Source organism: Schistocerca piceifrons, chromosome 8, assembly GCF_021461385.2.
Source record: "Schistocerca piceifrons isolate TAMUIC-IGC-003096 chromosome 8, iqSchPice1.1, whole genome shotgun sequence".
Taxonomy (NCBI): Eukaryota; Metazoa; Arthropoda; class Insecta; order Orthoptera; family Acrididae; genus Schistocerca; species Schistocerca piceifrons.
The window spans coordinates 90,765,776-90,837,864 of NC_060145.1; the positions used below are offsets into that span (position 1 = coordinate 90,765,776).

Genomic DNA, 72,089 nt, shown 5'->3' on the forward strand with positions numbered 1-72,089 from the left:
ACCATGGATTATTCTCTGTATCAATTATCACAAACACATCTTTATTGTTACAAAAATTACTATTGTTGTTCTGCATAAATTCAGACAAGTTCATTGTATATGGAAAATGTCGGTAAATTGTCTGTGAATGCGCTCAGTCCACCAAATTACTTCTTGTGTTAGGTAAAAAAAATTACTTTCAGTAACGTCAGTGTTATGTCTCTCTCTCTCTATTCATTTAGTCGGTTCCGACTCTTCGTGACCCCATGAACCAAATCACGCCACTTTTTCCTGTCTCGCACTTTCTCCCGCAGACCTTCCAGGTTGGAACACATTACTTCTGTGATGCCATCGATCCATCTCGTCCTCTGACGTCCTCTTCTTCTAGTTCCTTCAATCTTCCCCAGCATTAATGTTTTTTCCAGCGAGGCATGCCTTCGCATTGTGTGTCCAAAGTAGGTCAGCTTTTGTTTTAACATTAGACCATCCAGGGATAAATCTGGTTTTATTTGCTCCAATATTGATCTGTTGGTTCTCTTTGCAGTCCATGGAACTCTAAGACGTTTCCTCCAACACCACAATTCGAATGAGTCAATTCTTCGCCGTTCAGCCTTTCTAATGATCCAGGTCTCACATCCATACATCACAACTGGAAAGACCAGAGCCCTCACAATACGGATCTTTGTTGCTAGTGTTATATCTCTGGACCTTATAACCTTGTCAAGGTTTGACATTGCCTGTCTACCGAGCAACAGGCGTGTGCGGATTTCATGGCTGCAGTCGCCATCAGCAGAGATCTGGGAACAGAGATAACTGAATGTGGTCACTACCTCCATGGTTTCTCCTGCTATATCCCACGAATTGGTAGGTGTAGCTGCCATAATTTTCGTTTTCTTCACATTCAGCATAAGACTGGCCTTTTCACTTTCGTCTTTCACCTTCAGTAAGAGTGGTCTCAATTCTTCTTCACTTTCTGCCAACAGGACCGTATCATGCGCGTACCTGAGGTTGTTTACATTTATTCCAGCTATTTTAATTCCTGTTTCTCCTTCATCTAGCCTCGGATTCCTCATAACATGTTCTGCATACAGATTGAATAAGTACGGTGACAGTATGCAGCCTTGCCGGACCCCTTTCTGAATCTTTATCCATTTCGTTGTTCCATACATAGTTCTCACCGTGGCTTCTTGGTCAAGGTATAAACTCCGTATCAGATGAATGAGGTGATCTGGTACACCTATGTTTTTCAGTACGTTCCATAATTTCTTGTGATCGACGCAGTCAAAGACTTTGGCGTAGTCAATAAAGCAGAGGTACACATCTTTCTGGAATTCTCTCGCTTTTTCCATAATCCACCGAATGTTAGCAATTTGATCTCTAGTTCCTCTTCCTTTCCTAAATTCAGCTTGTTCTTCTGGTGGCTCTCGAACTAGATATTGGCAAAGTCTATTTTGTAAGATTTTCAACATAACTTTGCTAGCATGTGAAATAAGTGCGATTGTTCGGTAATCTGAGCATTGTTTAGAACTTCTCTTCTTTGGAATGGGGATGAATTCTGATCTTTTCCAGTCTTCTGGCCACTGTTGCGTGATCCATATTTTTTGACATAATGAGTGCAGCACCTTCACTGCATCCTTTCCAGTGACTTTAAACAATTCTGCTGGTATTTCATCATGTCAACTAGATTTGTTATCAGCCATATTTTCAAGGGCCCACTGGCTTTCGCTCTCCAACATATCTGGCTCTAGTTTTAAATTAACATTAACATCAGCAGTAGCAGGTCATTATGCAGTTCTTTCTTGTATAGGTCTTCTACATATTCTGCTCATCTTTCCTTAACATCCTCTGCTTCGCTCAGATCTTTCCCGTTTTTATCTTTTATCATTCCAAGTTTTGCCTGGAATTTTCCTTTAATTTCTTTAATTTTCTTATAAAGATCTCTTGTCTACCCCATTCCATTACTATCTTCAACTTCCTTGCACTGTTCATTAAGGAATATATTTTTATCTCTTCTAGCTAATTTCTGAAAATCTTTATTTAATTCAAACATAGCTGATCTATCTCCCTTGATTTTTGCTTTCCTTCGTTCTTCTGCAACTTGCAGTGCCTCAACTGATAGACATCTAGCCTTCTTACTGTTCCTTTTCTTGGGAATGTGTTTCTCTGCGGCCTCCTTGACAGTATTAGCTACTTCTGTCGACATCTCTTGCGAGCTTTTGTCCTCCAGCGGTAATACATTAAATCTGTTCTGTACCTCTACAGCGCAGTCGGAGGATATAGAGTTAAGGTCGTATCTGCAAGTTGGGATACTTTTTGCTACATTCTGAAGTTTCAGCCGAAATTTTGCAATCAGGAGCTCATGATCTGATCCGCAGTCAGCCCCAGGTCTTGTTGTAGCTGACTGAACCGCGTTCTTCCACCTCTGATTACAAAGTATGTAATCAATTTGGTTCCGGTGCTGGCCATCTGGCGAAGTCCAGGCATATAGGCGTCGTTTAGGTAGTTGAAACATTGTATTAGTAATTATCAATGAAATTTCTTGGCAGAATTCTAGGAGTCTCTGTCCAGCTTCATTTGTTGTACCAAGGCCATATTTCCCTGTTATACCTTCTACAGCTTGATTTCCCACTTTTGCATTCCAATCTCCAAGTATGAAGACGATATCCTTTTTTGGTGTTGACAGTAGTAATTCTTGTAAATCTCCATAGAACTGGTCAATAATTTCCTTTTCAGCATCGGTTGTTGGTGCATAAACTTGAATTACTCTGATGTTGAGGGGCTGACCTTGGAGTCTGATGGACATCATTCTATCATTTTTATATTTGCATCCCATTACAGCTTTTCTCATTTTATCACTAACTATGAAGGCTAATCCATTACTTCTGTTGCTTTCGTGCCCAGAATAATACACCATATGGCCATCCGAAGCAAATTCTCCCATGCCAGTCCACCTCATTTCACTTATTCCCAATATGTCGATGTTAATTTTCTCCATTTCTCTTTTCACTATGTCTAGTTTTCCCTGATACACGGATCTTACATTCCATGTTCCTATGCAGTGCTTCTCTTTGCACCATCTTACTCTTCGTGAAGCTCCTCTCAACCTGGTTCCCCACGGAGATCCGATGGAGGAACTTGAAACTCCGAAACGTTTTGAGCTGAGCGAAGCCATGGGGTTTTCTTGGGATAGTTCAGTGGTGGTTTCCCGTTGCCTTCCACTGTCCTCCAACTCCTGTCTGCTCACCGACTCAGTTTCCCGCTGGGGTTGGTTACCCAACCTTCCGCTGAGTTGCTCGGCTTAACAGGGGCACCACGTGTAGGTAGGAAGTTGGAGAATTGAGGCGACAGAGGCTATGAGAACTCTCTTGCTGAGTTCTTGTAATCGCGTATCACCCCCATTTTATGCCAGAGTCTCATGAAGTCTGCAGAGACCCCCCCAGGTCATTTCCTGGGCCCCAGTCTAATGTAGTGCAAAATTTCGAAGAAGGCAGCAATTGAAATAAGACAACCCGTCTGTTTTATATTCCTGTTTTGGAAGTTCCGTAATTCCAATTGTATCTAACAAGTGGTTTTGCATAATACATTAAATCTCATAAATTTGTTCTTCCATTTGTTTACTAGTAGGTAATATTTTGCATTTACAGATGAAGCTATAATTAAGATAATTTAGGTTAGCATTTTTATCTTTCAGTATTTTATATAGTATGATGTATATCTTATGTAAAATTCTTTTTTAATTGTATACTCCAGTTTCAGCATAAAATAAGCAAGGTTTTGTGGATAGTTACTCATAAAAATGTTAAACTTTTAATCGTTAATTTAATAAATTAGCACTGCAGTTTTGTTGACTTGACTGTTAAAAAAAAACTTATAAATCGGAGGAGCACAAGGATCAAGAATGGACAGTCGGAGACAGTTTTGAGACAAAACCACTGTGTCGCAGGTCTGTGCAATAATCCAAAAGGGGAAAAGGAAATTGCTAATATCTGTAAACAAAATCAAGATGAAGAATGGAAATCTGTAAAGAGTTACATGGGTGAAAAGGGGCATGAAAAAGTGAAACTATATTATCAGGTTTTTAAACCAACTTGGGCAGTTGGAAAGTATGTTGGCCCAGACAACACACAGATACATTAATTAAAAAATACACAACAGTTATGGACACTGTGGCGTAAGGAAATGTGTGCAAAAACTGAAGGAAAATGTATATTTCAACGATATCTCTAGGAGAGCCAGGAATTGTCTGTTAATCTGTGACTGATGTCAGAAAGTTAAAGTCTCCAATCAAAAGCATCAGGGTGTTACGCAAAATGTGCATAATACATTAAATCGCATAAAATTTGTTCTTCCATTTGTTTACTAGTAGGTCATGCTTGTCCAATATATGTTCACAATATTTTTCATTTGCAAATGAAGCCACAATTAAGACAATTCAGGTTAGCATTGTTATCTTTCAGTATTTTATATAATATGGTGTATATCCTATGTAAAAGTCTTTTTTATTGTATACGCCAGTTTCAACGTAAAATAAGCAAGGTTTTGTGAATAGTTACTCACAAAAGCGTTACACTTTTAATTGTTAATTTAATAAATTTGCACTGTAGTTTTGTTGACTTGCTTGTTAAAAAAACGTATAAATAGGAGGAGCACAAGGCTCAAGAACGGACAGTTGGAGAGTTGTAGACAGTTTTGCAGGCAACCACTGTGTCGCACGTCTGTGCATTAATCTAATTGTTGTAATACAGTATTGTGACTATGTAGTCTGTTATGTGGAATGAGCTCCCACTAAGAAGAAATGGTGCATGTCATAAATAAATCACTATAAAACGACTTGGTACCTGGATTATTTCATGGAGTTCACGTAACTTGATCCAGTTAGCAGATGAAATGGACCGAGGAAACGACTACTTCAGCAGCAGCAGGAGGCAGATTACTCCGAGTTACACCGAACTAAGATACATATAAGAAATTAACTGAACTATATATGTGTCACTGCAGAACTAATTACTAGGTGTAATGTTTTGGAAACTGTTCTAGCTGTAAACACTTGCATTTGTCTCAAAGTAAGTCTTTGAGTGGTGGAGGACAATGTGATCAGTAAGAACCGCCCCCCCCCCCCCCCCCATGATCCCATGATCACACGTTTCTTGACATCTATAGAACACAAGAATAACGACAAATTTTTGAGGTTTTTTTGTTTAAATCAAATAATCTCTTTTCTATGTTGAAAACTGTCGCCCCACAAAATTTCACTGTCTCCCGGCGTAACAGTTTGGTCACACAATTTACTTTCGATTACTCAAAGACTGGACTGAATTTACTTTAAGTAAATGAAAAGTTGATTTTACTTTAAAATAACAACAATAAAATACCTACCAAGCCAGCAGAAGTCACTCGCTAAGCTAAATACAGAATAAATGAAGGAGAGCGCTCTATTTGCGTTCTATCTTTAGTTATTACTTTTGCCAGTGAAATATTACTTTACTTTGAGTAGCGTCTCTCATGTAATACAAGAATGAACAATTACTGAGGCAGGAAATCTATAGTGAAACTCGTCATTAGCAAACATACAAAACTGGCAGTAAATATTTAATCAGTTTTCATATTTCACGACACTACGTGATAGCATGGAAAGGAAAACGGTCCTGCTTGGTAATAATGTCTGAGAACAATGACAACCCAGGTGCCCTACAAGTTTTAACTACTGCAGGTTATTTCAGTTTAACCATACTTTGTGAAAGAAATGCTGCTTGGCAATGCCAACGTGTGTTTAAAATTTTTCTCTTAACAGTCTTACGATGTTGTAGCTGCGCGGACGGGGAAGAATGTAACCGACGACAATACTGAGAAGCCGTTTTTGCTGCTGCTGCTGTTCGATGGGAACCCTGAGTCGTCTCCAGAGCCACAGATAATTATGGGACAGGCGATAGTTGAAAGTGCAGCTTCCTCCGCCTGTCCACTCCTACCGTGAGCTCAATACTCGCGGTTAACGAATCGGGCACGTGTACATTGGCGCGAGCATGGCTGCACAGCGCGTGTACGGGAGCACCCAACAAACACTTCCGCACTCTTTCATGACTCAAGCTGCTCTGCTTCCCCTCTGCACGCAACGCGACAGAGACTCTCCATACGCAAAGATGAACAACGGCACAGCTACTGCCACTTCTTCATTGCTGTCGTTACGTTAAAATACAGCTTCCTTGGCTATTAGCCGCGCGGGATTAGCCGAGCGGTCCAAGGCGCTGCAGTCATGGACTGTGCGGCTGGTCCCGGTGGAGGTTCGAGTCATCCCTCGGACATGGGTGTGTGTGTTTGTCCTTAGGATAATTTAGGTTAAGTAGTGTGTGTGCTTAGGGACTGTCCCATAAGATTGCAAACACATTTGAACATTTTTTTGGCTATTGCCCAGAAATTTTCAATATTTACACTGTAATTACAATCAATTCTGTACAGTACTGCGTGAAGAGTTTGACAGAGTACTGAAAGACCTGAGTCGAAACAAGGCCCCGGGAGTAGACAACATTCCATTAGAACTACTGATGGCCTTGGGAGAGCCAGTCCTGACAAAACTCTACCATCTGGTGAGCAAGATGTATGAGACAGGCGAAATACCCTCAGACTTCAAGAAGAATATAATAATTCCAATCCCAAAGAAAGCAGGTGTTGACAGATGTGAAAATTACCGAACTATCAGTTTAATAAGTCACAGCTGCAAAATACTAACACGAATTCTCTACAGACGAATGGAAAAACTGGTAGAAGCCGACCTCGGGGAAGATCAGTTTGGATTCCGTAGAAATGTTGGAACACGTGAGGCAATACTAATGTTACGACTTATCTTAGAAGAAAGATTAAGAAAAGGCAAACCTACGTTTCTAGCATTTGTAGAGTTAGAGAAAGCTTTTGACAATGTTAACTGGAATACTCTCTTTCAAATTCTGAAGGTGGCAGGTATAAAATACAGGGAGCGAAAGGCTATTTACAATTTGTACAGAAATCAGATGGCAGTTATAAGAGTCGAGGGGCATGAAAGGGAAGCAGTGGTTTGGAAAGGAGTGAGACAGGGTTGTAGCCTCTCCCCGATGATATTCAATCTGTATATTGAGCAAGCAGTAAAGGAAACAAAAGAAAAATTCGGAGTAGGTATTAAAATTCATGGAGAAGAAGTAAAAACTTTGAGGCTCGACGATGACATTGTAATTCTGTCAGAGACAGCAAAGGACTTGGAAGAGCAGTTGAACGGAATGGACAGTGTCTTGAAAGGAGGATATAAGATGAACATCAACAAAAGCAAAACGAGGATAATGGAATGTAGTCTAATTAAGTCGGGTGATGCTGAGGGAATTAGATTAGGAAATGAGTCACTTAAAGTAGTAAATGAGTTTTGCTATTTGGGGAGCAAAATAACTGATGATGGTCGAAGTAGAGAAGATATAAAATGTAGACTGGCAATGGCAAGGAAATCGTTTCTGAAGAAGAGAAATTTGTTAACATCGAGTATAGATTTAAGTGTCAGGAAGTCGTTTCTGAAAGTATTTGTACGGAGTGTAGCCATGTATGGAAGTGAAACATGGACGATAACTAGTTTGGACAAGAAGAGAATAGAAGCTTTCGAAATGTGGTGCTACAGAAGAATGCTGAAGATATGGTGGGTGGATCACGTAACTAATGAGGAGGTATTGAATGGGATTGGGGAGAAGAGAAGTTTGTGGCACAACTTGACTAGAAGAAGGGATCGGTTGGTAGGACATGTTTTGAGGCATCAAGGGATCACAAATTTAGCATTGGAGGGCAGCATGGAGGATAAAAATCGTAGAGGGAGACCAAGAGATGAATACACTAAGCAGATTCAGAAGGATGTAGGTTGCAGTAGGTACTGGGAGATGAAGAAGCTTGCACAGGATAGAGTAGCATGGAGAGCTGCATCAAACCAGTCTCAGGACTGAAGACCACAACGACAACAACAACAACGATTACACATTAAATACACTTTCTGTATTACACCTTATAGCTTCAGAATCAAAAGTACAGTGCAAGTTATCAACGGATATCAAACGGCGAAAATTTTGAATAATGCAGAAGGTATTTTATCTGCATTTTCTGTGTTACACCGTCATTCAGATTTATGTTTTCCGTGATTCTGCTAAATCACTCCAGGTAAATGCCGGGATGCTCCCGTCGCAAGGGCACGGCTAATTCACATAGCTATCTTTTCGTAATCCGGCTCGTACACCGTGTCTAATGACAAAGCAGTCGACAGAACATTATATCTTAACCTTTCATCTTTCCTTCCGATTCTCGCTAAGCTCCTATTTTGTTCACAAAACGACACTGCTGAACTGCACTGGCGATCACAATGGTCCTACGTGATAACCTTCGACCTTCGTTTTGTTGTCTAAGACGGCACTACAGTCACGTCAAGTCTTCCGCAAGCCCTGCTTTCCAGCGCTCGTCTGCCTTTACCGTCCTAGCGTTCACACTGCGCCTGTTTTTAGACAGGAATGGCAGGTGTTTCACCGTGTATAGGATAAGGAGCGAGCGCATCTCGTGGAAGGATGTCGTGATGCGATCTGAATGGCAGGTGTTCAGTGCTGACGTTCACTCCGCTAACAATACGAGGAAAGTGTGTTACCCGTAGCGAGTTGCAACAGCTCTGTTTACTTCACGCCCGCGGGTAACCACCTGTGCATCTGTGCACTGGTCTTCGCTGTCTCCCCGTGTCCAAAACGTGGCGTACTACGCCGCAGGCTCGCGTTTATAAGACGGAGGCGAGGGACCGGAGAAGTGTCACTTGCCAGCGCGACATGGCGAAACTACTGGCTGTCTATCTGCTGCTGCTGGTTGCTGCCCTGCTCTGCGAACAGGCCCTCGGTGAGTGATGTGCGCACCACTCTCGTTCTAGCAGAGCTTTTCCTGTATTGTTTGCAATATGGTTTCCCCTGACACATTGTGGACTTTACAACATGCTGAAAATTTCTTTTGACGCGTTTATTCAATGGGTCTTTTTATTTATTTTATTTATTTATTTATTTATTGTTCCGTGGGACCACATTTAGGAGAAGTCTCCATGGTCATGGAACGAGTCAATACATGAAATTATAACACGATTGTAGAAACAGATAAAATGAAATATAAGAAACATATTCAGGCGACAAGTCGTTAGTTTAAATAAAGAAAATCAAGAATGTAACACTGGAATTTGCTTAATTTTTTAGCTCTTCCAGGAGCTCCTCGACAGAATAGAAGGAGTGAGCCATGAGGAAACTCTTCAGTTTAGACTTAAAAGTGTTTGGGCTACTGCTAAGATTTTTGAGTTCTTGTGGTAGCTTATTGAAAATGGATGCAGCAGAATACTGCACTCCTTTCTGCACAAGAGTCAAGGAAGTGCATTCCACATGCAGATTTGATTTCTGCCTAGTATTAACTGAGTGAAAGCTGCTAACTCTTGGGAATAAGCTAATATTGCTAACAACAAACGACATTAAAGAAAATACATACTGTGAGGGCAATGTCAAAATTCCCAGACTATTGAATAGGGGTCGACAAGAGGTTTTCGAACTTACACCATACATAGCTCGAACAGCCCGTTTTTGAGCCAAAAATACCCTTTTTGAATCAGAAGAATTACCCCAAAAAATAATACCATATGACATAAGCGTATGAAAATATGCGAAGTATACTACTTTTCGTGTTGAAATGTCACTTATTTCAGATACTGTTCTAATGGTAAATAAAGCGGCATTTAGTTTCTGAACAAGATCCTGAACATGGGCTTTCCACAACAGCTTACTATCTATCCGTACGCCTAGGAACTTGAACTGTTCCGTCTCGCTTATAACATGCCCATTCTGTCTGATTAAAATGTCAGTTCTTGTTGAATTGTGGGTTAGAAACTGTAAAAACTGAGTCTTACTGTGATTTAGCATCAGATTATTTTCCACAAGCCACGAACTTATATCATGAACTACATTATTTGATAATGTTTCAATATTACACACAAGATCCTTCACTACCAAGGTGGTGTCATCAGCAAACAGAAATATTTTTGAATCACCTGTAATACTAGAAGGCATATCATTTACATAAATAAGAAACAGCAGTGGCCCCAGCACCGACCCTTGGGGAACGCCCCATTTAACAGTGCCCCATTGGGACTGAACATCATTACCACTCTCAATATTGCGGAGGATTACCTTTTGCTTTCTGTTCTTAAAGTAGGAGGCGAACCAATTGTAAGCTACTCCCCTTACTCCATAATGTTCCAACTTCTGCAGTAATATTTTGTGGTCAACACAGTCAAAAGCCTTCGTTAAATCAAAGAAAACACCTAACGTTCGCAACCTTTTATTTAATCCATCCAAAACCTCACAGAGAAAAGAGACTATAGCATTTTCAGTTGTTAAGCCATTTCTAAAACCAAACTGTACATTTGACAGCAAATCATGTGAATTTAAATGCTGCAGTAACCTTGTATATACAACCCTCTCGATAACTTTAGCAAACACCGATGGCATAGAAATAGGTCTATAATTGTCAACATTATCCCTGTCTCCCTTTTTATAAAGTGGCTTCACTACCGAGTACTTTAATCGGTCAGGAAACCGACCACTCCTAAAGGAAAAGTTACAGATATGGCTAAGTACTGAGCTAACATACGTGGAACAATACTTCAGTATTCTGCTAGATACCCCGTCATATCCATGAGAGTTCTTGGTCTTTAGTGATTTAATTATTAACTCAATCTCCCTCTTGTCAGTATCATGGAGGAGCATTTCAGGTAACAGTCTCGGAACACTTTTCTCTAAGAGCGCTATATGATTCCCTGTTGGGACTAGGTTTCTATTTAGTTCACCTGCTATATTCAGAAAGTGATTATTAAATACTGTACATATATGTGACTTATCAGTAACACGGACATCCCCACTACGCACTGATTCTATATTCTCGACCTGTCTCTGCAGACCAGCCACTTCCTTTACGACTGACCATACGGTTTTAATTTTATCCTGAGACTTAGCTATTCTATCTGCATACCACATACTTTTTGCCTTCCTAATAACTTTTTTAAGCACCTTACAATACTGTTTGTAATGGGCTGCTGCATTTAGATTTTGACTGTTTCTAACGTTTTGATATAATTGCCACTTTGTTCTACAAGATATTCTTATCCCTTTAGTCAGCCACCCAGGCTGCCTGTTTGTGCTAGTACCCTGTTTTGAACGTTCTAACGGAAAGCAACTTTCAAAGAGCACGAGAAAAGTCTTGAGGAAAGCATTATATTTATCGTCTACTGTATCAGCACTATAAACATCTTGCCACTCTTGTTCCTTGATAAGGTTTACAAAAGTCTGTACAGCAACTGGATCAGCTTTCCTAAAAAGTTGGTAACTATATTTAACATGTGTAGCAGCACAAAAATCTTTTAGACTTAAAATTTGTGCATCATGATCTGAAAGGCCATTCACCTTATTGCTAACAGAATGCCCTTCTAATAATGACGAATGAACAAAAATATTGTCTATGGTTGTTCTACTGTTCCCTTGCACTCTCGTTGGAAAGAATACGGTTTGCATAAGATTATATGAATTAAGGAGGTCCACCAGCATCCTTTTCCTTGCACAATCACTTATACAATTAATATTGAAGTCACCACATATAACTAACTTTTTGTATTTCCTATAAAGTGAACCAAGAACCTCCTCTAGCTTTAGCAAAAATGTTGTGAAATCGGAGTCTGGGGATCTATAAATAACAACAGTAAGAAGTTTAGCTCCACTAAATTTAACCACACCTGCACAACATTCAAACACCTTTTCAGTGCAGTACTTTGAAACATCAACTGACTCAAATGGGATACCGTTTTTCACATACATGGCTACTCCCCCACACCGCAAAGAGCTCCTAGAAAAGCTGCCAGCCAACCTGTATCCTGGTAAAGGAAGCCTCTGAATTATCTCCTTATTTAAGAAGTGTTCAGATATACCAATAATTTCAGAGTCAACATCAATAAGCAGTTCACTAACTTTATCTCTAATACCTTGTATATTTTGATGAAATATACTAATTCCCTCATTAATCGAATACCCAAGCTTTGTAGAAAGTGGTTTCTTTGTTAGAGAGACTTCCCTTAAGCAGGAATACCTATCAGCTGACTTCAATCTAAAAAAGGTACAGCTCTAACACCCACAACTACCGGAATTTTCCCATGAGTGATCCCACCACCCACACCTATGCTGTCACCTATAAGTTTTGCCAACCTCCCCTTCCCATACCTGTTGAGGTGCAGGCCATGTCTAGTGAAACCCGTCCTACTGATAGACTCCACCGACACCACTGAAATGTGACTCATGCCCTCTGTCATCAGCGCACCCCCAAGTCTCATGTTATTACGCCTGACGGCTGTATTAAGATGAGGCCGATCGTGACGCTGAAACAGTTCCACAAAATGCACATTCGTGTTGCCAGTCTGAGTGGCTATCTTTTCCAGGTCACCATCTATGTCATACTCCCCATCCCTATCAATACTATTACCAGCCCCACCCACAATCACTACCTGATCCTCTTTAGTAAAATCCCTACATAACCCCCCTATGTTAAAAGTCATCTGAGCCAATCCTGCATTAGGCTTCACAATGCTGGTGACCTGGTACTCACTCCCCAAAACTTCCTGCAACTGCTGGCCTACACCTCTACCATGAGAACTACCTAACAGCAGAACCTTCTTCTTTCTCTTAGACTTTGCAACTGTCCTAGCCACCGTAACTGCTGAGGTCTGCTGCATACTTCCTACATCTACAGCTACTAGAGATTCCTCTCCACTAGACTCTGACAGTTGGTCAAATCTATTACAAACACCAATAGTAAAACTATCTGAAAATCTCCTTCTCCTAGCAGATCTCTTTAGCGTTAGTCATTCAGCCAGAGAAGTGGAGTAAGCCTGGAATGTTATTCAGTAATATATATATATATAGGGTGAGTCACCTAACGGTACCGCTGGATATATTTCGTAAACCACATCAAATACTGACGAACCGATACCACAGACCGAACGTGAGGAGAGGGGCTAGCGTAATTGGTTAATACAAACCATACAAAAATGCACGGAAGTATGTTTTTTAACACAAACCTACGTTTTTTTAAATGGAACCACGTTAGTTTTGTTAGCACATCTGAACATATAAACAAATACGTAATCAGTGCCGTTTGTTGCATTGTAAAATGTTAATTACATCCGGAGATATTGTAACCTAAAGTTGACGCTTGTGTACCGCTCCTCCGCTGTTCGATCGTGTGTATCGGAGAGCACCGAATTACGTAGGGATCCAAAGGGAACGGTGATGGACCTTAGGTACAGAAGAGACTGGAACAGCACATTACGTCCACATGCTAACACCTTTTTATTGGTCTTTTCACTGACGCACATGTACATTACCATGAGGGGTGAGGTACACGTACACGCGTGGTTTCCGTTTTCAACTACGGAGTGGAATAGAGTGTGTCCCGACATGTCAGGCCAGTCGATGTTCAATGTGGTGGCCATCATCTGCTGCACACAATTGCAATCTCTGGCGTAATGAATACCGTACACGCCGCAGTACATCTGGTGTAATGTCGCCACAGGCTGCCACAATACGTTGTTTCATATCCTCTGGGGTTGTAGGCACATCACGGTACACAGTCTCCTTTAACGTACCGCACAGAAAGAAGTCCAGAGGTGTAAGATCAGGAGAACGGGCTGGCCAATTTATGCGTCCTCCACGTCCTATGAAACGCCCGTCGAACATCCTGTCAAGAGTCAGCCTTGCGGAATGTGCAGGTGCACCATCATGCTGATACCACATACGTCGACGCGTTTCCAGTGGGACATTTTCGAGCAACGTTGGCAGATCATTCTGTAGAAACGCGGTGTACGTTGCAGTGCTCTCCAATACACACGATCGAACAACGGAAGAGTGGTACTCAAGCGTCAACTTTAGGTTACAATATCTACGGATGTAATTAACATTTTACAATGCAACAAACGGCACTGATTACGTATTTGTTTATATGTTCAGATGTGTCCTTTGGACTGACATTCTGTCGCACTGACCACTCAGCTACCAGGGGCGGACACTATGGAGATAAAGTAGCTAGGAGTTATATATATATACAAACCATACAAAAATGCACGGAAGTATGTTTTATAACACAAACCTACGTTTTTTTTTAAATGGAGCCACGTTAGTTTTGTTAGCACATCTGAACATATAAACAAATACGTAATCAGTGCCGTTTGTTGCATTGTAAAATGTTAATTACATCCGGAGATATTGTAACCTAAAGTTGACGCTTGAAACCTCCGACGTTCAGTTGCTTGTTGTAACAAACACGGGCCACGGTCGGCGAGCAGCATCTGCAGGGACATGTTTACGATGACGACCGTGTTTACATGTGTGGCTGTAGTGTACTGTTGTGGTTTGGCCTAGCTGTCGTAGTGTCCGCATGTAGCGCTTGCTGCTATTGTTATTCTGCACTCGTCTCCGCACGCACACCAACTGTAGTACACCGTGTTACCAGACGTCTGTGATAGTGTAGCGTTGTAGGAACTGTGACCATGGTGTATTCGAACTCTGAAAAGGCGGAGATGATACTCATCTATGGCGAGTGTCGACGAAATGCAGCTGAAGCCTGCAGGGTGTATGCAGAACGGTACCCGGACAGAGAGCATCCGACGTGCCGCACATTGCAAAACATCTACCGCCAACTGTATGCAAGTATGGTAGTAGCACGCAACGGGTCCGTAACAGGCCCGTCACAGGAGAAGCGGGTGCAGTTGGTGTGTTAGCTGCTGTTGCCATGAACCCACACATGAGTACACGGGACATTGCGAGAGCCGGTGGACTGAGTCAAAGTAGTGACATGCACATACTGCATCGTCACCGCTTTCACCCGTTTCATGTGTCGCTACATCAGCAATTACATGGTGATAACTTTAATCATCGAGTGCAATTCTGTCAATGGGGTTAACAGAGAATGCGTTGCATTTCTACCTGTTTACCGATGAAGCGGGTTTCACCAACCACGGGGCAGTGAATCTACGGTCGACGTATGTGGTATCAGCATGATGGTGCACCTGCACATTCCACAATTAACACTAGGCTGACCCTTGACAGGATGTTCGACGGGCGTTTCATAGGACGTGGAGGACGCATAAATTAGCCAGCCCGTTCTCCTGATCTTACACCTATGGAATTCTTTCTGTGGGGTACGGTAAAGGAGAATGTGTACCGTGATGTGCCTACAACCCCAGAGGATATGAAACAACGTATTGTGGCAGCCTGCGGCGACATTACACCAGATGTACTGCGGCGTGTACGACATTCATTACGCCAGAGATTGCAATTGTGTGCAGCAAATGATGGCCACCACATTGAACATCTATTGGCCTGACATGTCGGGACACACTCTATTCCACTCCGTAATTGAAAACCACGGAAACCACGTGTGTACGTGTACCTCACCCCTCATGGTAATGTACATGTGCGTCAGTGAAAAAGACCAATAAAAAGGTGTTAGCATGTGGACGTAATGTGCTGTTCCAGTCTCTTCTGTACCTAAGGTCCATCCTTTGGATCCCTATGTAATTCGGTGCTCTCCGATACACACGATCGAACAGCGGATGAGTGGTACTCAAGCGTCAACGTTAGGTTACAATATCTCCGGATGTAATCAACATTTTACAATGCAACAAACGGCACTGATTACGTACTTGTTTATATATTCAGATGTGCTAACAAAACTAACGGGGTTCCATTTAAAAAAACGTAGGTTTGTGTTAAAAAACAAATTTCCGTGCATTTTTTTTATGGTTTATATTAACCTATTACACTAGCCCCTCTCCTCATGTTCGGTCTGTGGAATCGATTCGTCAGTATTTGATGTGGTTTACGAAATATATCCAGTGGTAATGTTAGGTGACTCACTCTGTATATATATATATATATATATATATATATATATATATATATATATATATATATATATATATAGCTTGAAGGGGTAAAACCAGATGGCGCTATGGTTGGCTCGCTAGATGGCGTTGCCATAGGTCAAACGGATATCAACTGCGTTTTTTTAAATGGGAACCCACATTTTTATTACATATTCGTATAGTACGTAAAGAAATGTGAATGTTTTAGTAGGACCACTTTTTTCGCTTTGTGATAGATGGCGCTGTAATAGTCACAAACGTGGAAGTTCGTGGTATCACGTAACATTCCGCCAGTGCGGACGGTATTTGCTTCGTGATACATTACCCGTGTTATGACGATGCCCAGGTAGGTCTTTTAGCTGCTCACGCGGCTAATCCGCACATCAGTAGCAGACAAATTGCGCGAGAGTTGGGAATCTCAAAAACGTCGGTGTTGAGAATGCTACATCAATATCGATTGCACCTGTACCATATTTCTATGCACCAGGAATTGCACGGCGACAGCTCTGAACGTCTTGTACAGTTCTGCCACTGGGAACAAGAGAAATTACGGAACGATGACAGATTTTTTGCTGGCGTTCTACTTAGCGACGAAGCGTCATTCAGCAACAGCAGTAACGTAAACCGGCATAATATGCACTATTGGGCAACGGAAAATACACGATGGCTGCAACAAGTGGAACATCAGCGACCTTGGCGGGTTAATGTATGGTGCGGCTTTATGGGAGATAGGATAACTGGCCCCCATTTTATCGATGGCAATCTAAATGGTGCAATGTATGCTGATTTCCTACGTAATGTTCTACCGATGTTACTACAAGATGTTTCACTGCATGACTGAATGGCGATGTACTTCCAACATGATGGATGTCCTCGCGTGCGGATGAAGCGGTATTGAATAGCATATTTCATGACAGGTGGATTGGTCGTCGAAGCACGTTCACCGGATCTGACGTCCCCGGATTTGTTTCTGTGGGGAAAGTTGAAGGATATTTGCTATCGTGATCCACCGACAACGCCTGATAACATGCGCCAGCGCATTGTCAATGCATGTGCGAACATTACGGAAGGCGAACTACTCGCTGTTGAGAGGAATGTCGTTACACGTATTGCCAAATGCATTGAGGTTGACGGACATCATTTTGAGCATTTATTGCATTAATGTGTTGTATTTACAGGTAATCACGCTGTAACAGCATGCGTTCTCAGAAATGATAAGTTCACAAAGGTACATGTATCACATTGGAACAACCGAAATAAAATGTTCAAACGTAGCTACGTTCTGTATTTTAATTTAAAAAACCTACCTGTTACCAACTGTTCGTCTAAAATTGTGAGCCATATGTTTGTGTCTATTACAGCGCCATCTATCACAAAGCGAAAAAAGTGGTCCAACTAAAAGATTCATATTTCTTTACGTGCTACACGAATACGTAATAAAAATGGGGGTTCCTATTTTAAAAAAAACGCAGTTGATATTCGTTTGACCTATGGCAGCGCCATCTAGCGGGCCACCCATAGCGCCATCTGGTTTCCCCCTTCAGGCTAGACAAGTTTCGTTCTTTGTATGTGTATGTGTGTGTGTGTGTGTGTGGCGATTTTTCTGAATGGGAGCAGACTGTAAAACTCAATTGCTGAGAGAATACGGAGCAAAAAAGATCATAATACGAGGTGTGATCAAAAAGTAACGGAAAATATTTTTTTCCTTAAATTATCTTTATTTAATCATCAACACAAACTTTGTCCTTTTCAGAGTAGTCCTCCTCAGATAAAATACACTTCTACTAGTGGTTGGAAGCACTTACGCAATTCACTTTTCATTACGGTGTTCATCTCCTTCACCGGCAAAACGGCGTCATTTTATCGTTCTCTTCAGGGCTGGGAATACATGGAAGTCACAGGGGACCATGTCTGCCGAATACGGTGGCTGATTCAACATAACGCCTTTGTTTTCTGGCAATTGGAAATGAGCGTACGGCATTGTGGGCCGGGAGTCCACCATTCGGGGAAGTTCGGCCGCCGTCGGCAAGTACTTATTACATTCGGCGCCACATTGTGCGAATAGCACGTCGTAGATGGGGATGAAATGATGATGAGGACAACACAACACACTGTCCCTGAGCGGAGAAAATCTCCTGCCCCAGCCGGGAATCGAGCCCGAGCCCCTTGTCGTGGCATTCCGCCGCGCTGGCCACTCACTACCGGGGGCAGACTGTTTTTTGCCAAAAAATCACAAACAAGCTTAGAGGTGTGAGCGGGAGCATCACCGTGATGCAGTTCCCGCGTGTGGTTTCTTCACGCAAACGGCTGATAACTACTAGTAAGTATTCCTTATTGAGCGCACGACCACAAAGTGGGAAGTCACGACGTACTACCCCATTGTAACTGAGATGAGAACCACCTTCGCATGCACTCGAACTTGTCGAATTTTTTTCGGTCTTGACTCTTCAGGCAGTTTTCATTGGGACGAATGGGTCTTCGTTTGGACGTCATACCCATATACCAATGCTTCGTGGTCTGTTACAACCTTCCTTAGATGTTCTGGATCGTTGTCGACTGCACACAGCAATTCCTGAGAGATGTTTACGTAACGTCGTTTTTGGTTGAAATTCGACAATTTCATAACAAACTTTGCTGCTACACGTTTCATGCCCAAAACATCCGAAAAGAACGCTTTTCATGTGTCAGAGGATACGCCGACTTCATCAGCATCCTCTTTGATGGTGATTCGGTGATATTCCAGAACCATTTTCTTTGCGTCTTCGACATTATCGTCAGTAAGTGATGTGATTAGACGTCCAGGGCGGTCGTCCATTTCAACGTCTTCCCTACGCTCTTTGAAATGTTTATACCACTCGTAAACTCTCGTCTTACTTGTAGTAGATTCTCCAAAAGCCACAGTAAACATACTGAATGCGGTGTTGCACTTTATTTCATTTTGAACCAAAATTTAATGCAAATTCTTTTATCCATTCATCTTCGTAAGTAAAAATACGCCGAGCACTCGAAAACACGTATAACGTTCTCGATATTCAGCAATAAACTAAGTGTTCAAAACAGCTGATAATGTGAACATCCATCAGAAACACGTGTACCAGCAGGATAAAGAATTTGAAAAACGCGCTATAAAGACCGCGAAATTAAAAAATTACCGTTACCTTTTTGGCCTGAATTGCGTTCCAAGTGAGGTACACCAACTTAAAAGTGGAGAAAAAAACTTTGATAGTGATTCCTATATCAGCACCACGCAGGTGGATCCCTAGCATGGGATATGCAAGACAACAATGTGAAACATTCTCCACTACCACTGCCACTGACCGTATCTGTTACAACGCCTGGAGGCCTCAGTATCTACGCATTTGGGTCCGCGGCGACGGTTTTGTCGCTAGCTCGTCGCACAGGCCACCAGGTGCTGGGATTTCTCTCATCCATCCCGCTAAGAGATGAGGCTATGTCCACCTTCACAAGATCCACCTGTGGGTTGCTGAGAATCTCCATGGCAGAGTGGGAGTGAACTATCAGCACCGCTTCAGTCTCAACGTGTGGGCGGGCGTTACTAGTGACCATCTCGTGGGACCAACCAGCCTTCCACAGTGGCTCACAGGTGAGGCATATCTGCACTTCCTGTGGGTGACTGTGTGTCTTCTGTTGGATGACGTGCCTTTGGCGGTACGAGGAGTAATGTGACTGCTACACGATGGTGCTAGAACTCACTGCCATCTTGAGCTTAAACAATTTACCCACGGATCATTTCCACATGCCCTGTGTGTTCTCATGAGTGCTTTCGGTCACTTACAACTACACTGTCAAACATCTTTTGTCTCCAACTTCACGTTGGTGTAACTCTGTTGGAATGCGTTTCCGGCCATTTCTGCACATGACCAATTTTCCTTCTTACCTTGTCAGTGATAGTTACATGAAGTTCGTCTCAAATCTGACACGTAACTAACTTTGAATCTCCTGTCCTACCATACAGTGCACGTATCCGGGGTAACGTAACTCGTTGACCTGCTGCAGTTAACAGTAAACAAATGAAAGCACAAAGAAATGTACTCATTAGGTCAAACATCTTCAATTAAAAAGTTGTAGGAGTGCAATGTTCACCAAGTAGAAGAAGCTAGAAATGTTAACCTTCTAAGGAGAGTGTAATTTAAGAGAACAGTAACTACAATAATGATTCGTTAACTTACTTTCTGCTAATTTACATTCTCCGTAGAGGAGTAGCATCTGTACCTTCTTCTCGTTGGCTTAAATTGTAGCCACGGGAACCTTCTACTGAGGACAGTGCATTTTCCTTCTTTTTTGCTGTCATCTCCAGCAAGTGGACGATTTATCTCTTCCCTTCTACCGGCACTGTGCGTTAATACAGGACGGTGTAGTGTTGCGTTTTTAATAACGTCTTGTTTACGTGAATTTTACGGTGTATTGTGCTTTCTAACAAGTCTTGAGGAGAGGAAGCGGTTTGCCTAATGGAAAAAATGGTGAGCTATTTTTAAAACACGAACTGCTGTTAACATCTTCGGAACGAATGAAGTTACAAGAAGGGTAGTCATCTTGGTTAATGTCCCCGTGATAGCTGACCAACATTTGCTTTATAAATTTTTCGTTTTGCTGCTGAACAAAAATATTTAGGGTGGACAAGATAAAGAGGACACCCTCTGTTACGCTAGAATGATTCTTGAAATTTCCCCACCGTATTAAGTATTCCAAGAAGTTTCTGGATTGCAGCAGGATAACGTCGCCGTCTTGTCACGATATTTCGGCTGACAACCATGCAGCCATTTTCAGGAGTGTGTTTTGCACTGGAGATTGCTAGCTCACATCGCTAACTTTATAACAAAACTTGGGACTGAAACGCATGCGCAAACCGCAGCCGCTACGTGAGTGACTTCTGTCGAGTTCCGCGCCCCGGTCGAATATTCCTCCACCTGTGGCGTGCTTGTTGTGTCCACTGGAGACAGCCTTGCAAAGGACCTCAAACACCTACAATCTGTTCAGAGATAATGGATATTTTCCACATCAGATCAGCACAGCTTTAAAGAAGAATAAACAAGACAACCCATAAGATCAAGAGGAAAATGAGCGATTCAAGTCCAGGGCGATCCTCACGCGTGTCAGCAATATTTCGTCGAAATTAGGCAGAACCTTAAAGATACATTATGTCAAACTAACCTTCCGTCCGCCATCAAAGACACACTCTTCTCTATTCTGCAAGGGATGAGCTAGGTTTGCGGAAGGCTCCAATGCACAGAATATCTTGGCAGTATAAGCAAACCCTACATTGGTCAGACGAAGAGCACAGTACGTGAAAGACCGTCGAAGATGATCGCCACAATCGCCTTTCGCAAGCCAAGTCAGGCATAGGCGAGCGTTGTACTTCAACAGGACATTCCATGGATTACTCTACCGTGGAGATCTTGACCTCGACCAGATCCTTCTGGGATTCAATTATTGAGAAAACGGTGGAAGTAAGTCTTGCAGAAGGTCTTATTAATCGTGATGGTGGCTTTCAACTGCATAAGGAATCGGATCCCGTGATTTATTTAATTTCTTGAGAAATAAAACATTTTACACTACTGGCCATTAAAATTGCTACACCAAGACGAAATGCAGATGATAAACGGGTATTCAATGGACAAATATATTATACTGGAACTGACATGTGATTACATTTTCACGCAATTTGGGTGCATAGATCTTGAGAAATCAGTACCCAGAACAACCACCTCTGGCCGTAACAGCCGGCCGGAGTGGCCGTGCGGTTCTAAGGCGCTACAGTCTGGAGCCGAGCGACCGCTACGGTCGCAGGTTCGAACTCTGCCTCGCGCATGGATGTGTGTGATGTCCTTAGTTTAGTTAGGTTTAATTAGTTCTGTTCTAGGCGACTGATGACCTCAGAAGTGACGTCGCATAGTGCTCAGAGCCATTTGAACCATTTTGGCCGTAATAACGGCCTTGATACGCCTGGGCATTGAGTCAAACAGAGCTTCGATGGCGTGTACAGGTACAGCTGCCCATGCAGCTTCAACACGATACCACAGTTCATCAAGAGTAGTGACTGGCGTATTGTGACGAGCCAGTTGCTAGGCCACCATTGACCAGACGTTTTCAGTTGGTGAGAGATCTGGAGAATGTGCTGGCCAGGGCAGCAGTCGAACATTTTCTGTATCCAGAGAGGCCCGTACAGGACCTGCATCATGCGGTCGTGCATTATCCTGCTGAAATGTAGGGTTTCGCAGAGATCGAATGAAAGGTAGAGCCACGGGTCGTAACACATCTGAAATGTAACATCCTCTGTTCAAAGTGCCGTCAATGCGATAAAGAGGTGACCGGGAGGTGTAACCAATGGCACCCCATACCATCACGCCTGGTGATACGCCAGTATGACGATTGCGAATACACACTTCCAATGTGCGTTCACCGCCATGTCGCCAAACACGGATGCGATCATCATGATGCTGATAACAGAACCTGGATTCATCCGAAAAAATGACGTTTTGCCATTCGTGCACCCAGGTTCGTCGTTGAGTACACCATCTCAGGCGCTCCTGTTATGCAGCGTAAAGGGTAACCGCATCCGTGGTCTCCGAGCTGATAGTCCATGCTGCTACAAACGTCGTCGAACTGTTCGTGCAGATGGTTGTTGTCTTGCAAACGTCCCCATCTGTTGACTCAGGGATCGAGACGTGGCTGCACGATCCGTTACAGCCATGCGGATAAGCTGCCTGTCATCTCGACTGCTAGTGATACGAGGCCGTTGGGGTCTAGCACGGCGTTCCGTATTACGCTCCTGAACCCACGGATTCCATATTCTGCTAACAGTCATTGGATCTCGACCAACGCGAGCAGCAATGTCGCGATACGATAAACCGCAATCGCGGTAGGCTGCAATCCGACCTTTATCAAAGTCGGAAACTTGATGGTACGCATTTCTCCTCCTTACACGACGCATCACAACGTTTCACCAGGCAACGCCGGTCAACTTCTGTTTGTGTATGAGAAATCGGTTGGAAACTTTCCTCATGTCAGCACGTTGTAGGTGTCGCCACCGGCGCCAGCCTTGTGTGAATGCTCTTAAAAGCTAATCATTTACACATCACAGCATCCTCTTCGTGTCTGTTAAATTTCGCGTCTGTAGCACGTCATCTTAGTGGTGTAGCAATTTTAATGGCCAATGCATGAGCTGCAGTATGTGAGGTGACGAGTGTCGTATAGCGTGATGACGCAGTCTGTCGTGTTGCAGCCTGCACCCCGGGCACCCGGAAATACGACGGCTGCAACTGGTGCAGGTGTTCCAGCGGCGGAGCCTGGACGTGCACGCTCCGCTACTGTCCTCCATCCAGGGGTGAGTACCCAGCACGCCGTTGGTGGACGTTCCACACACACATCGCCACCGAGCGCTTCATGTCTGCTTCACGACTCTGTACAAACGTCTTCACCCTATTCTCAGTATTGCAACCAATGATTGTCGCTCTTGATGTTGGATTTACGACGTGTCATGAGCAGGAAGCAACTTTCACATGAACAATGTGTTTCAGTATTATTAGTGCAAACGATAGGGGCGAGCACAGGACGATGAATCCAGAAAATAATCCTAGTAAACAAAGGTCCGGAAACCAGCGGGTTATTCACGACACGACGCGTGCAGAAGTGCAGGTTCGCCAATGTTACAATACTGTTAGCGTCTAAGGTTATGTTTATTTTGAAACAGCGCATGTGAGGCTCAAATTACTTGTTTATAAACTCCTATCGTTAGATTTTATCATCATTCCCGCTACCTAAGTACTGGTAAGCATTCGACAACCAGTGTATCGGTCGTGGCGTGCAAGTTCCATGGACTCCCAGGTCCCATCACTTGAAGCCGTTGGATTTTTTTTCTGTGGCGATTTTGAACGCTTTGATCAATTATAGCTCTGGGAACACATTGTGGATGGCTGTCAGCGTACTCAGAACAACGCCTCCGATTTTGAAAGGTGCAGAAGCATCGACGAGAAGATGTGCTGAAGCGTGCAAGTGGAACGGTTGCAATAATGTGTTTCTCCTCAATTGCATACCTGCAGTTGTGATTCTCAGGGACTGTGTTTTGAGGTTTTAGTTGTAATCAGTGTTTACTGGGATTATTGTCCTCTGAGCGGAGCAGTTTGATTCCCAGAACCACCAGGGATTTTTCCGTGGAGAGAACACTCGAACAAGGTGCACTCAGCCTCATGATGACAGTTGATGAACTACTTGATTGAGAAGTATTTTGGTTCCAAGGTCAGGGAGGCCGACAACGACCGGGAGAGTGGTGTGCTGATCCCGTGCACCTTCATACCACGTCCGGATGACGCCGTTGCCACTGGGTGACATGGTGGTTGGTCAGTTCCGATTGGGTCGGCTGGGCCATAACACAGAGCTTTGGTTTACTTTACATTATCCTCTGTTCAGCCTTTTCGATTGTACTTGTCCTAGTTGAACACCATGTATATTATTAATCTGCAGCTCACACTTACGTTGTGATAGAGGTTGGAAGGCTTCATTTACATCTCACGTATCTCTCTATTGTTCCATTTTACAATAGCATGTGGAAAAAATTAACCCTTAATTTTTTCCATGGAGACTCTAATATCTCTGATATTATTGCAATATTTTTGTCACCCTATGTATTTACTTTATTTATCCTGACAATATTTGGGCTACCAGGGCCTCTCTTATGTCTAGCCAGGAAACCTGCATGTTTTATATCACATTCATATAACGATATAGATTTTATGGAAAGACGTACAACGAATACGCTATACAGTATTTAGAAGTAACAGTACTATATGTATGACAACACATCAGAAAATTGAAATAAATGTAGATGGTTATGTTTCATCATGAAGTATGAGACATTCTGTAACGGGTATGACAAGAGATTTGCATGGTAATAATTAAAAGACAGTAAATTTTCATTTCGACCACCTCTTTTCTCAAACTTCATCAATCACTTTCTCCCCACACGCAAAAATTTATTGGTGCTTTCCACATAGGTAGTAGCAGCTTTACTGAAAAGAAGCAGAATTTATATTATTTCATGAAAAGTAGGATAAGAAAGGCAGATAACAATCAGGAAACTAGCAGCAATGGACGTGGGGGAAAGAGTGCTCAAGTGTAGGTGCACACTGAAATGGAAGCAGTTTACTTAGCGTATCACAGTTTGGATTCCAAAAGGACTACTCGACTGAGAATGCTATTTATGCATTCACTCATCAAATAGTACAAGCCTTAAATAATAATTTATATCCTCTTGGTATTTTTTGTGATTTCTCCAAAGCCTTCATCTGTGTATATCAGGATACTCTCATAGAAAAACTCAAGCTTTGTGTAACTGATGGCTTTACACACAACTGGTTTGAATCCTAGTTGAAATTTCCGCTCAATAATATCGTACGGAATAACTTTCTGGGGTAACTCATCACTGAGAAAGAAAGTATTGATTGCACGAAAGCGAGCGATAAGAATAATATGTGGTGCTCTCCCACGGACGTCGTATAGGTACCTCTTCAAAGAACAAGGCACTTCAACTGCGCCGTCAAGATACATATTTTGGCAAATGAAGTTCGTCATATACAACTCATCACAATTTGAGAAGAACAGTGATATACATACCTCTAATACTTGAGGGAAAAATGACATTTATTACCCATTGTTAAAGATGTCAGTGGCTCAGAGAGGTGTTCAATGTGTGGCATTAAAATGTTTTGATCATTTGGCCAATAACACAAAATGTCTGACAGGTAGAGTAGCAAAATTTAATCTAATTTAAAAAAATTTCGCTTGGTAAGCTTCTTCCATTACATTGACGAAATTCTACTTAAAAACTGGCAGCCGAAAAAAAACCTTGCTTTCGTTAATGTTAACGCTAGTCATGTATAAATAACCTTTAAACTGACTCGTTTCACATCATTTCGTTCAAATGGTCCCTGGAACGTGTAACTAACTACGAGAAAGAGGAGCATCATAGAGAAACGAGTGCTAAAAGCTCTTGAACTGTGCGCAGAGTGCAGGATACCTCGTTCCAGAGACAACCAGAAGCAACAGAGAACGCATTTGGGAAAGTTTTTGTCCAACGGATGAACACAGCTAGGATGCTACATAAGCGAAACCTTGAATTGCAACTATGGTGAGGCGTATGTGGAAGGCTACAATAAATCTTGGCATTCGGTGGGCGAAGATTTTGGTGAAGTTGGACAAGAGATTCCACTGAAATGGAAAGTTATTGTGTTTCATTTACTGCCGTCCCTACTCTATTGCCATATCCGCTACAGTCTTCCCTACTAATGAATGAAGCGCAACCACCTACTCTTCTTTGAACCTTTATGTTTGTTCAGTCAATCCTGTCTGGTAAGGATCTCGTACTGCCAACACTATTCTCGAAGAGGATGGGTTAGAGAGGTATAAGCAGTTTCCTTACTGGATTCTCCGTATCTTGTAAGTGTAGTGCCGACAAAAGCCGTCGTCTTCTTTACAACGTTTTCTACACTGAAGCGCTGAAGAAACAGGTATAGGCATGAGTATTTCAAATACAGAGTTTCATAAATAGGCAGAATACGACGCCGCGGTCGGCAACACCCGTACAAGACAAAAAGTGTCTGTCGCAGTTGTTAGATCGGTTACTGCTGCTACAATGTCAGGTTATCAAGATTTAAGTGAGTTTGAACGTGGTGTTACAGTCGGCGCACGAAGCGTGGGACACAGCATCTCCGAGGTAGCGATGAAGTGGGGATTTTCCCGTACGACCTTACCGTGAATATCAGGAATTCGTTGAAACATCAAACCTCTGACATCGCTGCGGCCGGAAAAAGATACTACAAGGACGACTGAAGAGAATCGTTGAACGTGACAGAAGTGCAACCCTTCCGCTAAACGCTGCAGATTTCAATGCTGGGTCATCAACAAGTGTCAGCGTGCGAAACATTCAACGAAACATCATCGATGTGGGTTTTCGGAGCCGAAGGTCCTCTCGTATACCCTTGATGACTGCACGATACAAAGCTTTACGTCTCGCCTGTGCCCGTCAACACCGAAATTGGACTGTTGATGTCTAGACACATGTTGCCTGTTGTATCGAGCGGATGCACGTGTACAAGTATGGAGACAGTCTCACGAATCCATTGGCCCTGCATGTCAGCAGGGACTATTCAAGCTGATGGAAGCTCTTTCATGGTGTGGGGCGTGTGCAGTTGGAGTGATATGGAACCCCTGATACGTCTAGATACGATTCTGACAGGTGACATGTACGTAAGCATCCTGTTTAATCACCTACATCCATTCATATCCATTGTGCATTCCGATGGGTTTGGGCAATTCCAGCAGGACAATGCGACACCCCACACGTCCAGAATTATTACAGAGTGGCTTCAGGAACACTCTTCTGAGTTCAAGCACTTCCGCTGGCCACAAACACCCCTGAAATGAACATTATTGAGCATATCTAGTATGCCTTGCAACGTGTTTCTTAGAAGTGATCTCCACTCCCTCGTAATCTTACTGATTTATGGACAGCCCTACAGGATTCATGATGTCAGTTACCTCGAGCGCTATATCAGACATTAGCCAAGTCCATGCCACCTTACGTTGCGGCACTTTAGCGTGCTCGAAGGGGCTCTACACGATATTACGCAGGTGAACCAGTTTCTTTGGGTCTTCACTGTTTAAGCCGGCCGGGGTGGCCGAGCGGTTCTGGCGCTACAGTCTGGAACCGCGCGACCGCTGCGGTCGCAGGTTCGAATCCTACTTCGGGCATGGATTTGTGTGATGTCCTTAGGTTAGTTAGGTTTAAGTAGTTCTGAGTTCTAGGGGACTGATGACCTCAGAAGTTATGTCCCATAGTGCTCAGAGCCATTTGAATCTTCACTGTTTATGGTCTTACCAATTCTAATTTTTCCTAACAACAGCTCCTATGTGTTCATCTGATTCGACAACAACTAAATTAGTGTTATTTATATGGAAAAAAATAAATGAAATTTTCTTGGCACGCATGTGTAGGAGCTAACATTGTCTTGCTGTTCTAGTCGAATTTCCACCTTCCACCAATTCGGATACCTTTAACGGCTTGATCTCCTGTAGGCGTCGATAGTCGGTAAACGACGCAACGATTTGCAATAAATCTAGTAGGGTTGTAAAGACAGGCTCTAAATCGTTTGCATAGGTACAGAAAAGCAAAGGGTGAATCATACTTTCCTCTGAAAAGTTTATATTTCACCAGATGAGCTATATCAGTTACTACCTTTCGTGTACTTTCAAACAGTATACCGTGGATATTTTCCCGTGGATAAAACGATATTCCGTAGTTATGCAACTTGAATGCGCTTGTGACGAAAAATGTCAAAAACGTTCTGGAAATGTAGGAATATGGGATGAGCTTTCTTTAGATGCTCTGTCAATGATACTCTTTGCGTTGTCCGAATAGAGAGTCAGCTGCGTTTCGCAAGAACGATATTTTCTGAATCCGTGGCAGTTTGCGTCAACAGACTGTTTTCTTCGACGTATCTCATACTGTTAGATCACAATACATGTTACCAAAATCCTACAGCAAATCGATGTTTATAAGATTCGGCGGATTGTTTCTATTTCCTTTTTTTCTGTGTTTTTTCTCACCTCCACGGGCGTTCACTCTTTAAACAAAAATTTAAGTCGAGCCAGCGGCAATAAATGGTTATTGTACGAGGGTCACTCCAAAAGAAATGCACACTATTTTTTTTAGATACATCTTTTATTCTACATGTTTGAAAGTTTTACAGTGTGTAGATACATCCTTTAAAACAATATTTTCATTTCTTCACATAAAGTCCATCCCTCTCAACTGTCTTACGCCATCTTGCAACCAGTGCCTGAATACCCACACGGTAAAATTCTGGACCAACCTGTTGGAGCCACTGTGTGGCAGCGTGCAAAACGGAGTCATCATTTTCAAACCTTGTTCCACGAAGAGAGTTTTTCAGTTTCCCAAAGAGATGATAGTCACATGGAGCCAGGTCAGGACTGTAAGGCGGGTGTTTCAGTGTTGGCCAACCGAGTTTTGTCATTGCTTCCATGGTTTTTTGACTGACATGTGGCCGTGCATTGTCGTGCAACAGCAAAACATCCTGCTTTTGCCGATGTGGTCGAACACGACTCAGTTGAGCTTGAAGTTTCTTCAGTGTTGTCACATATGCATCAGAACTTATGGTGGTTCCACTTGGCATCATATCCACAAGCAAGAGTCCTTCGGAATCGAAAAACACCGTAGCCATAACTTTTCCAGCAGAAGGAGTCGTTTGGAATTTCTTTTACTTGGATGAATTTGCATGATGCCACTCCATTGATTGCCTCTTCGTCTCTGGTGAAAAATGATGGAGCCGTCACAATTCTTCCAAGAAATTCATCTCCACCATTCTCGTACTGTTCCAAAATTTCGCTGCATACCGTTTTTCTTGTTTCTTTGTGAGCCACTGTGAACATCTTGGGAACACACCTGGCACAAACCTTTTTTAACGCCAACATTTTCAGTATTCTGCAAATACTTCCTTCCCCTATCCCAACGTAGCGTGACAGTTCGTTCACTGTGATGCGTCTGTCAGCAGTCACCAATTCGTTAACGCTCTGCACATTGTCTGGAGTGTGTGCAGTACGAGGCCTGCCGCTGTGAGGACAATCCTCAATATTGCCGTCCCCACTTTCATCACGTAACCTGCTTGCCCATCGACTAACTGTACTGCGATCGACAGCAGCATCTCCATACACCTTTTTCAACCTCTTGTGGATGTTTCCCAATGTCTCGTTTTCACAGTACAGGAATTCTATGACAGCACGTTGCTTCTGACGAACGTCGAGTGTAGCAGCCATCTTGAAGACATGCTGTGACGGCGCCACTCACGGTAACAGGTTGAACTAAGTTTGAAAACAAGTGGGAGGGATGTATCAACACACTGTAAAACTTTCACACTGTATTTTTACAAAAATAGTGTGCATTTCTTTTGGAGTGACCCGCGTATGTTGAATTATTTTGATATCATATTCTGAGAGGATCCTAATTGGTATGGAATATGAATTTGAAGATTTTCCTTTATCGATTTCAATTTGCTTCGATGTACGGGTGGTTATAATTAATGTGTAGCTATTCACAGTGTTTAAATCGGTTCCGCATTAACTTATTAGAAAATTTATCAAGTTTCGTTGTTGGGCATTAATTACAGTCCACACTGGACCTCTTTGCTTCGTTGCACTTTAACCATCAGGCATCTAGGAGATATTCGCAGTCCAATTATAAGGTTCTAAGACTGGGCACATAGAGATGACGTGGTGCATTAGAGCGCCGTGCGATGAAACATTGTGAATTAGTCTCTCGTCTCAGCAACAGACAACTGAGTGCATGCCTTGTAAGCACAGCTACGGTCGTTTTTATGACGTCGATTCGATTGCACGCGTCCAAACTGAAGTATGTCGCAATTGGAACAACAGACAAACATCGAGTTTTGACAGAAATTAGGAGTAACCGCTACCGAAAGGTTTTAGGAGGGGTAGGACATCAAAAATGTAACAAACATTAAATTTTTCAAAAATTTTGTAGCGCACATCTTCCTGAACAGTTTGATGTATAAAACAAATGTATTTGAGAGATCACAAGGCACGTTATTTGGTATTTAGTGTGCCACACCTCTTTGCATAGCATTATTCTGTCTTACGTAAGTGAAGAATATCATCACAGGAATTCATTACCAACTGTTGTAATAGAAGCCATCAAACCTATACGCAGGCACCTTGCAAAGGAAAACTTATTGAAGAAATATCTTCATGGCGGTACCTAAAACCCAAATGAAAGTTTTAACCTAAGTGTATGGGAAAGATTACCAAAAACCATTTTTGTGGGATAAAATGCACTTGTCACTGGCGTTTATTATGCAGTTTCATGTTTAATGATGGTGAGCAAAGCAGGAAATAGTTTGAGAGAAAATGGAATTAAGCCCGGAATGAACTGCATCAAAGCTTTCTATGCGATGGACAGAGAGCGTGTAGTGAAAGCGGATGAATCATTTTTGGAGGTGATAAAAGCAAGACGAGTGTATCATAGGAAAGTGAAAAGGAAAAAAAAACTCATTTAGAAAATTGAAAAGAACCTGCTTATGGTGCTGGACAGTCCAGAATGCCAAATACAAGCAGAAACTTTAACGACCATTTTCCGAAAAACGTAAATTTCTGTACTTAGCTACGTCTAACATCCAGAATAAATATCCTATTACTTTCAAACTTGGTATGCTTATTAAACACAAACTCGTTAACGCAAAACTTTAGAATTTTCCAAATCTATCAAAAGCTGAGGTAAAAATGGAGATAATTAACTATAAAATTTGAGTTTTTTCCAAACATGAAGTTTAAAATGTAACAGCTCATTCATTTTTTCATAAATGAAATAAATTCTTGAGTTTCATACACCCGCAAGTATGGTTTGTTTACTGTGCAAAATTCATCAAAGAATCTCTTTCACTTATTAAGAAATGTGTACGTATAGCAACAAATGCAGCCGACAGTAAGTGAAAAACATGATGAAATTTCGTATGTAAAAAAAATTTTGTAATATTTTTGAACTTCCACTGCAATGAGTGTGAATCCTGAATCCTTCCTGTTCATGCTGACAAAGTTTTATGAATTTATTTGTAAAAGTATAGACAGTGGAAATTAAAATGTCATGTGGTACCTCACCTGCTCCAAGTCGGCCCGTTTGACGTCGTACCCCCCTTAATTCGCGCGGCAAGTTCACGGTGACGAAGCATTGAGTCGCAGTGCTGTGTTTAGGGATCAGCGACCTTTTTAGCAAGCGAGAGACTCTTTGGAGGAAGATGTGCGTACACGTCGACCACAAACGGTTCGAACTGAACGCAAGAACGAGGAGGTTGCGATGTTGGTGCGTTTCAGCCGCTCCCAAAAGGTAGGCGATTTCGCAGCAGCAGTCAGCCGTGACTGGCTAAAGACCTGAGCGCGCCATGTGCTACCGAGTATGGTGTACGCTGCGGTGCGCGGCAGCCTGTGTGACACGCAGGTTCTTGCGACTGCCTACTCTCTAGGCGCCGGTAGAAGTAGTATCCCAAAAAGAAAACAGTCTATAATACAAAAGGCTATATTGCTAATGGCGCTTTTCGAGCGGTTGTCGCGTCTTCAAATTATCTACTAGTAACAAAAATGTTTTTGTTACATTAAAGTACGTGAACCAATCTGGTACCGACAATCATCGAGATTGAGCGAGCAGAGGAATTATTGTACTTTCCTTGAAACAGCGAAAAGCACATTAGCCAAATAATAAAAGTCTCAATAACGTGAGGTTAAAAAGAAATACTTAATCGTCAAGTCTGGACCAGGCAGACGGCCTAGAACGGCAAGATGAGTAAAGTATATTAAAACGTTAAAATTTAGTATCGAGCTCGGAATCAGTACAAAAACCGCGCAAGAGAATGAATAATAATAAAACGAAAATAAATGCTCACCAAACTGAAGTGGAAAGCGGAGCGAAGATAGGCGATCACAAATATATAATACGACATGTGAATAAGAAGTAGAACAGGTCCACGTAAACACCAGAGTGAGTGGATCCTTAGGTAAGCTCAGAGGATCTTGTGAATTCTGAGAAAACGCCGAATGGCGGCGTCGTGAGCAGAGAAGAAGTGTATAGACACACGAACAGAAGAGGAAACGGTTAACAAGAAATACAAGTAATATAATAAAGGATAAACAGATTGAATTTTGCATAGCCAGTGGTAAAGATAAAGGTGAAACTAAAACTCTACATTACTTAAAAAGATGGAATACGCCAAAGAAGGGTAAATGAGTGTATAAAAAGAATGTTATGAAGTAAGCAAAGTTAAATGCTGCAACGCTGGAGCTAACGGTAGCATAAGAAAACTTTTGAATAACAAAGTAAAAATTTTAATGCCAAAAAGGAAGGACAGGGAGAAATAAAGGATAAGAGGGAGATATCAGGGTGGGGGGGAACTGAAATCAGAAATGGAGGGAAATACGAAATTGGAAATCATCCGAGTCATGTCACTAGACTGCTATGTGTCACACTAAGTGTTTGCTGGAGCCAATGTCACGAGTGTCTTATTTTAAAGTTTTACACCGAAGTGCTGCAGTATTGGGCTCTCGCCTTCAGTTACGCACAGTGAATCTTTCCGTATTCAAACTCTACCTACCACTGTTGAACACGTGAGAGTGAAGCTTCATTTTCTACATTTTTTCCCAGCCAAAGTTGACCATGAAGATGAAGGAGAGCGGTCCTACCAGGGTCTCAAGGAGACGGAAAAGAGATACCTGGGTAAATAAAATGCAGACGTTATGGCCGACTACTGTTTTATGCTGATGAGGGATGCTGCTGATGAAGGAAGATAATCAACGAAGAGACGTTTCGCGCCACGCTAGACAGAACTCAACGCAATGAACTCAGTGAAGGGACATTAAATTGTCATATATGTCATGTGTTTCTCCAGTAATTGTTAGCACTTTTAAGTGAACATGTACCATTGTCTATTTTAATGCAGTGTGTGGTGATCCTACAAAAGGTTACAAGATAAGTAATTTATTATTAATGCAATCAAAAATATTCTGCGTTAGAAAGAAAAATATGATTTCAGCTGAAACGTCAGATCTCATCTTTACAGAAATGTGACGTGATACAGAAAAATCAAAATAAGATTTTAAATCTGAATGGAGAATAATTTAAATATCACTATAGAGTCACAAAACATCGTTCCAAAAGTTATAAAATGTAGAATAGCGTAATGGATTTAATTTTTTGTTTCCTGGCAGGTTCAGTCATTTCAGTTCTCCGTATGTCGAGTGGCAAATTATGGTGAACAGCGATAAGAAACACTTGTAAAAATTGAAAAAGTACATAATTAAAGATTAAAGATTGCTTTAGTGCTTTGCTGCCTAAAACTGACACCTTTATGTTCCAGGTGGCGGTGGGGGTACTATATTGGTGTGACCTCTATGTGATGCCTAGGCCAGCTGCCCATGGAGCCTTACTGAGCAGTGATCTACTCCTTCAATAGTGTTAAAAATTTTGATGTATACCTAACGAATGGCTACAAATAAAATTTGATATACTCAGTTTTGATCAACCTCATTTGAAAAACACCTTCATAAAATGTAGTGAGCAGTTAAAATGTAGTATTCTTTCTTCCCAATCCTGATTCTCGAGGCTTTTGGATTTGCGTCAGTTCTCAGCAAATTGATCTGAAGTACGCGGCATACGGATGACAGTAGCAGTGCCGTAAAAGTGGGGAAACAGTGATAATGTACAATGAAAGTGACTAATTTTCTTTGGAAATAGCACTGTATTCAAGTAATGACAGATAAATATTATATATTGATCATTTTATTTTGTTGCTATAGCATTAGCCATTTTTTCAACCAGTTATTGGACTTCAGGTCCGAATATTATTCAAACTACAGTTTTTTTGTATATAAGCCCAAGCATGTGTCAGTACCTACTTACCGTCTTCAGCGGCTACTTTTATTCCGTTTCGTAATATGTAAAACCGTTTTAGGTGATATTTACTCTAATGTAATAAGGGTAGGTTCAATGTATCGGTGGCAAAGTGCCAGACTGCAAATCTAAAGGTGTCCATTCGATCCCCGATCAGTCATAAGATTTTTAACAGTCACATCTTTCAACTCTGGCAATATTTGTTAATCTGAAAGAATCTGAGTTGCACAGTTGTTCAGAATCCACGTTAAACTGTAGGTCCTCATATAGCTGGTGAGATAAGACGGAGGAAGACAATGGCATACCACCTCCAACATGAAGCTGCCTTTGAGAGTACTGTGACCTACAAAACACTCACCGAATTCATGACTGCTTTACTTCAATGAAATTAAGTCTAGAAACTGAAACTTCCTGGCAGATTAAAACTGTGTGCCCGACCGAGACTCGAACTCGGGACCTTTGCCTTTCGCGGGCAAGTGCTCTACCAACTGAGCTACCGAAGCACGACTCACGCCCGGTACACACAGCTTTACTTCTGCCAGTACCTCGTCTCCTACCTTCCAAACTTTACAGAAGCTCTCCTGCGAACCTTGCAGAACTAGCACTCCTGAAAGAAAGGATATTGCAGAGACATGGCTTAGCCACAGCCTGGGGGATGTTTCCAGAATGAGATTTTCACTTTGCAGCGGAGTGTGCGCTGATGTGAAACTTCCTGGCAGATTAAAACTGTGTGCCCGACCGAGACTCGAACTCGGGACCTTTGCCTTTCGCGGGCAAGTGCTATACCAACTGAGCTACCGAAGCACGACTCACGCCCGGTACTCACAGCTTTACTCTGCCAGTACCTCGTCTCCTACCTTCTGTAAAGTTTGGAAGGTAGGAGACGAGGTACTGGCAGAAGCAAAACTGTGAGTACCGGGCGCGAGTCGTGCTTCGGTAGCTCAGTTGGTATAGCACTTGCCCGCGAAAGGCAAAGGTCCCGAGTTCGAGTCTCGGTCGGGCACACAGTTTTAATCTGCCAGGAAGTTTCATATCAGCGCACACTCCGCTGCAGAGTGAAAATCTCATTCTGGAAGTCTAAAAACTGTTCGCGTCTGCTGTTGTTATTATCTAAAATTTTCTACGTTGTTCATTTCTGTAGGACTCTGTTTATATTACTGTGCCTTGTTAGCTTGTCATCTGAGTTTACATAATAATATTGTGAGTTTGGTTGGCAAACTGTCAAATCACTTCACCTAAAAATTTCGTTTTTTGTTGCACGAGATCACTTTCACTAATATTTTTTACTCTTTCTTGTACACTGATAGCTTATACACTGAAGAAAAAAGCGCGCAACACTAAAACGTAATTAATGAAGAGCAATGAAATTTGGGGATCACATTTATCTAGGTACATTGCAAGATGACAGGTTAATGCAAGGGCGAGATAAGCCTTTACAATTGTGATATGCTAATACACGAATATCCGGTGGCCGGCCGCTGTGACCGAGCGGTTCTAGGCGCTTCAGTCCCGAACCACCCTGCTGCTCCTGTCACAGGTTCGAATCCTGCCTCGGGCAAGAATGTGTGTGATGTCCTTATGTTAGTAAGGTTTAAGTAGTTCTAAGTCTAGCGGATTGATGACCTCAGATGTTAAGTCCCATAGTGCTTAGAGCCATTTGAACCATTTTTGAATAACCGGTGTAATCGCCAGAATATTGAAGGCAGGCATGCAACCGTGCACGCATTGTGCTGTACAGGTGCCGAATGTTAGTTTGTGGATGGTATTCCACGACTGTTGCAGTTGATCTGTCAGTACATGGACGGTTAATACTGTTTGTGGATGACGCTGGAGTTGTCGTCCGAAGATGTGACATACGTGAGCGATTGGACACATATCTGGTGGTCGAGCAGGCCAAGTCAACATGCAGACTCCCTGTGCAGCAAGTTGGGCTACAACAGCGGTACGTGGACGAATGTTTTCTTGTTGGAAATCATGTCGTGGAATTTTGTTCATGAATGGAAGCACGACAGAAAAAATCACCAGAATGACGTACAAATTTGCAGTCAGGACAGGTGGGATAACCACGATACTACTACTGCTGTCGTACAAAATCACACGCCAGATCATAACTCGAGGTGTAGGGCCAGTGTGTCTAGCACGCAGATATGTTGGTTGGAGGCCCTCAGCTGGCCTTCTACTAACTAACACACGGCCATCACTGGCACCGAGGCGGAACCAGCTTCCATCAGAAAACGCAACAGACCTCCAACCTACCCTATAATAAGCTCTCACTTAAGATCACTGAAGCAAGTGGCGGTGGTCGGCGTCGGTGTAAGGCACCCTACAGGGCATATGGCTCAGAGCTGTCCTTGAAGTCCATTTTTAACAGTTCGTTGTGCCACTGTGGTGCCAACTGCTGTTCAGATGCTGCTGCTGATGATCTACGATGCGCCAAACACGATTGTTTTCTCTCTCCGTAGTGCCAGTGGGACATCCGGAGACTGGTGTTGTGACCGTAGATTTTCATGACTTCGGCGTCCAGCAGTCCTGTACAGTGGTGACATTCTGGACAAGTTGTGTTTTTTTTTTTTTTTTTTTTTTTTTTTTTTTTTTTTTTTTTTTTTTTTTTTTTTTTTTTTTGCAGAAGGAACGTCCAGCTTCTCGTAGCCTTGTTACACGACTTGGTTCAAATTCAATGAAATGTTAATAATGGCGTCTTTGTCGCTCTGAAGACATTCTTGAATATCATCAACTCACCAAGTACAGTCTGAAAGGCAACCAACACTCACGACCGTTACAGCGTGTATTTAAAGCAAACCTGATTTGTACCCTCAAGCGTGGCTACTAGCGCCACTCTGATGCGACTGGCGCGATATATGGATATACATCCAACTTTTACGTCGCACAGCTCCTTCTTCGTGCTGCAGTTCTTTTCCGTCAGAAGTCAGCATTCTCATCCGTCGTGAAGATGCTAAGACAAGAACAGTATATGTTTTTGCAGATCTCACGTTGAATTTATACACTACTGCTCATTAAAATTGCTACATCAAGAAGAAATGCATATGATAAACGGGTATTCATTGGACAAATATATTATACTAGAACTGACATGTGATTACATTTCCACGGAGTTTCGGCTCATAGATCCTGAGGAATCAGCACCCAGAACAACCACCTCTGGCGGTAATAACGGCCTTGATACGCGTGGGCATTGAGTCTAACACGGCTTGGATTGGCGTGTGCAGGTGCAGCTGCCCATGCAGCTTCAACATGATACCACAGTTCATCAGGAGTAGTGACTGGCGTATTGTGACGAGCCAGTTGCTCGGCCACTATCGACCAGACGTTTTCAGTTTGTGAGAGATCTGGAGAATGTGGGGGCCAGGGCACCAGTCGAACATTTTCTGTAACCAGAAAGGCCTGTACAGGACCTCCAACGAGCGGTCGAGCATTATCCTGCTGAAATGTGGGGTTTCGGAAGGATCGAATGAAGGGTACAGCCACGGGTCGTAACACATCTGAAATGTAACGTCCACTGTTCAAAGTACGCGTCAGTGCGAAGAAGAGGTGGCTGAGACGTGTAACCAATGGCACCCCATTCCATCACGCCGGGTGATACGCCACTATGGCGATGACGAATACACGCTTCCAATGTGCGTTCACCGCGATGTCGCCAAACACGGATGCGACCATCATGATGCTGTAAACAGAACCTGGATTCATCTGAAAAAATGACGTTTTGCCATTCGTGCACCCAGGTTCGTCGTCAGTACACCATCGCAGGAGCTCTTGTCTGTAATGCAGCGTCAAGGGTTACCGCAGCCATGGTCTCCGAGCTGATAGTCCATGCTGCTGCAAACATCGTTTAACTGTTCGTGCAGATGGTTGTTGTCTTGCAAACGTCCCCATCTGTTGAGTCAGGGATCGAGACGTGACTACACGATCCGTTACAGCCATGCGGATAAGATGTCTGTCATCTCGACTGCTAGTGATGCGAGGCCGTTGGGATCCAGCACGGCGTTCCGTATTACCCTCCTGAACCAACCGATTCCAAATTCAGCTAACAGTCATTGGATATCGACCAACGCGAGCAGCAATGTCGCGATACGATAAACCGCAATCGCGTTAGGCTACAATTCGACCTTTATCAAAGTCGAAAACGTGATGGTACGCATTTCTCCTCCTTACACGAAGCATCACAACAACTTTTCACCAGGCAACGGCGGTCAACTGCTGTTTGTGTATGAGAAATCGGTTGGAAACTTTCCTCATGTCAGCACGTTGTAGGTGTCGCCACCGGCGCCAACCTTGTGTGAACGCTCTGAAAAGCTAATCATTTGCTTATCACAGCATCTTCTTCCTGTCGGTTAAATTTCGCGTCTGCAGCACGTCATCTTTGTGGTGTAGCAATTTTAATGGCCAGTAGTGTACATTTTCTGTTCACAAAACACAGTGTTTATGTTCTTACTATGTCCAGTCCCTGTTGTTTTTCTATCGTTGCGGCGTCCAGTTTCTGTGCCTTCCTTGTCCTGTGTTCAAGGATTCCTTGACTCAGTCCACATTCCTGAAGGTTTCTCCTTCTTAATAGGATACCCGGAACAAGATGAGTGAACGAACCTTTGGGAGCTGGGTTTTTTATCTAATGTCATCTGCATAGTCCCCACGGGATACCTACGTAGGTGGCTGCGTATATTCATAGCCTCTGATCTGTGTGACTGTGTTTTAGGTATTTTAATCAGGTTTGTGCGAGCCGTGTGCCGTCTTTATTGAGAGAATGCCATTTAACATTTTTCGAGTTTTCTGACAGGTTCTCTCGCCAACTGAGCAAGTCAAGATACAATTCTTGTATACCCGATGACCTCAAGTAGTCCAACATGATAAGGCCCTTATTACATTTCACAGTGTTCAGGTATGGTTATCGAAACTGTTTTTCTCACTGTCTCTTTTTAATAGTCTTTTTAATAGGGAAAAGCACATTGCCACAACGGACGACAACCACACCAAATTATCACAGCGTGAACTATAATATGCATACTCTATTATCGAATACAGAAGCAAAGGCGATGGCGACACCTTGTAAGACATTCTTTTACTTTAACCTAAATTTATTTGTCGTATGTGAGACATGTTTTCAACGACCGCATTTTAGGATCTCTATAAGAAATCCATATTTCAAATGCCCCCACGTTTTGCCATGCATTGAGATTTTAGAACAATTAAAAATTATACGAGGGTCACTCCAAAAGAAATGCACACTATTTTTTTAAATGTATCTTTTATTCTACACGTTTGAAAGTTTTACAGTGTGTAGATACATCCTTTTTAGGAACAATATTTTCATTTCTCCACATAATTTCCATCCCTCTCAACTGCATTACGCCATCTTGGAACCAGCGCCTGTGTACCCGTACGGTAAGACTCTGGACCAACCTGTTGGAACCACTGTTTGGCAGCGTGCAAAACGGAGTCATCATCTTCAAACGTTATTCCACGAAGAGAGTCTTTCAGTTTCCCAAAGAGATGATAGTCACATGGAGCCATGTCAGGACTGTAAGGCGGGTGTTTCAGTGTTGTCCATCGGAGTTTTGTCATTGCTGCCATGGTTTTTTGACTGACATGTGGCAGTGCATTGTCGTGCAACAGCAAAGCATCCTGCTTTTGCCGATGTGGTCGAACACGACTCAGTCGAGCTTGAAGTCGTGTCGTCACATAGGCATCAGAATTTATGGTGGTTCCACTTGGCATGATGTCCACAAGCAAGAATCGAAAAACATCGTAGCCATAACGTTTCCAGCAGAAGGTGTCATTTTGAATTTTTTTTTCTTGGGTGAATTTGAATGATGCCACTCCATTGATTGCCTCTTCGTCACTGATGAAAAATGATGGAGCCATGTTTAATCACCTGTCACAATTCTTCCAAGAAATTCATCTCCACCATCCTCGTACTGTTCCAAAAGTTCGCTGCGTACCGTTTTTCTTGTTTCTTTGTGAGCTACTGTCAGCAACCTGGGAACCCACCTGGCACAAACCTTTCTTAACGCCAACACTTTCAGTATTCTGCGAACACTTCCTTCCCCTATTCCAACGTAGCGTGACAGTTCGTTCACTGTGATACGTCTGTCAGCAGTCACCAGTTCGTTATCTCTCTGCACATTGTCTGGAGTGTGTGCAGTACGAGGCCTGCCGCTGCGAGGACAATCCTCAGTATTGCCCTGCCCGCTTTCATCACGTAACCTGCTTGCCCACCGACTAACTATACTACAATCGACAGCAGCATCTCCATACACCTTTTTCAACCTCTTGTGGATGTTTCCCACTGTCTCGTTTTCACAGCACAAGAATTCTATGACAGCACGTTGCTTCTGACGAAGGTCAAGTGTAGCAGCCATCTTGAAGACATGCTGTGACGGCGCCACTCACGGGAACAGGTTGAACTAAGTTTGAAAACAAGCAGGAATGATGTATCTACACACTGTAAAACTTTCACACATGCAGAATGATATCTGTATTTTTACAAAAATAGTGTGCATTTCTTTTGGAGTGACTCTCGTAATAGGGCAATAGGTTCCATTGGGGAACTACTATTTTGATTAATTTCAAAATTGTATAACGTCTGGACGCAGGGATACGTTCTGCAGTACTGAAATTCAGTTAACGCTGTGAATGCCCCGAGGTCACAGCAGAGATTGACGCCTTACATCATGTGAGCGAGGCGGTCCACACTCTCCACTCTGTTTAGCGCAGCACCTTGTGAACCCCCGATTCCTAAACAATCGAAATGGCATGCGTAAATAGCTTCAAATGGCTAATTACTTTACAAATGAGTTACTGTGTTAAATATTTGACTTTAAGAAAAAAATGGTTCAAATGGCTCTGAGCACTATGGGACTTAACATCTGTTGTCATCAGTCCCCTAGAACATAGAGCTACTTAAACCTAACTAACCTAAGGACATCACACACATCCATGCCCGAGGCAGGATTCGAACCTGCGACCGTAGCAGTCGCGCGGTTCCGAACTGAGCGCCTAGAACCGCTAGACCACCGCTGCCGGCTGACTTTAAGAATGTAAGACGAAAAAAGTTTAGGAGAGGTTAGAAATTATGCTTGAAATTTGCTGGAAGTCGATTAGTGCTGTCATTATGGAACACTGGATGAATTCAGTATCCATTTCAAGCAAAATCATCTCACCGTTTATAGCGCCATATCTCCTGAACTGTGTGCCGTACAATATGTAATTTTGCAGTTATGTTGTTGTGGTCTTCAGTCCTGAGACTGGTTTGATGCAGCTCTCCATGCTACTCTATCCTGTGCAAGCTTCTTCATCTCCCAATACGTACTGCAGCCTACATCCTTCTGAATCTGTTTAGTGTATTCATCTCTTGGTCTCCCTCTACGATTTTTGCCTTCCACGCTGCCCTCCAATTTTAAATTGGGGACCCCTTGATGCCTCAGAACATGTCCTACCAACCGATCGCTTCTTCTTGTCAAGTTGTGCCACAAACTCCTCTTCTCCCCAATCCTATTAAGTACTTCCCCATTAGTTATGTGATGTACCCGTGTAATCTTCAGCATTCTTCTGTAGCACCACATTTCGAAAGCTTCTATTCTCTTCTTTTCCAAACTATTTATCGTCCATGTTTCACTTCCATACAAGGTTACACTCCATACAAATACTTTCAGAAACGAATTCCTGACATTTAAATCTATACTCGATGTTAACAAACTTCTCTTCTTCAGAAACGCTTTCCTTGCCATTACCAGTCTACATTTTATATCCTCTCTACTTCGACCATCAACAGTTACTTTGCTCCCCAAATAGCAAAACTCCTTTACTACTTTAAGTGTCTCATTTCCTAATCTAATTCCCTCAGCATCGCCCCACTTAATTCGACTACATTCCATTATCCTCGTTTTGCTTTTGTTGATGTTCATCTCATATCCTCCCTTCAAGACGCTGTCCATTCCGTTCAACTGCTCTTCCAAGTCCTTTGCTGTCTCTGACAGAATTACAATGTCATCGGCGAACCTTAAAGTTTTTATTTCTTCTCCATGGATTTTAATACCTACTCGGAATTTTTCTTTTGTTTCCTTAACTGCTTGCTCAATATACAGATTGAATAACATTGGGGAGAGTCTACAACCCTGTCTCACTCCCTTCCTTTACTGCTTGCTCAATATACAGATTGAATAACATCGGGGAGAGGCTACAACCCTGTCTCACTCCCTTCCCAACCACTGCTTCCCTTTCATGTCCCTCGACTCTTATAACTGCCATCTGGTTTCTATATAAATTGTAAATAGCCTTTCGCTCCCCGTATTTTACCCCTGCCACCTTCAGAATTTGAAAGAGATTATTCCAGTCAACATTGTCAAAAGCTTTCTCCAAGTCTACAAATGGTAGAAACGTAGGTTTGCCTTTTTTTCATCTAGCTTCTAAGATCGGTCAACGCCTGCTTTCTTTGGGATTGGAATTATTATATTCTTCTTGAAGTCTGAGGGTATTTCACCTGTCTCATACATTTTGCTCACCAGATGGTAGAGTTTTGTCAGGACTGGCTCTCCCAAGGCTGTCAGTAGTACTAATGGAATGTTGTCTACTCCCGGGTCCTTGTTTCGACTTCAGTGCTCTATCGAATTCTTCACGCAGAATCATATCTCCCATTTCAGCTTCATCTACAGCTTCTTCCATTTCCATAATATTGTCCTCAAGAACATCGCCCTTGTATAGTCTTTCTATATACTCCTTCCACCTTTCTGCTTTCCCTTCTTTGCTTAGAACTGGGTTTCCCTCTGAGTCCTTGATATTCATACAAGTGGTTCTCTTTTCTCCAAAGGTCTCTTTAATTTTCCTGTAGGCAGTATTTATCTTACCCCTAGTGAGGCAAGCCTCTACATCCTTACATTTGTCCTCTAGCCAACCCTGCTTAGCTATTTTGCACTTCCTGTCGATCTCATTTTTGAGAAGTTTGCATTCCTTTTTGCCTGCTTCATTTACTGCATTTTTATATTTTCTCCTTTCGTCAATTAAATTCAGTATTTATTCTGTCACCCAAGGATTTCTCTTAGCCCCCGTCTTTTTACCCACTTGATCCTCTGCTGCCTTCACCACTTCATCCCTCAAAGCTATCCATTCTTCTTCTACTGTATTTCGTTCCCCCATTCTTGCAGGTATATTCTGTGGCATAAATCGCTACTGCCTTCAAAGTCTGTTGCGAACGGAATTGAAGGTAAAGAAGTGACGCGTTAAAACGTCGTGTCTGTGGGTGAAGTTTGACCAACAGCAAAATTGTACTATGCAACAAACGTCTTTCCTTTCATAATTTTATGGACGGTATCGACGATAAAATGTTTCGTTAAGAGTTGAAATTACGTGTAGGGTTTGTTGGAAGTCGCTAATTGTTCTCAGTCTCAAATACTCGATGAAAAGCATCCCCATCTGCACGCCATCAGTTTCTAACTGTAGCACTTGTCTTATCACTTCAATATTTCAATATAAGATTGTACGTCTTAAGGACTACATTTTGACCACATTTTAATTTTTTAAATTCAGTCAATAATTACGCGAAATGCTGACAATCAACTTTACATTGACCTTGGTAGTCTTTAGAAAGGCAAACTGCAGTTGGTAGTTGATTCCGGGTTCCACAATTTTCGCTTGTACGAGGGGCAGTCAAATGAAAATGAGAAAGATGAACAAAGGTAAGTAAGCTGTTAATTATTTCATAATTAATGACCATAACAGTTAATACATTACTGGCCAATAAAATTGCTACACCACGAAGATGACGTGCTACAGACGACAAATTTAACCGACAGGAAGAAGATGCTGTGATACGCAAATGATTAGCTTTTCAGAGCATTCACACAAGGTTGGCGCCAGTGGCGGCACCTACAACGTGCTGACATGAGGAAAGTTTCCAACCGATTTCTCATACAGAAACAGCAGTTGACCGGCGTTGCCTGGTGAAATGTTGTTGTGATGCTTCGTGTAAGGAGGAGAAATGCGTACCATCACGTTTCTGACTTTGATAAAGGTCGGATTGTAGCCTATCGAGATTGCGGTTTATCGTATTGCGCCATTGCTGCTCGCGTTGGTCGAGATCCAATGACTGTTAGCAGAATATGGAATCGGTGGGTCCAGGAGGGTAATACGGAATTCCGTGCTGGATCCCAACGGCCTCGTATCACTAGCAGTGGAGATGACAGGCATCTTATCCGCATGGCTGTAGCGGATCGTGCAGCCACGTCTCGACCCCTGAGTCAAAAGATGGGAACGTATGCAAGACAACAACCATCTGCAGGAACAGTTCGACGACGTTTGCAGCAGCATGGACTATCAGCTTGGAGACCATGGCTGCGGTTACCCTTGACGCTCCACCACAGACAGGAACGCCTGCGATGGTGTACTCAACGACGAACCTGGGTGCACGAATGGCAAAACGTCATTTTTTAGGATAAATCCAGGTTCTGTTTACAGTATCATGAGGGTCGCGTCCGTGTTTGGCGACATATCGGTGAACGCACGTTGGAAGCGTGTATTCGTCACCGCCATACTGGCGTATCGCCCGGCGTGATGGTATGGGATGCCATTGGTTACACGTCTTGGTCACCTCTTGTTCGCATTGACGGCACTTTGAACAGTGGATGTTACATTTCAGATGTGTTACTACACGTGGCTCTACCCTTCATTCGATCCTTGCGAAACCCCACATTTCAGCAGGATAATGCTCGACCGCTCGTTGCAGGTCCTGTACAGGCCTTTCTGGTTACAGAAAATGTTCGACTGCTGCCCTGGCCAGCACATTCTCGAGATCTCTCACCAATTGAAAATGTCTGGTCAATGGTGGCCGAGCAACTGGCTCGTCACAATACGCCAGTCACTACTCTTGATGAACTGTAGTATGGTGTTGAAGCTGCATGGGCAGCTGTACCTGTAAACGCCATCCAAGCTCTGACTCAAGGCCCAGCCGTCAGTACAGCCAGAGGTGGTTGTTGTGGTTACTGATTTCTCATGATCTATGCACCCAAATTGTGTGAAAATGTAATCACATGTCAGTTCAATATATTTGTCCAATCTGAAAAAAATGACGTTTTGCCATTCGTGCACCCAGGTTCGTCGTCAGTACACCATCGCAGGAGCTCTTGTCTGTGATGCAGCGTCAAGGGTTACCGCAGCCATGGTCTTCGAGCTGATAGTCCATGCTGCTGCAAACATCGTCTAACTGTTCGTGCAGATGGTTGTTGTCTTGCAAACGTCCCCATCTGTTGAGTCAGGGATCGAGACGTGACTGCACGATCCGTTACAGCCATGCGGATAAGATGTCTGTCATCTCGACTGCTAGTGATGCGAGGCCGTTGGGATCCAGCACGGCGTTCCGTATTACCCTCCTGAACCAACCGATTCCAAATTCAGCTAACAGTCATTGGATCTCGACCAACGCGAGCAGCAATGTCGCGATACGATAAACCGCAATCGCGTTAGGCTTCAATTCGATCTTTATCAAAGTCGAAAACGTGATGGTACGCATTTCTCCTCCTTACACGAAGCATCACAACAACTTTTCACCAGGCAACGGCGGTCAACTGCTGTTTGTGTATGAGAAATCGGTTGGAAACTTTCCTCATGTCAGCACGTTGTAGGTGTCGCCACCGGCGCCAACCTTGTGTGAACGCTCTGAAAAGCTAATCATTTGCTTATCACAGCATCTTCTTCCTGTCGGTCAAATTTCGCGTCTGCAGCACGTCATCTTTGTGGTGTAGCAATTTTAATGGTCAGTGGTATATATATAAAGACCATTTACATTCGAATTCGGCAATAAAAGTTCACATAAAACAATTATATGTGTCAGTCACTCTTTTTATTTCATCCCACGACGCGTTTCGAGAATTTACACTCCCATCTGCAGGTGGAATAACGATATTATGTTACATTTTTGCTAGCTTGATGCACCCAGTTATTTGTTGCGGTTTCAGTTTCGTACAAAAACTTATAACAGGCCCTTGTTAGCGCCACATGGGACTAAGACTTTTTTGTAGTCATCGGTCTTCTGACTGGATTAATGCGGCTTGCCAAGAATTCCTCTCCTGTCCCAATCTCTTCTTCTCTTAGTACCAGTTTGTAACCTCCCCCCCTCACTTATCGACCTTAATGACAGTGAAAAATGAAACCGCGTGTACCTAATGGGTATTTTGGAAAAGCAATCGTCATAGAAGTTAACCTGTCGGTAAAGAGGGAGGAAAGGGTTACATCTAAATGAAAGGAAAAATGCAAGTGAAACAGGTGGAAATTAATTTTGAAATAGGGATAAAGTTAATAAAGAAAGTAAATGTGCCGCCGTTACGTTAACAATCAACTAGCGGTAATTAGATATTTGTGATTTGGGGGAAATTACGGTCGCCAGTCCTATGGACAATTACTATAATAACTGAAAAAGAAAGGTTATTACACATATAATTAGCACTAGAAGCGTGGCAACTGAAGGTTGACACGTGTAGTGTGAAAACTGAAAGTTTGTCAGAAGTAATAAATTTCGCTACACTTAATTTAGCAAAAGAATTAATGAAACCGGAAAATCGAAAGTTAATTTAGTGACTGAAGTTAATAGTGAGCTTTCTTTCTGAAGCACATCGAAATACAGTTAGTCTTAGACTACCTCAACAATCATTTCTAAAGCTACTTGAATCTACGTAATTTAGAAAGAAGAGATTTAACTTTGAACTTGAATTAAACGATTCTGAACAATTAACAATAGTAAAATTTAGTACATACCAAGCTGAGCTGCAGTCACAGGTAAGCTAAAATACGGTAACAAAACTCGCACTCTTAATTTGTGCTTGTGTAATCTAACTATTGTAGCCAGCTATGAATACTTAAATATAACTTTGAAATTTAAGCAGTGAAATGGAATTATGCTGGCGTTTGAATTTCAACGACACTCGGGTTCATTTCGGAAAAGGAAGGGACCCTGCTTGGCAATGCAATTGGGACAATGAGCAACAAAAGTTCATGCTAAGTTGCTGTAATTTTGCGAGGCAAATGGAACAATTTGAAAAGCTGAGGTCTGCCATACAGTTCTGAAACTTTACGTGCTTTTAGTCTTCCTTGTTGGTTGATTGAAGGTTTGATGCCGTCGATCGAGGAGATGGCGACAGTCACTCATTGTCGGCCGTCGCTGCTGCAGAAGCTGGATGTTGGCGCGCCTTCTTCTCGACACGGTCACCAGCCGAAACGGGCTCTTGTTGTGCGCCAGCTAATGCTTCCCGTCCGCGACACCATGTCAGAAACTATCATCGCGAGTCGAGCGCAATTACATGCTGCCAAACCCCGAAAGCGCGGCAACTCGCGGGAGCGTCACACAACACACCTGCTCCACTCGCTACTCCAGCCAGACTCCAACTGCCCTGCCCGCGCTCCACGCGGCAGAGTTAACACTACCAAAGACCCTACACACTTTGATTCTTCACACGACCTATCGATGTAATCGTTCGATAGCAGTTTTCCCTAGGCAAGACCCAGCGTAAAATACAAATAATATTTACGAAACAAACCAATTATACATCGACGTAAGTGCATAAATATATATATATACACAAACAGTAAAACAATTACAATATATAAAGAGACAGAAATGTCATATCTTGAGGTAACAAAACAAGGAAAAAAAATAATAGTACAATAGATGCAAATAGGAGGATATGCATTTCCGGCGTTACACGTGCCCCACATTGTCTGAGGATGTTCGTGTAACGTAAACAGACTCAGAAAATGTCCAAAAAAAAAGAAACAGCGGAAATGCATATGCTCAAAACATCAACAAAATTTAGCATTCGCCTAATTAACCATAAACCAATTTTTAGACGATAATAATTGAGTGGAGACACTCCTAATCTTATTCCACTCTGTCATCTTGATCAAAATAAAACAGGTTGACAACATATTAAAATTCATAGAAAATATAGAAAATGGTTTAGCTATTCTAAAAATCTAAATTCCTAGCAGTATCAAGAAATGGAATACTATTTACAAAATTAATCAGATTACATGGTCATAGAAAACAGGTATATCAAAATACGCAAATTAATAATTAATTACATAGAATACGTATTTTATATAAACTTTTCATAATTAATATTCTCGTCATGAGTGTGCACTTAACGCTAAACAAGAAAATAATATACAGCAGATCGACAAAAACATAAATATTGACAACAGAATTGTTTCATATCAGCTGTCCGGGAAGAAAAACAACTCCGCCTTCCGTACTCGCAAGTACAAAGAATGCCGACAGCGGCACAAGAGCCGACAGCGGCACAAGAGCCGACAGCGGTTCCGCCCCGCCAGTATTGTTGCGCCCGCCTGTGCGGCACGCTTGATCTCTCTCGCCCTTGTAACGGCATTTCCAGAACGTCCGTTTCACTGAATTCTTTCGGTAAAACTCACTCCCGATTAATCTCAAGGAGTCCATAAACACTATCACAGTGGATAACTCAACACTGTCCATCATCACACGCATGTACTAGCCTGAAACTTAAAACAGCGTCTAAGTACATCGGCAATGACTAGTAAATCACATATTTATGGAATCTTACAGCTATTTACAAAATCATATTTACATTCCTTAATCTACTGTGACTCAGCTGAAAACTTAAACTAGCAGCTTGGATTTTTCAGTTGATTAGATCATGATTAAATTGATTAAAATTAAATTGATTAATCAAAATTAATTACTTATTAATTACAACTTCTTTAATGACCTTGATCAGTCAAAAGCATGGCAATCTAGCAAATCGTTAAATCTTACACTCTATATTTACATACTGTACAAATTACCCATTCTGTGGTATTAATCAATCCTAGGTTGGTACAATTTCAAGTCTACAATATTCCGTATACCTAATCGTTTTCCAGAGCTTGGATACTCTAAGCAATAAGCATTTGTGTGAGGCATACCAATGACTTTATATAGTCCATTATAAACAAACTTAAATTTAGAGATTTCATTGTCTATCTCGCTCGATTTCTCATGAGCTTTTACAAGTACTAAGTCTCCGATTGCAACCTTAGCAAAACGCGCTTTAGCGTCATGTCGACGTATGCGTGCATCGGCTCTTAGCTTCATTCAGTTGATTAGATCAAACGATTTTTTTTCACACCAATACTAATGTCAATCCGTGGAGGGAATTTGATTACCTCTTCCAATTCACTTTCTACACTTTTGTCAATGCCGAGATTCCTCACGCTACAGCAGTTCAAATTCATTCCTGCGTCAATGTCATCCGGCCAGTTAACAATGTGTATAGGCTCGTATTGCCTATGCACACCGTCTCCTGCCTCGTCAAAACTACTATTGTTTTATCTTGGGACGTACATGTCAAAGTTTCGCTTTCGCAATTAATCACTGCACGGTACTTTAATAGCCAATCTAACCCGATAATTACTTCCGTAGTTAAGTCTGGCACGACGACAAACTCTTGCTCAAATCGTGCCCCACATATCTCGAAGTTGACAAAAATCTGTTTTGTGACCGGTTTACTGGCCTTCCCAGTAGCACCGATAATTTTCACTCCTGTTACTGGCATAACTACGATTCCGGGTCTGTCTTTCAGTAACTCAAATATTTTCCCAGATACAGCACTCAGTTCTGCACCGGTGTCAATCAACACGTTTAGTTGTAGGTCGTGTATATTAACAGACACTACTATCTGTCTACACTTGTCCTCGACTGTTTCTTTATTTTCCCACAGTAAATCCTCATCTATATCCGGGTCATTCCAGAAAAAACCATCCGGCTTTGATCCTAAATCCGGTTTATCTGGCGGCTTTTTCAGCCTCTGTTCACATACAGTTTTAATTTCAACACGTTTGTCCTGAGGCTTTGTCTGTAGCTTCGCCTCCAATACCGAACCCTTTTCCTGTAACTCGTCAACTAGCGAGTGTTGCTTTGCTATCAATTCACTAACTGTCACCTTCGTTGATTCCTCTTTAGCCAGATTGATCTCATCTGCCAATCTACCTCGAGAAATGTGCCCAGTAGTATCTGCAATTACTTCCTCTAGATCTGCGCAACCCACACTGTTATCGTCTGACCGTATAACGTCAGCTCTAACCTCATACACACTGTAATCTACGTGGTTTTCTACCAATCGTGTCCGGCTATCATTAAAATTTTCGCAATCTTTCTCCTTAATACTTTCGCAATGTTTAAACTGGAGGTTTGCGTCGGATGGGTCGGCTACTTCTACCACTGAAACTTTCGGTAAGGTCTGCCGGTTAGGGCCAGAACTTTCCGTTACTACTTCAACATCCAACTCTTGCGGGACGAAACACGACCAATCTTGCTCGTGCTCCCCATTAACATCAACTATTTCTAGTAAAGTCTGCCGGTTAGGGCCAGAAATTTCTATCATTTCACAAACACTATCTTCCTGCGGGACGAGACGCGGAAAATCCTGCACGCGCTCCCCATAAACACTTCTCCCATACAGGCCCCTATAATCTCTTAGTTCGTCGTATAAGCGACCGAACTGCCTTAACCAGACCTCATCCCTCTTTGCATCCCCTCGCTCGATGACGGACGTTTTATCCGACATCTGATCTTCTCTCAACACTTGCGAATCATTCTTAAACTCAATCTCCAGTTCCGCTGTGGGTATTACAGCTGCCACTTTATAATCGATTTCCGGAACACTACTTAAATTGTTCTCACTGACAGTGAATGTACTTCCTACTGCCGTGTATACAGCTGATCTACTACTTGTGGGCGCACTCCTTTCTCCTAACACTGGCACACTCTCCCGCCGTTGATTATTCCACACGGAATTTTCATATCGACGACACCTGGATTTTCTCCTGCTATTGGGCCGCCAAAATTTCTCCACGCCCGGTCGGCCCCTCACCGGCGCGGCTAATGGTTTCCCTGTCTCGTCCCAGCAGATACGGTCCCCGGATGCTGCTGAGGCGGCTGATCACACCCTCTGGCGTTATTACTATTCTGTGAAGCCCGTATCACGTTAGTATGATACTGGTTTCCGTCATTCCTGTTATTATTTGCATTGTACCGATTGTTATTACGATCCGAACCATTATTGTTATTGCTGCCATGGTTGCGGTATGCATTATTCCCATGGTTGTCGTTGTTGTGGTTGCTGTGGTACCCGTTGTTGTTACCACAGCCTCTACCACTGTCGCGATTATTGCGCCAATTGTCCTCGTCCTCCACTCTTTCCAGGAAATCATTTATTGTTCTGTAATTGCTTCCTACGTAGCGTTTTGTATCATCTGGAAGCTTTTTGTAGAGTTCCCAGACTATTTCGGATTCCGTGCGGCGATCACGCAAGTATTCCAACTTGCGGATCCAGCCCTCACAAAACTCCTTCATCGAACCGCGCGAATTCGCATCGAAAGGCCTCGGTACGACAAATTCGCGCCAGACACTTTGCTGTTTTTGCTCTGACCAGTATTCAGCCAGAAACAAATTTTTAAATTCGTCAAAAGTCAGGTCCGTAATGTTGAGGTTTAAGCCCCAACGCTTGGCATCACCAGCCAACACATCAATAATCGCATTAATTTTTCTCTCATTAGTCCATGATCTGGGTAAAACTCTTTCACAATTCTTAATGAAATCCGTCGCGTGTATACCGCCTTTTAACAAGGGGTCGAACCGCTCCTCTTTCGTCAACAATTCCGAGCTATGTGCATAGATTGGCACATAGCTCTGTTTTTCGTCAAGTTTCTTTTCTAATTCCGACACGCTCGTAATTACTTGGCAAGTGGTTGTCGCAAGCGTTTCTACATCCCTTTTTTTCTCTTCGCAGGTATTAGCCTGCTTCGTCACTTTGGTATCTACTTCGGATACTAAAGCCTTTAAGGTTTCCACCTTCTTTTGATCCTCTTTTTTCACTAATTGAATTTGTTCCGTCACCTTATTCTCGATGATCGGAGCAACTGATTCTCCTACACTTTTCTCGATTCTGCTAATTTCGGAATAAAAACGAGTATTTGTGCTCGCAATTTCCGCCTGAACGCCTATCATTTCCCGTTTAAGATTACCGATTTCGCTATTAATCACAACAATATCTTCTTTGATTTTATCAACTTTTGTGTTAACAACTCCAACATTGTTGTTAACAACATTAATAGCTTTGTTGTGACTGTCTAGCTTTCGTTCAATTTTTTCAGACTGAGCTTCTTGCTTGGCCGATTGACTCTTGATTTCGTTAATCAAAACATTCAATAAATCAGTTAAATTCCCGGAAACTACCGGTTTTACTTCCGTAGCGGCTTCCTCTTTAATTGTCCCCCCCGTATTCGTCATCAAGGGATTCGCATTTGGTTTTCACTTCCGACTCCGAAACATTTTCTAAAGTGTGGAATTCCATTTCTGCTCTTTGTTGCGTTTCGGCGGTCGCGTCTTTCATGCTAGCCGCCTGCCCCTGAACAATGGGTACCGCGGTGCGCGTTCCCCACTGTTCGACCGATTGTTCCTTATCCAAGCCTACCAAATTTTGGTAATTGTTGCCTTCACTCATTTTAATAATTTTCACTATAAATGCCAAATCTCAAATCTAATTAGGATTCCTCACACTAATATTCTCGCTGACGTATCGACCATTTCGTAACCAGTACTTTGTTACGAGATTTGTACAATGCAAAATTCGTGTCCAGAACAGCCTCAAATTTGAAGATTGTCCTGTCACCAGGTCGCCACGTGTAACCTCCCCCTCACTTATCGACCTTAATGACAGTGAAAAATGAAACCGCGTGTACCTAATGGGAATTTTGGAAAAGCAATCGTCACCGAAGTTAACCTGTCGGTAAAGAGGGAGGAAAGGGTTACATCTAAATGAAAGGAAAAATGCAAGTGAAACTGGTGGAAATTAATTTTGAAATAGGGATAAAGTTAATAAAGAAAGTAAATGTGCCGCCGTTACGTTAACAATCAACTAGCGGTAATTAGATATTTGAGATTTGGGGGAAATTACGGTCGCCAGTCCTATGGACAATTACTATAATAACTGAAAAAGAAAGATTATTACACATATAATTAGCACTAGAAGCTTGGCAACTGAAGGTTGACACGTGTAGTGTGAAAACTGAAAGTTTGTCAGAAGTAACAAATTTCACTACACTTAATTTAGCAAAAGAATTAATGAAACTGGAAAATCGAAAGTTAATTTAGTGACTGAAGTTAATAGTGAGCTTTCTTTCTGAAGCACATCGAAATACAGTTAGTCTTGGACTACCTCAACAATCATTTCTAAAGCTACTTGAATCTACGCAATTTAGAAAGAAGAGATTTAACTTTGAACTTGAATTAAACGATTCTGAACAATTAACAATAGTAAAATTTAGTACGTACCAAGCTGAGCTGCAGTCACAGGTAAGCTAAAATACGGTAACAAAACTCGCACTCTTAATTTGTGCTTGTGTAATCTAACTATTGTAGCCAGCTATGAATACTAAAATTGAACTTTGAAATTAACGCAGCGAAATGGAATTATGCTGGCGTTTGAATTTCAACGACACTCGGGTTCGGTTCATTTCGGAAAAGGAAGGGACCCTGCTTGGCAATGCAATTGGGACAATGAGCAACAAAGGTTCATGCTAAGTTGCTGTAATTTTGCGAGGCAAATGGAACAATTTGAAAAGCTGAGGTCTGCTATACAGTTCTGAAACTTTACGTGCTTTTAGTCTTCCTTGTTGATTGATTGAAGGTTTGAAGCCGTCGATCGAGGAGATGTGCGCCAGCTAATGCTTCCCGTCCGCGACACCATTTCAGAAACTATCATCGCGAGTCGAGCGCAATTACATGCTGCCAAACCCCGAAAGCGCGGCAACTCGCGATGATAGTTTCTGACATGGTGTCGCGGACGGGAAGCATTAGCTGGCGCACATCAAGAGCCCGTTTCGCCTGGTGACCGTGTCGAGAAGAAGGCGTGCCAACATCCAGCTTCTGCAACAGCGACGGCCGACAATGAGTGACTGTCGCCACCTCCTCGATCGACGGCTTCAAACCTTCAATCAACTAACAAGGAAGACTAAAAGCACGTAAAGTTTCAGAACTGTATGGCAGACCTCAGCTTTTCAAATTGTTCCATTTGCCTCGCAAAATTACAGCAACTTAGCATGAACTTTTGTTGCTCATTGTCCCAATTGCATTGCCAAGCAGGGTCCCTTCCTTTTCCGAAATGAACCCGAGTGTCGTTGAAATTCAAACGCCAGCATAATTCCATTTCACTGCTTTAATTTCAAAGTTCAATTTTAGTATTCATAGCTGGCTACAATAGTTAGATTACACAAGCACAAATTAAGAGTGCGAGTTTTGTTACCGTATTTTAGCTTACCTGTGACTGCAGCTCAGCTTGGTACGTACTAAATTTTACTATTGTTAATTGTTCAGAATCGTTTAATTCAAGTTCAAAGTTAAATCTCTTCTTTCTAAATTGTGTAGATTCAAGTAGCTTTAGAAATGATTGTTGAGGTAGTCCAAGACTAACTGTATTTCGATGTGCTTCAGAAAGAAAGCTCACTATTAACTTCAGTCACTAAATTAACTTTCGATTTTCCGGTTTCATTAATTCTTTTGCTAAATTAAGTGTAGCGAAATTTATTACTTCTGACAAACTTTCAGTTTTCACACTACACGTGTCAACCTTCAGTTGCCACGTTTCTAGTGCTAATTATATGTGTAATAATCTTTCTTTTTCAGTTATTATAGTAATTGTCCATAGGACTGGCGACCGTAATTTCCCCCAAATCTCAAATATCTAATTACCGCTAGTTGATTGTTAACGTAACGGCGGCACATTTACTTTCTTTATTAACTTTATCCCTATTTCAAAATTAATTTCCACCAGTTTCACTTGCATTTTTCCTTTCATTTAGATGTAACCCTTTCCTCCCTCTTTACCGACAGGTTAACTTCGGTGACGATTGCTTTTCCAAAATTTCCATTAGGCACACGCGGTTTCATTTTTCACCGTCATTAAGGTCGATAAGTGAGGGGGAGGTTACAAGTTGTAACCTACGTCCTCAATTATTTGCTGGATGTATTCCAATCTCTGTCTTCCTCTACAGCTCTTGCCTTCTACAGCTCCCTCTAGTACCGTGGACTCTTTGCCAGAAGTCTTAACAGATATTCTATCATCCTTGTCCCTTCTCCATGTCAGTTGTTTTCCTCATATTCCTTTCCTCTCCGATTCTGCGCAGAAACCCCTGATTCCTTATGGTCCATCTAATTTTCAGCATTTGTCTGTAGCACCACATCTCAAATGCTTCTATTCTCTTCTGTTCCGGTTTTCCCACAGTCCATGTTTCTTTACCATACAATTCTGTACTCCAGACGTACGTTCTCAGAAACTTCTTCCTCAAATTTGATATTAACAGACTTCTCTTGGCCAGGAATGCCCTTTTTGCCATTGCCAGTCTACTTTTGATGTCTTTCTTGTTCCGTCCTTCAATGGTTATTTTTCTGCCTAGGTAGCACAATTCCGTAACTTCATCTACTTCTTGACCATTAATTCTGATGTTACGTTTCTCGCTGTTTTAATTTCTACTACTTCTTATTACCTTCGTCTTTCTTCGATTTATTCTTAATCCATACTCAGTACTCATTAGACTGTTCATTCCATTCAGCAGATGTTCGAATGTGTGTGAAATCTTATGGCACTTAACTGCTAAGGTCATCAGTTCCTAAGCTTCCACACTACTTAATCTAAATTATCCTAAGGACAAACACACACACCCATGCTCGAGGGAGGACTCGTATCATTGATATCCTTTCACCTTGAATTTTAATTCCACTCCTGAACCTTCCTTTTATTTCCATCATTGCTTCCTCGATGTACAAATCGAACAGTAGGGGCGAATGGCTACATCCTTGTATTTTACTCTTTTTAATACGAGCACTTTGTTCTTGGTCGTCCACTCTTATTATTCCCTCTCGGCTGTTGTACATATTGTACATGACCCGTCTCTCCCTATAGCTTACCCCTACGTTTCTCAGAATTTCGAACACCTTGCACCATTTTACATTGTCGAACGTTTTTTGCAGGTCGACAAATTCTATCAACTGGTCTTGATTTTTCTTTAGTCTTGCTTCCATTATTAACCGAACGTCAGAATTGCCTCTCTCGTGCCTTTACCTTTGCTAAATCGAAACTGATCGTCACTAGCGCATTCTCAATTTTCTTTTCCATTCTCCGGTACATTATTCCTGTCAGAAACTTGGATGCATGAGCGGTTAAGCTGATCGTGCGGTAGTTCTCGCACTTGTCAGCTCTTGGCGTCTTCGGTCTTCGGAATTGTGTGGATGATGCTTTTCCGGAAGTCAGATGGTACCTCGCCAGAGTCATACATTCTACACACCAACTTGAATATTCGTTTTGTTGGCACTTCACCCAATTATTTTAGAGATTCAGATGCAGTGTTATCTATCCGTACTGCTTTATTTGATCTTAAGTCCTCCAAAGCTCCGTTAAATTCTGATTCTAGTACTGGATACCCTATTTCTTCTAAATCGACTCTTGTTTCTTCTTCTACCTCATCAGACAAATCTTCCCCCTCCCAGAGGCTTTCAGTGTATTCTTTCTACCTATCCGCTCTCTCCTCTGCATTATCAGTGGAATTCCCATTGCGCTCTTAATGTTATCATCCTTGCTTTTAATGTCACCGAAGGTTGTTTTGACTTTCCCGTATGCTGAGTCTGTCTTTCCGACAGTCATTTCTTTTTCGATGTCTTCACATTTTTCCTGCAGTCATTTCGTCTTAGCTTCCCTGCATTTCCTATTTATTTCATTCCTTAGCGACTTATATTTCTGTTCTCCTGAGTTTCCTTGAACATTTTTGTACTTCCTCCTTTCATCGATCAATTGAAGTATTTCTTTTGTTACCCATGGTTTCTTCGCAGCTACCTTCTCTGTATCTATGTTTTCCTTCCCAGCTTGTGTGATGGTACGGCGCGACTGCTACGGTCGCAGGTACGAATCCTGCCTCGGGCATGGATGTGTATGATGTCCTTAGGTTAGTTAGGTTTAAGTAATTCTAAGTTCTAGGGGACTGATGACCACAGATGTTAAGTCCCATAGTGCTCAGAGCCATTTGAACCATTTTTTTTTTTGTGATGGTACTTTTCAGAGATATCCATTAATTTTCAACTGCACTGCCTACTGAGCTATTCCTTATACCTGAATCAATTGCCTTAGAGAACTTCAACCGTATCTCGTCATTCCTTAGTACTTCCGTATCCCACTTCTTTGCGTATTGATTTTCCTGACTAATGTCTTAAACTTCAGCCTGCTCTTCACCACTACTATATTGTGATCTGAGTCTATGTCTGCTCCTGGATACGCCTTACAATCCAGTATCTGATTTCGGAATCTCTGTCTGACATCATGTAATCTAACTGAAATTGTACCGTATCACCCGGCCTTTTCTAAGTATACCTCTCGCTCTTGTGATGCTTGTACAGAGTATTCGCTATTACTAGCTGAATCTTTTTTCAGAACTCAATTAGGTTTTCTCATTCCTTTCCCATGCCCATATTATCCTGTACCCATTTCTTCTACTCCTTCCCCTACAACTGCATTCCAGTTTCGCATGACTATTAGATTTTCACGTCCCTTTACATACTGTATTAGTCTTTCAGTATCCTCATATCCTTTCTCTGTCTCTTCATCTTCAGCTTGCGACGTCGGAATGTATACCTGAACTGTCGTTCTCGGTGTTGGTTTTCTGTTGATTCTGATAAGAACATCACTATCGCTGAACTGTTCACAGTAACACACTCTCTGCCGTAACTTCTTATTCATAACGGATCTTACTCCCGTTGTACCATTTTCTGCTGCCGTTGATATTACCCTATACTCATCTGGCCAGAAATCCTTGTCTTCTTTCCACTTCACTGACCCCTACTATATCTAGATTGAGCCTTTGCATTTCCCTTTTCAGATTTTCTAGTTTCCATACCACGTTCAAGCTTCTGACATTCCACGCCCCGACTAGGAGAACGTTATGCTTCCATTTATTATTAAATTCTTTTCCCCCTTGGCAGTCCCCTCCCGGAGATTCGAATGTGGAACTATATCGAAATCTTTTGGCAATGGAGAGGCCATCATGACACTTTTTCAATTACAGGCCACATGTTCTGTGGATACACGTTATGTGTCTATAATGCAGTGGTTTCCATTGCCGTTTACGTCCTCATGCCGTTCTTCATTGCACCAGTCAGTCAGCATGTCATTCTCAATGGAGAGAAGTCTTCCGAAGTAAGAGTGATTTCAGGCGTGCCGCAGTGGAGTGTCGTAGTGTTGCTATTCACAATATACATAAATGACCTTGTGGATAACATGGGAAGTTCACTGAGGCGTTTTGCGGATGATGCTGTAGTATATTGAGAGGTTGTAACAATGGAAAATTGTATTGAAATGCAGGAGGATCTGCAACGAATTGACGCATGGTGCAGGGGATGGCAATTGAATCTCAATGTAGACAAGTGTAATGTGCTGCGAATACATAGAAAGAAAGATCCTTTGCCATTTAGCTACAATATAGCAGGTCAGCAACTAGAAGCAGTTAATTCCATAAATTATCTGGGAGTAAGCATTAGGAGTGATTTAAAATGGAATGAACATATAACGTTGATCGTCGGTAAAGCAGATGCCAGACTGAGATTCATTGGAAGAATCCTAAGGAAATGCTATCCGAAAAAAAAGGAAGTAGGTTACAGTACACTTGTTCGCCCACTGCTTGAATATTGCTCACCAGTGTGAGATCCGTACCAGATAGGGTTGTAGAAGAGATAGAGAAGATCCAACGGAGAGCAGTGCGGTTCGTTACAGGATCATTTAGTAATTACGAAAGCGTTGCGGAGATGATAGATAAACTCCAGTGGAAGACTCTGCAGGAGAGACGCTCAGTAGCTCGGTACGGGCTTTTGTTGAAGTTCCGAGAACATACCTTCACCGAGGAGTCAAGCAGTATATTGCTCCCTCCTACGTATACCTCGCGAAGAGACCATGAGGATAAAATCAGAGAGATTAGAGCCCACACAGAGGCACACCGACAATCTTTCTTTCCACGAACAATACGAGACTGGAATAGAAGGGAGAACCGATAGAGGTACTCAAAGTACCCTCCGCCACACTCCGTCAGGTGGCTTGCGGAGTATGGACGTAGATGTAGATGTAGTGCAGGCGCACCTAATTCGTTAACCCGAGAGTATTGAGAGAACGGTAGGAGTGAACAGGCGGAGGAAGCTACAGTTCTAACTGCTGCCTGTCCCATAATTACGAGTATCTGTGGCTGTGGAGACGACTCGTGGTTCTCAACCACCAGCAGCAGCAACAGAGGTAGCTCAGCATTGTCATCGGATACGTTCATCGTCGTTTGCACAGCTGCAACATCGTAAGACTGCTAACGAATATTGTACAGACATTACCCAGTGGCACTTCTTTCCCAAAATTTAATAACGTCCTTCCATAATAACCTGCAATACTTAAAACTTGTAGGGCACCTGCTTTGTCATTGTCTCAGACATTATTACCAAGCAGAGTCCCTTTCCTTTCCATTTAATCACCGAGCGTAGTAAAAATATAAAAATTTATTCACTGCTTCTTCCAATTTTGCTTGTTTCCTAATGACCAGTTTATATCTAAATTTTTCTGACTCAGTAACAGCTCATTCTTGTACTGGATAACAGAGGCCTAACTAATTCGCAAGTTTGAGTGTAACATCACTCATTTAAAATATCGAAAGATTTCACTGAGAAAGCTAACTACTAAAGATACAGCACAAATTAAGAGTGCGAAATTTTAATGTATTTTGTATTTACCTTAGCGAGTGGCTTCTGCTGGCTTGGTAAATACCGTATTGTCATATTAAAAGTAATCAGTTACTCATTTCCTTAAAGTAAATTAAAATCATTCTTTCAATAATTAAAAGTGAATTACTTTGCTTTTTCCTCGTTTTGCATTACGTACGAAAAATGTTTCAGTTACAGTCAGTCATTTATTTAACTAGCAACTCCATTTAATTTTACTTTCAAAGTTAAGTATTTCAGATCATGTAACTGCAGACTCACTACTTTCTGATTCATTTGTTCTCTCGTGAGATGAGACGCCGGCGGCCGGCGCTGAGGATGCAGAAAAGCCCGTAGTCCAGTGGTATAAGGACCCGTACGAGAAGTCAACCCGACGCTCCGCCTGACGATGATAAGAAAGAAACTTGCTGAAACGTTGCTGGAAAACGATTTTATCATCGAGATTTTCCGAGAAAGCCTGTGCTCTCAGACAATAATGTATCCCGGTAGACCTGTCAAACATAATTTCAACTGTACTCGTGGTGTGTACGTGTACGCTACTACACTGACATCCGGCCGTGTCTTCTGGGTGATTCGCACTTTTTGTCTGTTAGTTCATAGCAACATTCGATAATGAATGTACGACGAACAGAACTGTAGTTCCTATGTGTCAAACGTGTCCGTTTGCATACAGGCATTTAACTATTTGAATCATTATTGTCTTACGTTCATACACATTAGCATTTTACAAAATGAGATACATTTGGAACTCATATCTGAACACATTAAGCAACGGAGGTTAACATCTATTAAACCTGTGCGTTGCTGGAACGTGGTAAATTACTTCTGACATAAGTTGTACCAAATATTTAAAGTATCTAGCAGCTTTTCTGCGTAATCGAGGATAATGCTGCTGACATAATATTGTATAAAAGTTCCCGACTGAGCCAGATGTTACACTGTAGATACATTAGCTCACACTGGAAGTAATGGGGTTCGTCGAAACCTAAAAGCCAGAACCTGGCAAAAGCTGAGAAGAATTCTTGAGTAATGTAAATTCTTGGAACAGCTTTGAAAAGCTTTCACGCAGTGTTTCAGTTGCTGAACTGATCATAGCCATGTCTACCCTACAACTACTTGCAATGAGTTCGCATGGATGATCAGAATGAGAGGGGAATACACGATTTAGTTTAAATTTACGACAAGGTAGAAGATATTAAAGTTTACGCGCTGCTTTGTGTGCTTGCTACGAATTTCCATGGGGCCAGTCTTTCCAGCTGCTGTGTTATTGGATGGTCCAATGTAATGTGTCCTTTCGTTAAAAATATGTTTGACAGTAAAAATCAAAGGTTTGTTATTTTCTCAGCATCCGTGACGACGCACTGCATCGAGACACGACCTCATACAGCTGCGTCTAAATTTTTATTCAGTTTGGAAACAGCATTTTGTGGCTTACGGTGAAAAACATATAACTATTCTCAGTTCTTGTGCTTTTCATTTATTCAAAGCTTCGTTGTCGTTCTGTGTAACATAATCAAAGCAACAAGCTGTTACTTTTAGTGAGGTTGTAGTGCCATATGAAACATAAAAATGTTCCTTTTTGCCAGTTGCAATTTTTAAAACAGTCTGTAATCTAGGTCACCTGGAAAAGTGCCTTTGTTCACATGACTACGCCATGCGCGTGTAGAGCGGAAACTCAAGGACGTTTCCAAGTAAATCAATCACTTGGGTCGAGTGCGGTAAAAGAAGTCGTAAAGAAAAGTGGACTTCAACTGTCCGTTTGTTTAGCGACATAACACCACAAGATTTACTCGTTTTCACAGTTTCGATATATCGTGGTTCCCCCTGCTCTCTTAGCACTGAACTGTTCTCGTAATGGTGTCAACGAAGACTCATTGCCTCTAACTGTATATCTTGTCATAATCTGCAGCCTTGATGTAGACAGCAGCTGTGGGTAACACGGCCGCCCCGTAGACCGAGCCACTGAGATTAAATATAACCACCTCTGTTCCGACGAATTACTGGCTCATAAATTTTGGAGGAAAAAGTCCTACTACAGCTCAGCAGCTTGAGTATGTTCAATGAAGGTAGTTATATAATTTATTAGCCGTTGTTGATTAATTTGTGTCTCTGAGATTAGGAGGTGTATCAACATTAAGGTGACGAAATTCATGGTACGGTGATATGAGCATATACCGATGGTGATAGCGTCTCGTAAAAAAGGTATACAAGGACAGTGCACTGGCGGAACTGTTATTTGTACTCAGGTGATTCATTTGTAAAGGTTTCCGACGTGATTATGACCGCACGACCGAAATAAACAGCTTTTGAACGCAGAATGGTAGTTGGAGCTAGACGCAGGGACCATTTCATTTCGAAAATTGTTAGGAATTTCAGCATTCCGAGATCCATAGTGCCAAATGTGTGGTGGGAATACCAAATTTCAGGCCTTACCTCTCGCCACAGACAAAGCAGTGGCCGACGGCCTTCGCTTCACGACCGAGGTTCAAATGGTTTAAATTGCTCTGAGCACTATGGGCCTTAACTTCTGAGGTCATCAGTCCCCTAGAACTTAGAACTACTTAAACCCAACTAACCTAAGGACATGACACACATCCATGCCCGAGGCAGAATTCGAACCTGCGACCGTAGTGGCCGCGCGGTTCCAGACTGTAGCTCCTAGAACCTCTCGGACACTCCGGCCGGAACGACCGAAGATCAGTGGCGTTTGCGAAAGGTTGTCAGTACTAACACACAAGCAACACTGCTTGAAATGATCGCGGGAATTAATGTGGGGTGTACGGAGAATGTACCTGTCAGCACAGTGCGGAAAGATACGGCGTTAATGGTCTATGGCGGAAGACGAGCGAAGCAAGTGTCTTTGCTAACAGCTAGACATCACCTGCAGTTCCTCCGCTGGGCTCGTGACCATAATATCGCTTGGACCATAGACGACTGGAAAACTGTAGCCTGGTCGGACAAGTCCCGAATTCAGTCGGTAAGAGCTGACAGGAGTTTATGTGTGGTGCAGACCCCACGAAACTATGGACCCAAGTTCAACAAGGCATTGTGCAAGTTGGTGGTGGCTTCACAATTGTGTGGGCTGTATTTGCATGGAATGGATTGTGTCCTTTAGTCCAAATAAACCGATCACTACTTAGAGACCAATTTCAGCCATTCATGAACTTCATTGCCCCAAACATCGATGGAAATTTTACGGATGATAATGCACCATGTCACCAGGCCCCAATTGTTCGCGATTGGTTTGATGACCATTCTGGACAATCTGAGCGAATGATTTCGCCAGCCACCTCGCCAGACATGAAATCCATCGAACGTTTATGGGGCATAATCCTCCCGATAACGTTCGAGCTCAACATCCACACTTTCGCAATTATGGGCGACTATAGAGGCAGCGTGGCTCAGTATTCCTGCAGGAGACTTCCAACGACTTGTTGAGCCAATTCCACGTCGAGCTACTGTAAAATGCCGGGGCAAAGAAGATCCGACGTGATGTTGAAAGTATATGTGTGAGTGTGTATGTGTGTCAATTCCTAAGGGACCAAACTGCTGAGGTCATCGGTCCCTAGACTTAAACACGACTTAAACTAACTTATGCTAAGAACAACACACACACCCATTCCAGAGGGAGGACTCGAACCTCCGGGAGGAGGGGCCGCGCAATCCGTGACGTGGCGCCTGTAACCGCGCGGCCTTATAACAGTAAGTACTGCCAGCACAGTGAAGCGTTAGGCGGCGGCTATTTCGTCACGGGCGACCGTCGATTGCGCAATCCGGCGGTCTCCAGCTCTGCATATCAGTCACCAAAGTGCTCTCACGAACGTCGAAGATATGCACTTAGGAGTCACATCCCAGCTCCACCTTAATACTCACTGACATGCAGGGGTCAACTCTCAGGGCCCATTTAGGAGACGGAAGCCAGAAGTAGCGTTTGCCATAGAAACGGGATGAGCACCATCAGCGCCTATCCACTCAGGTGACACACAGTGTCCAGGCCAAACAAGTCAAGCGTCTAGCAGACCTGTAGGGTATTGGCAGTCTCTGCGCCCTATCAGTGTTGCCTTGGAAGTTTGCTGTGCATCTGGCAGAAGCAACATCCTTTTAGTTGGACTCGTGGTTCTATAGACGTCTGAAGACAGCTAGATGCGCTCACGTTCAACCTCCATAACCTCTCCTCTTGCCAGATAGCTGCAACCGACACGAGGGCTGAGACTCTTTACTGGACAGTTAGCAATGAACACTTAGCAATCAGCAATGACATTTGTCAGGAGCGGTGGGCTATTTATGTTGGCGCTTCCTGTGCGATCTGGGGACGGTTTTCTCTCACTGTCAGCTCGTCTAGTGACTTCAGACTTCCGCAGCTTCACCTTCCAGAACCCCGTTTCTACTGGATCGACACCTGAAACTTAAAGTTGCTTTGTCACTTGTATGACGGTATCTCTCGGCTTCCATGATGTCATTATGCTTCACTTGTAGACGTGGGCGCTCGGCCGTTCCCCCGTGCCGAGGTAGCTTCCATATTTGCCGCAACTCGCTCAGCATTTCCCCCTAGCCTAATGATTGCTAAGATGGAACTTGGACGATTTTTTAGTTCCGTTGGGAATACTATCCTGGGGCAGAACAGTACTCTTTCCACCTCTCCACTCTCTCTCCTCTCCATATGCTGAATCAGTCCTTCCTACAGACATTTCACCTTGGCGTCCCTACATTTCCTATTTTTTTCTTTTGCATGGGATTTATATTCCTGTAGGAAATTCTGATAGTAGCCAGGGTAAAATACAGTGAGCAAAGGGCTATTTACAACTTGTACAAAAAACAGACGGCAGTTTCAAGAGTAGAGGGACATGAAAGGGAGGCATTAGTTGAAAATGGAGTGAGACAGGGTTGTAACCTATCCCCAGTGTATTTCAGTCTACAATGAACAAGTAGTAAAGCAAACAAGAGTTCAGGGAGAAGAAATAAAATCTTTGAGGTTTGCCTATGAATTGTAAATCTGTCAGAGACATGCAAAGAGCAGTTGAATGGAATGGACAGAGTCTTGAAAGGAGGTTATAAGATGAATATCAACAAAAGAAAACCAAGGATAACAGAAGGCAGTCGATTTATAATGATAAACTAAAACATTGTGATCACTGCCCATCGCGACGTTGGATGCCACCTCGTGGGAACGTGACGCGGTAGCAAAAGTATGTAAGCGAAGCAGACACGGACCGGTGATCAGCCATGGGAAGATATGGGCTGCGAAAGGGGAAATCCATTGACATAAGTGACTCTGACAAAGGGCAGATTATTTTACGCAGAGCCTGCGGACTTGTATCTCGAAAACGGCGAAGCTGGTCGAAATTTCAAGTGCTACTGTCGTGAGCATCCCATTTATGGAAAGAGCTAGGACAGTGAAACTAGCACTAGGTGCTAAAAGGTTACATGTCATCGACTCTTTACAGAATTTTGGGTTTCGGATGCTTGTCTGATTCAGTAAATCTACTAACAAAGTGCCGTATTTATGATATTCAGAATCAGAGATGTATTGCGTTCCAAAGACGGACGAACAAGCTATTAAGCAGGTGATCATAACGCTTTGGCTCATAAGTATAAATCAGGTGATGGTAAGGGAATCATATTAGGAAAAGAGACACTTGAAGTAGTAAACGAGTGTTTCTATTTGAGCAGCAAAATAACTGATGATGGCGAAGTAGAGAGGATATAAAATGTAGACCGGCAATATCAAGAAAAGCATTTCTGAGAAAGAGAAATTTGTTACCACCGAATATAGATCTAAGTATTGGCAAAACTTTTCTGGAAGTATTTGTGTGGAGTGTAGTCATGTGTGGAAGTGAAACATGAACGGTAAACAGTTTAAGTAAAAGAAGACTAAAAGCTTTCGAATTGTGGTGCTACAGAAAAATGCTGAAGATTAGATGGTTCGATCACGTAACTAATGAGAAAATGCTGAATACAACTGAGGAGACAAAAAATTTGTGGCACAACTTGACCAAAGGAAGGGATCGGTTGATAGGACACATTCTGAGACATCAAGGAGTCACCAATTTACAATAGGAGGAAAGTGTGTGTTTGGGGGGGAGGGAGGGGGGAGGTGTGGGGGAGGTAAAAATCGTAGAGGGGAAACCAAGAGATGAATACAGAGAGCAGATTTAGAAAGACGTAGGTTGCACTAGTTATTTGAAGATGAACAAGTCCGCACAGGATAGGGTAGAATGGAGACTGCGTCAGGCCAGTCTTCGGATTGGAAAATACAGCAACAAACATCCGTGTCTTTCTCCTAACATTTTTTGTATTTCCTTCTTTCGTCGATAAGCATTCCTTCCAATTACCCAAGTTTTTTTCGGAGTGACCTTGACTGTTCAACATTTGCATGACTGACTGCTTGACTGTTCAACATTTGTGTGTGTCTTTTTCAAAGACGACCACTCCTCTTCAACTGCCTTGCCTACTGTGATATTCCTTATCGCATTATTCACACCCCTAACCGAACTTCAAACGCGTCTCATCATTTCTCAGTATTTCAGTATCCAACTTCCTTCCATACTGATTCTTCTGGACGATTCTCTTAAACTTCAGCCTACTCTTTGTCGTTACCAAATAGTAATCTGAGTCTATTATAACACTAGCTACTCGCTTGCAGTGACACAAACTAGCGTTACCCTCTGGGAGAATTTTTGGTTGTGGCCGTATGTTTGTCTCATGGAAAAAAGGGTATCGGACAGTAATTTTGTAGATATTGCAATTAACAGAAAACTAAACAGGCTTTACTTTGGGCACAATGAAAGAAAGAAAAGTTCATACGGATGAAACAATAAACGGTCATCAGCCTAATTAGGCATATTAATTTGAAACATTAGATCAAGGAAACTGAACACTAGTAGTTGTAGTGACTTTCATTAAGATTCCCTTTAAGTAGTACACTGGAAACACACGACCACAGGGCGATCTAGGATGTTGGTAGCAGTAGTTACCGCTAATGCACAAACCATTATAGAAAGCAAGATTCTACTCCACGCATAATAATAACAGTTACGATCCCAGTCATTATGTAACTCAGTACTGAGATGTTACTGCAAGAAACAATGAACTAAAGCTGAGCATGAAAAAGAGTTCTGACTTAACTGACAAATAAATACCACAACTAAAGTTAAATAATACTACATATACACTTTGTATATTCCCGTTTATGTAAAAGTATCAGATTTATTTAGTAGAAATAAATATCCCAATTGTCTTTCTGATATGAGAAAAGTATAGTGTGGACCCATAAACTGATACTGTCTCTCTAGGCAAACTATGATTATTTCAGAAGCAAAGTTCAATTCAATCAACGTTAATTCTTAGCCCCACTTGGAATAATTTATGTTTTCATCTTTTAAAGCAAATTACTCAACACTGAGCTCGCCTGACCCAAAAAAAAAAAAATCGTTCATGATAGCAATCAGGACTAAATTACGTTTCAAATAAATTTAATTTAAGTGCCTTTTTTCATCACCCGCGAAGCAGGTATTTTAGACAGTAACATTTACACTTTCTGACACTGAATTCTTTTTGCACATTTAATACACAGAAACAAATCACTAGTTAGTTACAAACAGGATACTCGGTGTTCTGCACACTTAGGAGAGGATCCTGTTTCGGTTCATGATTTAGGATAAAGTTAGGGTTCAAAATAGGGGTTTAGAGTACTTGGATTATTATTGAAAACACTCACATCAATTTACTGGTCCGTGCTATAACACATATCCGTATGCCTGAAGTTGGTAGAGCAGTGGCGAAGTAGTGGTGGCAAGCGACGTGGCGGCTAACTGTACTCACGGCTCTTGGTGTTTGAATGCTCTTTACAATTTCTTCTTGGCGATGGTTTTTTTATCGTGTTAGAGCTATTCCGTCTTGCCAAGAGTACTATGCAACAGCCAAATCCCATCCGAGGCTATTTTCCATGCAAAATGGCTTCCAAGTGCCTCTCTTGGCACCCTCGATGTTTACCGTGCAACGGCTAGCCATTGACTGCGTATCGTTCCCACCAAGTAGCCGCCCAGTTCGACCGCCAAAACCACCTTTTACATCGCGCCAAGCCACTTCCGTTACGGAGGGACTTCCATACAGCTTTTACCTTTCACAATACAAGTTCCCTAAGCATGAACCAGCTTTCAATATGCAAATTTTCTTTATGAACATACATATATTATAAATTTTTATTAAAAATGAAACTCCTCCAGCTGTACTTAAGATGTCATACTTTTTTGGCTACTAGTTTCGACGTTGCGTCAACGCCATCTTAAGGCCCGTACACTTTGATGATATCAGTTGTGTGTGGCTGAGTACGTATTGGTCTCACCGCGGACTTATAGCACTCAGCCACACACAATTGATATAATCAAAGTGTACGAGACTGAAGATGGCGTTGACGCAACGTCGAAACTAGTAGCCAAATAAGTATGACATCTTAAGTGCAGCTGGAGGAGTTTCATTTTTAATAAAAGTTATACCAGCTGATGTCCCACCTTCATCCAATTTAAATATGGATGTACGAAGATATATTATAAAATTTCATTATTTTTAAACTCAATTTAGCTTTTACAATATATACATTTTACAAACTTTAACTTTCCTGTCACAAATCAATGACCTTAACTAACAAAGAACAAAGACTTCATTATCACAGATACATAGTTACATAGAATAAATCTGTTTCTAATCGATATTGGTGTTACACTATATCTGCTCGTGTTTACGCCTTACAATCAAAAATCTGATTTCGGAATCTCTGTCTGACAATAATGACATCGAGCTGGAATCTTTCTGCGTCTCCGGTATTTTCCAAGTAGACCTCCTCCCGTTATGACTCTTCAACAGAGTATTCGCTACTACAACTGAAATTTATTGCAGAACTCAATTATACTTTCTCCTCTCTCATTCCTACCGCCAAGCCCATACTATCCCGCAACCCTTTCTTCTATTCCTGCCCCTTCAACGATGTTCCAGTGCCTCATGATTATTAGAATTCCATCTCCCTTTACAAACTAAATGACCCATTCAGTATCCTCAAACATTTCTGACTGCGACGTTGGTATGTATACCTGAAATATTGTTGGTTTGCCGTGGAATCTGATAAGGGCTACCCTATCAGTTAACTGTTCATAGTAACTCACTCTCTGCCATACTTTCCTGTTTGTAAAGTGTCCTACTCCCATTATTTAATTTTCTGCTGCTACTGATAGCGCACTGTATCAATCTAATCGGAAATAGTTATCGTCTTTCCATTTCGCTTCACTGACCTCCTCACACCGCCTTTTCCCTTCCCAGATTTTCTAACTTCACTATTACGTTCAAACTTGCGACATTCCATGCTTCCACTCCAAGACCGTTATCCCGTCGTATATTATTCCATCTTTTCCCCATGATCACCTTCCCTTCGGCAGTCCCATCCCGGATCCCGGACGTCCGAATGGGGAACTAATCCACAATCTACTGCCAATAGAGAGAGCACCATGACACGTTTTGAATTACATGTCACAGGTCCTATGCATACACGTTATGTGTCTTTAATACAGCGACTTCCATTCTGTTTTCCGTCCTCACACCGTTGATCACTGATTATTCTGCCGCTTTTACGCACATTTTCCACCCCAAGGGCAACGGAGTGCTCTGAACCTTTTTAACAACTTCTAATGCTGGAAATCTTCAACCACCATTGCTGATGATTTTTGTTCAAAATTTAGGCAGTTGCTCGGTTTGAAAGTGGGGCCCAGGAGTACTAGTCAAAGACGTTATGCCTATACGACTGGACCATTACAACATTAACGGCACTACAGTAAAAAGGCAGGGTCCTCAAAAAATTACCTTCAGATTTGTCGATACGTCCTGTTAAGAGCAAATTAATTTCTGTCTCCTGTGAAATCCTGAATCTATTCACAGAGCCGGTTGGGCAGTATTGACCTGCACTGGTGAAAGAAACTGGTCTTACGTCGTAATCTTTGACCTGCCTCTTATTTTTTCTAGAATGGCAGCATAATATCCTAAACCACGCTGAGGATCCACTTTCGAGTGCTCGTCAACTAGTACACGAAAATTCGTCGAAACTGAGAACTCATGATGACTGCTATTTCCCTCATAGCACTAACATTTCGCCCATTTATATACTGTTGTGCAAAACGTAAGGGCGAAGGTAATTTTCACATGACGTGTCACTGCCAGGTAACATATTTCTATGAAACCTGGGACCATACACAGAGAGAACTGCTACAGTGCAGTACATAATGTTTCTGGAATAACTACGCAATGAAACGAAGAGAAATGGCACTCTTAGACTGACATCCCCACTATTTACGGTTGCCCCCTGCATAATACAAAAGGTGGGACATATTTCTTAATTGGGTGTGTGGTCACCGCGGACAGCAGTGTGCGCTCTGCAGCATGCACCCATGTTGTTCAGAAAATTGTTAAAGAGTTCTTTGGCAGGACATTCCATTATTTCTCCCACTCATCTTGCCATTCAGATGTGAGTTACAAGTTTACAGCCACTGTAACTCACTGAGTAAGGTAACTGTTTCTTAAGCAGAAGCCGAATTATTATTCTCCAGTAAACTATACAAGCTGTAGTGACTAACTATTTTCAAATAATATTGCAGCGAGGCAGCTGCTGGGCATAATTGCAGATCTGACTAACTCGATCCTAGGACATTATTCAGCTATTTTTTTCTAAACAGAGCCGTGTATAGTCCTGTCACATACTGTAAAGGTGTGAGCAACACCAGAAAAGTCACAGTTGGTTTGCTCTTATGGGATGCTCATTAGAGAACCTACTACTAAGCAGAATATCAATTAGGTAACGTCGCATGAGTCAGTGCTGAGATTCTGCAGACAAATTCTCCGTGCATTAGTTAAACTTGATAATTAATAAAATAAAATTAAATATTACGTAAAAGATAAATGTACGATTAGTAAAAAGGATGGAGAAGACACCAGAAAATTTGCAGAAAATTATTTATTCAAGAAAGTATTTTTAAACAAATATAAAGTTGTCTAGTGACAACCTGTTACAACACAATATTGTAAAATACAAAAAAGCTGTGTTGAGAGCGTTACGAGAATAACAGAATCACCAACCTAAACATTCGACCAAGACATGCGAAAACTAAGTCCATTCTGCGATTCCAGCACACCAAATATTGACCAGCTCAAAATAATTCAGAGTTCACTATGACAATAACACACGAGAAATGACGAGTGGGAACTCATACTCTACTCTCAATTCCAAATGCAGCAGAAAAGGTTAAAGTTCCTCACTGGAGCACATCCAGACCTGGCGAAAGTTAGAATGTCTTGAAAAGTTAAAGTATTCTAACAGATATTCACCACCCGGAATCAATCGTCTGCACGACCAAACAGCACTCGTTTTCACCGACAACCAACGCCAACCATAGTTTATATGCCCACCAGGCAGCAGAGAATCGAGTAGGTAAAAAGACGAGGGCTAATACAAATCCTTGGGTAACAGAAGAAATATTGAATTAGATTGATGAAAGGAGAAAATATAAAAATGCAGTAAATGAAGTAGGCAAAAAGGAATACAAGGGTCTCAAAAATGAGATCGACAGGAAGTGCAAAATGGCTAAGCAGGGATGGCTACAGGACAAGTCTAAGGATGTAGAGGCTTATCTCACTAGGGGTAAGATAGATACTGCCTACACAAAAATTAAAGACACCTTTGGAGAAAAGAGAACCACTTGTATGAATATCAAGAGCTCAGATGGAAACCCAGTTCTAAGCAAAGAAGGGAAAGCAGAAAGGTGGAAGCAGTATATAGAGGGTCTATACAAGGGCGATGTACTTGAGGACGATATTATGGA

General features: G+C 42.2%; 1 protein-coding gene across 1 annotated transcript; it reads left to right on the plus strand.

Annotated features, from left to right (window-relative positions):
* Positions 1 to 3,149: 3,149 nt before the first annotated feature.
* Positions 3,150 to 34,052, plus strand: LOC124712092. The gene is made up of 4 exons (XM_047242389.1): positions 3,150 to 3,243; positions 8,618 to 8,850; positions 23,193 to 23,294; positions 33,898 to 34,052. The coding sequence occupies exons 1-4, from the start codon at positions 3,150 to 3,152 to the stop codon at positions 33,991 to 33,993; spliced, it is 525 nt and encodes a 174-aa protein (XP_047098345.1). The 3' UTR covers positions 33,994 to 34,052.
* The last annotated feature ends 38,037 nt before the right edge of the window (positions 34,053 to 72,089 follow it).

What these genes read in the sequence shown, in the direction of transcription:
- LOC124712092 (XM_047242389.1), top strand. Translation starts at nt 3,150, where the DNA reads ATGGGGTTTTCTTGGGATAGTTCAGTGGTGGTTTCCCGTTGCCTTCCA. An exon ending in CGACTCAGTTTCCCGCTGGG is followed by an intron (nt 3,244 to 8,617) that starts GTTGGTTACCCA and finishes TGTTACCCGTAG; the next exon opens with CGAGTTGCAACAGCTCTGTT. An exon ending in GCTCTGCGAACAGGCCCTCG is followed by an intron (nt 8,851 to 23,192) that starts GTGAGTGATGTG and finishes GTCGTGTTGCAG; the next exon opens with CCTGCACCCCGGGCACCCGG.